Source organism: Ammospiza caudacuta, chromosome Z (genome assembly GCF_027887145.1).
Source record: "Ammospiza caudacuta isolate bAmmCau1 chromosome Z, bAmmCau1.pri, whole genome shotgun sequence".
Classification (NCBI taxonomy): Eukaryota; Metazoa; Chordata; class Aves; order Passeriformes; family Passerellidae; genus Ammospiza; species Ammospiza caudacuta.
The window spans coordinates 76,989,994-77,062,082 of record NC_080632.1 but is presented as its reverse complement, the minus strand read 5'-3'; the positions used below and the strand labels follow the sequence as shown (position 1 = coordinate 77,062,082).

At 41.4% G+C, this 72,089-nt stretch overlaps 1 protein-coding gene across 1 annotated transcript; it reads right to left on the bottom strand.

Moving 5' to 3' along the window:
* Nucleotides 1-25,737: 25,737 nt before the first annotated feature.
* NPR3 (natriuretic peptide receptor 3) lies at nucleotides 25,738-70,214 on the bottom strand. Its single transcript, XM_058824127.1, has 8 exons — nucleotides 69,515-70,214; nucleotides 64,810-64,932; nucleotides 60,774-60,940; nucleotides 44,100-44,235; nucleotides 40,007-40,101; nucleotides 37,023-37,158; nucleotides 35,450-35,537; nucleotides 25,738-32,618 (listed from the first exon to the last, which is right to left on the bottom strand). Exons 1-8 carry the CDS (start codon nucleotides 70,212-70,214, stop codon nucleotides 32,507-32,509), a joined length of 1,557 nt encoding a protein of 518 aa, XP_058680110.1. The 3' UTR covers nucleotides 25,738-32,506.
* Nucleotides 70,215-72,089: the final 1,875 nt, after the last annotated feature.

The window sequence follows — 72,089 nt, the reverse complement described above, 5'->3', positions numbered from 1 at the left end:
AACTAAACCCTGGATTCCAGCCAACAGTCTTGAATGAACAACATTCTATTCCCTTGTCTCTGTTAATGTTCTTGTCTTTGATGTACCACAAGAAACTCAGAAAATGGTGGGGTTTTACCATGTGGAAATTAATAGGCTTACAGTTTTGCATCTTCTGAGCTCCAAGACTGAAGGGTAGAGGTTAAAAAGCTTTCCTAGATCACATAGCAGACCAGTGAAACTGTGGCATCCCAATTACTAATGTCCTGCACTACCTATGAGCCCTTAGGACATCGTGCCTGGCTGCTACATCATGTCATGTCCAGAGCTGCTGCTGGGTCAGGATAGTGAACAGCACAGGCAACTCAGATGGTTATACAGTGCAATTCATAATCATAAAGGAATACACAATATTAAAATAAGGCAAATACTACAAATTAGTCTAAAAAATCTGAGTGAAAACCAGCAAATTTTATGTATGCAAAAATAAACAGAGAAAACTTTCAATTTCTTGCAGTAAATGCTTTCAGAAAAACTGAATCCTGTCAAAAGGATCTGCTTTGCACATGAAACTGCGCACCATTTTGAATGTCAGTATTCCTTTAAATTTTGAGACTTTCTAGTAACCCTCACAACTTCTTTCTGCCTGTTCTGTATTATCCTTCCCATCCCAGAGTAAATGACCATGCATTGAGCTAAACCTTGTAAAGATAATGACTGCAGTGCACAGGCCTCCTTCAGCAAATCTGTAAGGATGAACTATGCTTTTCTCTTGGATGAACTCTGTAACAGTAAAAGACACCAACAGAACACACAAGCACAGCAAACACAGACAGTAACTCAATGGAATTGACTACAAACCAACTTGAAAAATTCCCAAAGAGCACAACACCAAACATTACAAGAAGCTATAGAATCAAGTTTGGGGACTTAGAGGTGGCTGGCATGGAGCTCAGTAAAGAAAATATCATCTCATCTCTCATTCAGGAAAACAGTCTTTGCAAATGAGAACACTTGAATCTGTTGTCCATTTTTCCTTGTAGCTGGAAGAGCTTATGGACCTCTGCTAAAGGTTTGGGGCAGAAGGCAGAAAACAAAGGAGAAAGATAAAATTCCTTTACTGCAGATGGGCTGAGGAAGGAGGAGAGTAAGCCCATGGTTTTAATGTTAACTGGGATGAAAAACTGCAGAGCAGGCACTTTTTCACTCATGACCTGACCAGCAGCTTCTCTTCCATGGCTGCTAAGCCTGGTGTTGCACAGACTCACCCACAGACAGGGCCTACCCTAGGTAAAATAATAAGGCCTTCACATAAATACTCTAGAAATTCTTCTAGGCATTCCTCTAGAAAAGCCAAAATAAAAATGGGAATAAGTGCATTTAGATTTCTTGTGAGCTGCCTTTTTAAAAACCAGTTTGCACAGCACAGCTAGCTTTAGCAGAATCCTCAGTGGTTTAGTGTACATTAGGCACATTAACAATTTCAAATACAATTACATATGCTTGTATTAATTCTTATATGTGGCATAGGCTTTGGTAAGTCTATCAGAATGAGGTTATGTTTCAAAAGGTATACAATATTAAGGCAGGCTCAAGAGACATGGAGTCCAGAAGGAAAATACAAATTCACAGCAAAGTTATAATGACTAAGTCCAATTTTGATTTTTTTCACTCTGCTAAATCTGAACCTTCTGATTACTCACAAGTCTAACATGTCTCAAGCCAGGCTCAGCTTTATATTTGGAAATTCCCAGTGTTTGGTGTTTGGGGTTTTTTTGTTTGTTTGTTTTGTTTTTTTTTTTTTTTTTTAATTGAAGAGTATTTATCACACAGAATTAAATATTACAAGCTCTCTAATATGTAAACACTGTTCCAGGTTTTTGGGAAGAGCTTAAGTCTCCAAACAATTTCTGATTTCTTGGTAACAGGGTCCATGGTTACTCTATCTATTTCTGTCATGGAAAAATGAAGGGGAAGAGAGAAAAAACAAAAATCAGGCTAATTTTTTTAAGATGAAACAACCACTTACTTTTGTTTTTGTTATTTTCCTGTGCCTTTCTCAGAAAGGAAAAGTGCCAGATCATGGAATGAATGTCACCGATTTAAGCAAAGTTAATCCTGCATGTACCATGACTGATGCCATAAATCACATGTTCACTGAAGAAAGGGAATGCATTAACAAAAACAGTGGTTTCCATCCCTGGTAAGTGAGGCAGGCAGAGCCTGAGTGTTACTGTCATTTCCCTGAAAAATGACCAGACCTTCTGAACAAGAATAGATTCCTGTGTAGAAGACCCAACATAGCTTATCATGTGTGTGGTACAGAATGCATGCACACAGGCAAACCTCCTGAGGGGGCTGCAAAAAATCAGATTATTACACCTGGGGCATGGAGTTTAGGCCAGAAGATTCTCTCTAATGGGCTGAATTCAGAATGGGGAGTATTGGCTCAGCATCCATTCACAGATTATACACTGCATTAGGGAATAATTACCTTTGGGGACAGGATGATTTATGAAGTTCCTGAACTAAAAATATGTGGTATACTTGTAAAATGTTTGCCATACTGATACTCTTCTCTGTTCACTGTTATGATGACAGGAGGTTTGGGTAGACCTTGAGCATACTGTCTGTTAGGCACTTTTGGGCAGCTGAAAATTAAAGACTACTCTGAGTTAAGCTACAGTACATCAGCTCTAAACAAATATTAACCTGTATAGGTATCTTTGAACAATTTTGATAGCCTTATAAAATTTGGGTTATTCTGTAAACTTAAATATAAGTACCTAAATTTGAGAAAAATACAGTGTTTGGGTGCACACAAAGCTCTGATCTCAACCAATTACTCTTGAGGCAAACCCAGCATCTTACAACAAGAAGTCCTAGCCATTTCTTTGTGAGCTCTTCCTTGACAAAGGCTGGGCTGAAAACTCAGTTCCATTGAAAAAACTAGGAGTTCCACCATTAATTTTCTTAAGCCAGGGTGGATCTGGCTTCCACCCTGGTTCCTAATTTGTAATCTTTAAGAGCTGGTGCTTAAAAAAATCTCACAATGAAGTGTGGGATGTAGCTGAAAAGATATGTTTAAAAAGAAAAAGTGTGCTAAATGCTCATCTTTCAAAATATATGTTCATTCTTGAGTAGATGTCATGAGGAAACATGAACACCTACACTTTTCAGAATAAACTAGTAAAAGTGCTTAGGTAACCAGCCTGAGCTTAAGCTTGAGTAGCACCCCCTCACAAATACAGCACCAATTGGCTGATGTTTCACAGCATTTTTGTATCATACAGCAATATTTTCATTGGGAATGTGATCACCATTTTTGAAAGAGGCTAGATTTCTCTTTTACATGCCTGTCCAAAATTATGTGCAGCCACTGAAAGAAGACTCAGGGATGTTATAGTAGTAGTTTAAAGCACTTGGATATTGAATACAAAGTTCTTTAGTAGATGAAGCTCTAAAAGCCCAGTTTGGTTCTTTTTAAAGGATTAACTCTGTTCAGCATTTCTGAAACCCTATGCATACTACACAGAAAGCTTAACTGAGATACAGGTAAAAGATAAAAACTCCTGAAACAATTAGTTGTTTATGTCCTGCCGTGGGCAGAATGGCAGAGACAGCACTGAGGATTCCCAAGCCAACTGATAACACAACCTTCCCATGGCAGTTCTAAGGCTGAAGATACGTCAGCGTGGAATTGCTGAGGTCACTTCTCTTCTTTGTTATTCCCCTTTTTGGCTCTCTCCTAAATTCAAAATTGTTTTAAAGCTAACAGGATTTAGAATCATGTAGATAAAGGACATTATATTAGCTTGCATATCAGATACGCTTGTTTATTCTGTCCAAGGAAGAGCTAGCAATAGCATTTTCATGACATCAGAGGCGAAGCAAAGGAAGCCATTACAACTAATTAATCTCAGTATTGTTTATAAAGACATATAGGCAACCGATCTGTGTAATTGTTCTAAGGAGTCACAGTTTGCACACTATGTTTAAACAATGTATGACTATTACAGGCCACTTTGAGGATGGATTTTTAATTCATCAGTACAAGGTATTTTTCAGAGTTTATCAGAAGTGTGAGGTCCACAATTGTGGACATATAGAAAATTTTCAGTCTTGTCTGTAATTAAAGCTCAGGTGAGTTTGTGGAAGGAATAACAAACCTTGTCTAACACCAGTAATTTGTGAACTACATAGCAGACAGTAAACAGCAGGTTCCAGGATTAAAATTATTAAGAAACTAGTTCCATTAATATTACAAACTTTTGTGTAGAGACAGTAAAACCTAAATAACAATTCTGAAATATGGTTCTCATTTTCTTCTACCTGATTTTCACCTGAATATTTGCAACTTCCTAAGGGATTGCTTGAAACTGCAATACACTGTATGTATACAAACACTGAAAGCATCACTGTGGTTAAAATGTGAATTACATATGGGAATTAAATGAGGCAACACTGTTTTATGAACACCAAGTGTTCAAAATTCACCCTTTTTCTCTGTAAGATTGAGTTTTATAATGATTTGGGAGCAGATTACTTAAGTTCAAATTAATTTTACCAGCCTTCTAAGAAATTGCAAGCCAAAGTTTTGGTTTGTTTATTTGACAAATATGTTTAATCCTTCAAATCTCACTTTAAATTTCATTGAGAATTTCAGAGGAAACTGAGCTATAAATGGAGCAAATTGATACCAGCTAATACCATTACCATTGCAAAGTTTTTCCCTCCTGTATTTAGTCAAATAATCACTGCATCTTTTCTCTAGCTTGCTTTCTGTCAACATATGTAGATCAGTGATTTTTACATGTGCACTGGGTAGTTAGTAATATCTAGGTCAGTTTAAGTTTAACTGTAGTGCTCACGATGCTGCTGAACACAGAAATGAAGTCTAAATAAGTTGGGGAACTATGGTGAGGGAAGGATAACTGGTTGTTCTGTACTGTCTTGCATACTTTTTTGCAAGCAGAAATCCTTTCCATCTAATAATTTGAAAAAATACGTGTTTTTCACCCTCTGTACAGAATAAACTTCTCCCTCCATAACCCATTGCATATCCCCTCAGCCTAAGCTACCTGGGAGTGGTCTCCTTTTTCTCCTCAGTGCCCGCAGGCCAGGAGCTGAGCTCACCTCTCCTTAATGTCCCTTCAGTTTCGTGGGAACACTACTCCCACTTGCAGCTTCCCATGGCTCCCTCCAGTTGCTCTCAAACCACGTTCGACCTCCCCTCACCTGACTTCCCTGCAGCAGCTCCCTGCATCCTCAACCTTCCAAATTCCTTCACCAAAGCAGATGTCACTGCCCTGTGAGAAGAGAGGGTACATGTCTGAGACAGGTGATTTCTTCCACCAGAAAGTAAGAAAGAACATACCTCTTTTCAATTCCAAAGGTGCAACTGAATTTTTTAAATAATGTTTGAAATACACCAAAAGTAATTCAGAAGAATCACACTTTGCTAGTCAGCAGCTGCCAGCATTTAAAATGGCGCCGCTCATTGACTTCAGCCAGGCCCCCAACAAACAGAAGCACACATTAAAAATCACTGTTGATACACTAAATTAATCTACTCTTATGGCTGTTCAGTTGAAATTGAGGGGGATGGTACTTCCAAAGTGCCCACTGGCTTCTAAGGTTAAAATTTAGCCTTGAACAGCCACCCAAAGAAGTGGCGGCCTTCCCTCACACACTGCCAGACCAGCCTCAGTGCCCCGCTCCCTTCCATAACACCTTCCAGCTCTCACCCTGCTGTCTCCTCACTTGTTCTCCTGTGCTGCACTCCACTTGCTCTTCTCACACACTGTGGGGGGACAGGGCAGTCATTGTGTTGTCTCCCAAGCCCCTGACAGTAATGGGAGCTGGCAGACATTTTGTGTGTAACATAACCCTGGCGTTGAAAGCTTTCCTCTAGGTCCCCATGAAAATCTAAAAAAGTCACTAGATCCACAGAGGAATAGTAAATTCTGCTAAGACTGGCTGTGTTCTGACTTTTCAGAGAATTTCTTTCAGCTGCCAGCTGAGCTAGGTCAGAAACCTGCTCTCAGTGACCTATGGCCAGCACAGGGCCACTGGACCTGTCACCCAGCCAGTCTGTCCTTGCAAAACCTGCTGAGGATAAGGAGCGGGGATGACAGTGGAATTCCTGTGTTTACATAGGATCTATTTAATCGAAATAAAGTTTTGTTGTCATACCTTCCTGTTTTCAGAAGTTATCCAGCTGTGAGCTTCCTAATCAAAAAAGATGTGGCAGCATGCCATGGAACAGCCTCCCTTCCACCCCAAAGTATTTTCAAACCCCAGACTATGCCTAGAAACACATGCCTTGCATGAAAATTTGACTTTTATGCTATGTGCATCAGAACATACATTCATTTAAAAGAAAACAGAGAAAGCGCAGGCACCAAGATCCACAGGCCACTTTGGAGAAAACCCCAATGTGGAGTGAAGCCAAAAAAAAAATCCAAGGGTTCATTTGTTTTTCAACAGATAGGTATCTGTCCATGAGGGATATATCTCACTAAATTGTACAGCTGAATCTTTATGTATTTAAATTAATGTCTGAATTTTCTTTCAGCACACTATAAATTCAAAGGCCTCATACATATAGCATTATAAATCTTTATGCAGTGAAAATGAGGGAACAGGTCCTCTGGGTCCTTTGGTTGGTGGCATGAGTGATCCTTGTCGTTTCATGCTTCACATGAAAGGACATGAGGGCAACATGAAGCAAAATTCCAAGAACACTGGAAATCTGACTGCCTGGAATTACTTGCAAAAGGAATTTTTGTTCCTATAGTATGGAAGCATAAACTGTGGGGTTATGGTCATTTTTTCACACCAGCAATCCACTGCCTTGATTAACTCCAGATGATGCTAGGGCTGTCCCTGGCCCATACTCAGCAAACTATACTTGAAAATCAAGCTCTCTTAATCAATGAGCATATTTTTCATGAAAATTTTGCAATAAAAAGCAATGGACTTTTTAATGTAGTTGCTAAAATTATATTAGCTCACTGAACTCAGTGGTACATTTGTTTTAGTGCTTCTATAAATCAGATGATCACAACCCCACTATCCTATGTTACTCAGGTGTAAGGGTTGAGGCTCAAAGGAATCCTTTCCTTGACATCTGTGAATCTACAATTGAGCTCATAATTTATTATATTTAAATGCCATGCAAGTGTGGATTTGACATAATCCCAGGTAAAATCTCTAGGCACAATAGAGTTTTGATGTTGAAGCGAGCTCCATGCCCAGACATACTCTAGAAACTGCAGCTGAGCTCAGTCATGGGCACAGTGCTGGGACTGGAAAGCACTTAATCCTGCCTTGCATTCAGCATGAGCCTTGGATTCCCATGATGCACCACCCAAAAGTCTGCTCAACATGATTCTTAAGGAAATTTCAGGCTGCAAAATTCCCACCCATGTCAACTACCTACAAGCCTCAATTCAAAACCCTTCTGTGAAACTCTTCTGCTTTATTTTGTATAGAGGCAAACTGAAAATGGAAGAAATGGTCACGTGAAATCTTTTACAAAATCACAAAGATTTATCTACTCTGAATTCAAGCATGATCCTTTTCTCAAAAGCCAGCATGACCTTAATATTGAAATCATATCTGGAAATTGTTGCCACTTTATTCATGAAAATGTTTTCCTTATAGCTAAAGATGAACAGTGCACGCTTTTCCACTTTCTTTCCTGATGCACATCTGGACATTTACATTTGCCAGCCTGGGCAGTGCTGTTTCAATAAAAATGTAAGTGTGATTTTTTGAGGCCTTGTCACACTTTCATTGTGTTGTAACAAATCTCCATAATAGAGGTTGTGGGTTATTATTGCAAGAGACATCAGTGATGTGGAATCTGTGTATGAGCTCATTTATCATTTATCTCTGTAGTTGTTTTTGCCCAGGAAGAAAATGATGTGGACATATTAACCAAAACATGAATGAACTTTTTCTTGAAAAATTTTCCTTAAAAATGGACCACATCTGGACATACCATGCTGAGACTACCTACATTTGCCGTCTTTCACATCTCTCCACAGATAACTCACATTGAACATCAACAACGCAACAGTTTTCAAAAATTAAAAGCACATTTGTAAATCTAAAAATAGAGAGAAACAGAATCTTAGATGACTAGCTAAATCTTACCTCCTACTCTAACTGTATCAAGATATAGTCTGGCTTATTTATAGGAGTCTTTGAAGTACAAAGACTAAGAAATATTTCTTCTTTCCACGTTAATGAGGAGTCTGTACTTCCTCTGGGCGCTCAAGTGAAATTAAAGTGAAAGCCTGGCCTAGCCAACTGAAAAATCAATTACTTACACAGGGCTATATGCAAATATCTGGAATTTAATTTTTCACACCTGATTGGTGAGAATAATTGCATGCATTTTCAAAAGCCTATGAACCTGAGCTCTACTTTGTGCAGTGTTTACACACATAAATTGGACAAGTAACTTCTTATTAAATGCTAAGATAAATTTTTGCCTGGTTCATGGTTTGGTAGTGAGAAATTTCCATCAGTATCCGTGGGCATGCCTGCATCAGACCATTTGCCACGTTTACTCTTTCTGCCATTTTTCTTTGAGAATTTACTTGCCACTTGATGTGACTTTTTCTGACAGCACTGAGAAACGTTCCAGTTCCTTGTGTTTTGCTGACTATTATTTGCTGACTAATCTTTGCATGTGTGTACCTATCTTCCAGAGCTTTTCCATTCCCTGCTGTCTTCCTGGCTGGTACTCTGTGCATCCCAATGATTATTCTACTCTTCTATGCATGGCTGTTCCCTCATCCAGGATTGTGGAGGACAGTGATGAAGTGACTAATGAGGTATGGCCTAGTTGTTAATGATAAGCAGCTCCTCTTGAAAGCCAGGACTTCTTGTTGTCACAGTGACTCCCCCAAATTTTTAGGACATCTGTGTAGAAACCTGAGGAGGATGAGTGTATCTTAAGCCTTCTGAAGAACCAGAGCGACTGTCTCTCAGTGCACATGGCAGAACTGTACAGCAAGAACACATAAACAGGCATTTCCCTTCCAGCATAATTTTGGAGGAGTTTACTTGGTTCATCATTCTTCATTTCTTCAATCTTCCTTGTATTACGAAGAGTCTCTTGTACTAACATTAAATCCGAATATAAATACCCAAAACTTTAAGGGCTGCCTGCAGACATGCAGATGTAATTACAGACCTGTCCTCACCCAATCCACCCTCCCCTTGCCTCACACTCAAGTCTGCTTCATGGTTTGAAAGCTAAATGTGTCGCAGTTCACACTGCAAAGCCAGATGCTGTTGCCCTTTTCTCCAGACCATTACTTCACACAGACAGTAACAGTATGTGGTTCATGGTAGGAAGATTAATATTTTGGCCTAGAGAAAATTCAGCCTAAACAAGGAAATGTTGACACCCAGAGACAGAGTCTTTCCTTCTTTTAACCGTTTTCTACAACCAATACAAACAAAATACCAAGACACCCAAAGGTGAGCTCAGTTATTATCTGCTAACTACTGACCTAGTGACATGGAAAAAAGAAGATAGGCCGGAAATCTATCAAAATCACAGCAGAAAGTGAAAACAGAAGAGATCATATTCAGGAAGAAAGAAAGAAAGAAGGAAAGAAAGTTAAGAATCTTTGTGATGGCTTTGGGCAGCAGAACTCTTATATGAGAGAGCATTTACCTGCACTACAATAGTTGCCCACAGGCAACCAGAGGAAGCTCTTGAAGCTGATGAAAAGCCACATGATTTTGCACAAGTGCACTTATTACAGCTGGTTTCTGAGAGACCACAGCAATCTCAGGCAATGAAACAATCCAGCCAGAAACATTAGGTGTTGAGAATGCTGCCTGCTCAGATGGGAGATTTTCTATGCAGCACCTCCCCCTGTGTATCACCAGCTCCCTTTGTGGCAGACAGAGCTTCTTGGGATGGTGCATGACCTGCTGGAAAGTTAAGCTTACAGTATGCTGCTGAACTCGTCAAGAAACTGGTAGAAAGTTGGACCCCTCCCAGATATTTACTCTTTTTCAGAGGCAATGTTTGATTGATAAGAACATCGTTAATGTGATGCAATGTTTGATTGATAAGAACATTGTTAATATCTGATTTGATTCTTGTAAGGCAAAGCATGTGAGGCTGAATGCACAGTGAGTGGCTGATAAAATCATTGATCCTCACACACATCAGCAAAGTATTGTGAATTACAGTGGTCTCCACTGCCAAAGCAGTATATTTAACCTATGCTGTTCTGTGAAAAGTCATTCTATTTTCCACAAAAGCGAATACCCATGCATATGATGCGTCTGATGGATAAAGTCACTTTATTTTGATGTTCCATGTAGGAACCCAAATGCTCTCTGAGTTTGTTGTCATTGCCAGTTGCCATCTGGGAACTCCTCTTGTTCTCCATGACATATAGTCTCCTTTTTTCTCATCAATCTGGAGCAATCAAGCAGGCACTTACAAGGGAGGTAGTGTTGACAATCAGTCACTTAGGCACTCTTTTACTGCTCCAAGTCTTAAATACACTGTCTCCACTGTCAATCTGTAGTTTCCCAGGAAAAACTAATACATCTTCTGTGCAAACTCTTGCTTCAGGCAAGGGGAGGTAATATTTTTTTCCAAAACAGTAGCAACAATTTAAATACCGTGAGTATTCCCTTTGAATTTTGGAGCAATGTCTCTTTTCTCTTTATGGGTTTGTGACTGTGGTGCTGGAGAAGCCACCGTACTGAGCAAGCAGGTCATCAAAACCTATAGAGAAATTTCTGTTTAACCACATTTCTTTGGAGTGTTTCTTCCTGGTGCAGCAGGCAAAGTACAGGCACACAGGTGCTATGAAGACATTAAAATCACATGGAAAAAGCAGTAATACCACCAGGAATCTCCCATGCCTTTTATGCTTTATGGTTCATGCTGCTGTGGTACTGCCATTTCTTAAGATTGACATGGCAAAGATCCAAAGAACAGAAACCATCACAGTTCTTGTATTATTTTCCCCATTCAGCATTACAGATCTGCAGTACAGTGCAGTTCCCCAGCACGTTCAATCTTTTACCTGTGTTCAGAAAATGAATTTATTACAGAAACTGTTTATTTCTGCTTAGTATTCCCATCTTCCTCCCGATGTCATCACCATATCTGAGCTGCTAAATGACCTGTCAGAATCCTGTGTGTTTTCCACACACAAATCCATTCAGCTCTTTTGTTTGAGAGGCTCCTAGGGCCATGGCAGAAGGAAGAGTTCCCTGATGGCAGTTTGAAAATGCTTTCATTCACCAAAAGAAGATGGATCAGTGCAAATGTGTAGCTTGACCACAAGTCCTGCAGCTCTGGCTGATTCCAGCTGGCTCTGCAGTGCAGTCACAACACGTTGCAAGAGAGGATCCAGAACACAAACAGCTAGCTCACCATCTGGAAAAAACAGCACAGGATTCCTGCCCAGAATAGGCCCCTGCTGTCTTTATGCCATTGTTATAGAAATTAAGTAGGAAACAGCTGGCCATGTGGACACAGTTATTGCAGAATATCACTTCTGCAATAGGGTAGCAAGAAAGGTCACTGAAAATGTCCATGTGAAATGAGATTTTCATATGCACATGACTTAGTCTTCTTGCAACATCTATTTTTGGGGGGGGCTTGCCTCCTTTTGCTGCTGTCCTTTGTCTTCCTACTAGGTTAAACCTCAGCAGTAATGCCAAGAAAGAATTTTGCACTCATTACATGGATAAGAATGGAAGATAATGATAATATATTGAAGTTTTTGACGATTGTGCATCCAAATAGCATTGCAGAGAACTGCTGCTCAGGACAAAGTACTTCTTCATTGCTGAGAGCCTCAAGACAGATAAATTAAAGAAAGTTAGCTATCTTGTCATGGTAAAGTAAGTTTTTTTAAAAACTTTTACACTAGTGGACACTTTTGAAAAGTTTAGGGAAGAGCTTGTTTGAACTCTCTGCTTAGAAGGAAAAGTCAAAGTACAGTAGGAAGAAGAAAATGCTGAAGTTACCCTTAGAAGAGTAACTTAACCCAAAAGAATGCTTAAGCATGAGGAAACTGAAACAGGCAAATGAATACAGACAGCTTATTGTGTGTCTGGGTTTGTAGATCGCTTGTGCTACCAGAAATGAAGATTAATAGATTGGGATCTTTTTCAAGGCCTGTGTCTGTCTGCTTCCAGCATTGTGCATCCGTGAATGCATTAAGTCTAAGTCAGATTGCCCATGAAATGGTACCCAGTGGAAGGATGTGCTCAGGCACAGGGGAGCCTGTGGCTGGTGTACTAACCACAGCGTCTAAACTCAGGGCCCAGTCTAAACTCCAGCTCTCAGAAATGGGTTATTAAGCACCAAAATCAGAGGGAAGAACAGAATAAGCATTTTACTATTCTCAGCAACCTCAGGAATGTGCAGAAGTGGTGGCTTGATGATTTTCTTGAGCACAGACACTTGGCAGAAGTCCCCTTTTCACATAGCATAAACCCCTTCAATTTTTATATTCAGATCTTTTAATGAAAAAGGATGTTTGTAAATATGCAGATATGTTGTCGGGTTTGCATTACCTGAGACACAGAGTTTTTAGTTCACAATAGAGTAATAGCTTTTGATCAGTACTCTGTAAATCCCTGCATGAGTAGGAGGTAGGATTTATTTGTTTTCAATATTTTGGTTTAGCGTTGATTTAGATCAGTATGCCTACAGAGAGACAGGTCTGCTTAATTGCTATAGATTGCATTTTAAGTTTCATGGATGTATATACAGAAAGTCTGATGAACAGCTATACATTGATGTCTGTGAACCATAACTGGTGCCTGGATGATTTGTGTATAGTTCCACTAAGTATGTACTTCGTGCATATGATATATACTTGGGTATTTATATGTGGAGTTAAACTAGCATTAAACTCTGCATAAGTAGAAATTAGGGAAGACAAGAAAGAGAGGAAATACTGAGGAATATAAATGAGGTGAGATTAGAATGAATGACAAGATGCTTCCAGGTAAATATGACAGAGCAAAAAGTGATTTTGTGAAAGGGTCAGGGAGTCAGGGTTATTAAAAGGGTAGCATAGCATAATTCACAGTGCAACCATCATGTGTTAGTTTTTCCATTTATGAACCTTTTTTTAAAAGCTGAAAGCCACACAGACATGTTTGGATTAACTTCTGTATTTTCTGCTATCTGATAGCAAATGTTCTGTGTTGCATTTATACAAAGCTAGCCTTCTAGACAACATAAGGTTTTTCAATTACAGCAATACACCAGCTCTCTATTAGTGCTGTGGGAATACATCCAGCAGACAGGAAATAATTTCTATGAGAAATGATTTGCACTTCAGCTTGATTAAGGGCAGCACCATCAGGGTCAGGTTTCTGTTGCATGACTTGCTGTCCTGACTATCATTTTCCTTCTACTTGCATGAAAGTGAGAAATATTTAAAAACTGTAAAATTATGTGAGAAACCATCACCTCCAAAATTCCTCCTGGAATGGCTAGACAGTTTTTTTTTACAACACAAGGCACTGGGAAAAATCAACATGCATTTCCTCATGTCCATGTACTCTTGTGAAAGCTCCAAATCTTGCTAAAGGCCTGCCCTGGGACAGAGTTACTGTTGTGGCTTCTTGCTGTGGTTGTTGCAGTGCTCAAGTGCCTCTCTCAGGAAAGCTGTAAAAGGTTTGCACAGCCTGCAACTTTCCTTTAGTTACTCTTCATGTTAGGTGTGCACTGTACCATGCAACTTTCACCCAGACCCACTGCGGTGTTTTAGCACAGAAAAAATGTCCAGAGAGCCCATTTTTTAATTGTGTCACATCCCATTTTCACATATTCAATACAAAATGGGGTTTAATTTGCTTTTTAAAAATACCCAAGGCGCAGGAGTATCTGACAGAAATATTGTGGAAACCCATCACAGAAAATGCTGTCTTTTCACAGGCAGATAACTGCATGGATTCAAATAGGAATTGTAGCTTATGTTTATGTATTAATCCTTTGCTTCAGGACAGAAAAAAAATCACTAATTTATACAGACTGGAAGAAATTCCTCCTCTGGGAAGGCTTTACATGATGAGATTTTTCTCAACTTTCTTCATACCATCTAACCACTGCAGAGCATAGGGTAAATGCAATGAAATTAAAGATCCCTTGGAAAATCTGAGTTCTTTCTCATTATTATTATTATTATTCTCCTGAGTAATGCATATATTTCTCATTATCAACAAAGTCATAATGTTCCCCATCAGGAAGAATCAGCCTCCCTGGTTTCTTTTTCCAGCTACAGCAATAGAACTTCTTTTATATTAATCCAATATCCACATCCAGACATAAAAATGAAATTTTGTTTCAAGTTCAATTGAGACCTTAATTACTCTACAGTATTTTAAAAGGGAATAAGTGAAACCGAAAACAAATTCATGTTCCTTAGTTTTGTGTTTAGTGCTGACTATGAGTGGTCAGATGTTTGGCTGGCATGTTTTCTTTGCCTTTAAAATGCTAAATATCATCCTCTTTAAAAGTTTTCCTCCTGCCTCCATCTTAAGATTTCTTAAAACTAGAATTCACTGCTAGAGTGAATTCTCTTGCCATTGCAAAGAAGAAAATAACTAAAGAAGGGTCTTTCTGTCGAATGGTCAGTAATTATTCAACAGAGAAATCCCATAAGAGAGCAGATTCAGCAACTGTCCAGGACAGCTGCAGAAAACGGAGGCAGCAACTGAATTTTGCAGGCCAGGTTATGTTCTCCACATCAGCAACATAAATCCTAAAAATTGTTTCAACTGGTAATACTTAGAGGTTTCAAAATCTGTGTCCCTTCTAGAAGTACTGAGCTCTTTGAGCTCCTTAGGACAGGAAAGCCCATGGGGTACTTGCTTCTCCTGTGACTGCAGTAGTACCGTTTCTAACACTAAAGATTTGTGTTCAAAATCTCTCAAATCTGCAAGTTCCTATATGTGCCTTGATAAGTAAATCAAAGTAAAGTTTTGATTCCTCTCACATGCCATGTTACTCCACTCAGTTCCATCAGTTTCATGGGGAGAATGTGAATAAAAATAACATTCAGCACTGTGCAAAAATCAGTTCACAATATGTGTAAGGGTTTCCCCCCTAATTAAAGAAGTTAATTTAATTAACAAAATCCCAAATATTTTGCACCATTAAATTACTTATTTCAATTCAATTTCAAAAATCTCTATTAGAAACATCAGCTAGTATTTCTCAAGAGAGGGCTCTGACATAACACACAGTTTAGCTTAGCTAGGTGTTACTGACTTCCCTTGTGCTTATGTACTCCAGAGTAGTCCTATGAAAAAATTCCCTATTGGGTATTCCCTATTCCCTAAAAGTATCTATTGGGTACTTTTCAAATCTTCCCTTGCATCACTGTATCTATCCAGCTACAATGCAAATGAAGGATTTTATTTGTGAGTTCCACAGAGGTGCTTCTCTGCTTCTCCTTTACTTTAACATAGGTTTTGAAACTTTTCAGACCAGAAAAGATCAGAAAATACCTCTTGTAAACAAGAAGCGGTGAAGTATTTTGCTTGGAGACAGAGTTCCTACGTCTTTGGGAACAATGTTCCTTGAAACATTTGTTATCATTTCCTCTTTTAAACAGTTAAATAAAGAGACCTTAAACCAAGGGTTCACAGCGATACTAGCAAACAGTTAAGATAATATTTGTAGATTATTTTTTCATCAATGATTTCAAAGGGGAAAAGCAGTATAATCTAATTTTAATTGCTGCTCCCATTTCCACAGAATGGTGCATATTGATAAAACAGATGTAATCACACTGCCTCTGGACACTCTTACTCACCGTGGATGGGGACAGGGTAAATTAACCACAACTGAATAGGAGGAAGTATGGGTTACATGAAAACACTTTAAACTAGTATGTAAATACTTTATCAGAAATGTGCTTTGTACAATGCTCTTTGAATCCTTTGGCAGCCAGTCCTCCAGGGGCTGATTCCACAGTTGCTCGTGGTCCCAGAGAGACAGAGCCCCAGGTGTGCTGGAGCTCGGCAGGGCAGCAGAGGGATCAGCTGCATCAGTAAATCACCATCTCCTCTCACCTTGGGCAAGGGACAGAGCTGCACTGCAGGGTTTGCCTTCTCGTTGCAACAGCCCAAGGGAATGCTAAAGCACAGCAAACCTGTACACTAACCATGTCCCTAAACTTTCCCAAAGTGTCCTCTTTCTGCCATGAATTACATCTTACACTGAATGCAAGCCCCATCTCTGTGCTGAAGGAACGTGCTGGAATGGTGGGGCAAATAATTTGCAATTTACTCCTGGTATTCAGGAATCAATCAAAACTTGACGAGTCTTTCAGAAAAACAATTTGTATCTGTGGCTTTAGTAGTCCAAAGAAAAGGTCTCAGCGGGTGAAGAGAGAAAACACAAAAGAGTAAGAGAGGAAGATTGGAAGCCACTGATGTGAAGAACAGATAAAAGATCCAGCCAAGCAGCGCAAGTATATAAAGAAATTATAATCCTGGGGAAAAGTGTAAAGGAATTTAGTGAGCTAAGTTTTCATACTACTGGGGATCCATGCACAATCTCTAGTCAAAAAAAAAAAAAGCAGATTCTTTTTCCTCTGAAGAATTTGGAATATTTTAACCTTTAATGAAAGAGTAGAATTAAATCATCTTGTAATATACAGTCCAGTAAATGTATTTTCTTCATTAATGATTAATTAAGTGACCTGAAAATATCTGAAGACAGAGAAATAGATTCAGATCAAAATTAAATGAAACCAAGTTGTTTTCCCAGTCTAGAGCAAATAAAACCATGTAAATATTTCAGGTTACCTGAAGTCTACTGCTAAACATAAAATAAAGGGTTTTTTTCTGATGATTACTTGGTTCCGTTCTTTTGCCCTTTTGTCCAGCTGCACAGCTGATACAGACATTTGACCTAAAGGGCAAGAAGTGCACTTAGAAATAAATCTAAGTAAAAAGCCAAGAACAAACGCTGCAATGTTTTTTGTCCTGTCTGTTTTTCTGCATCTCAGATAACAACCCCAATCTTTAAGGAATTCCACCTTGATACCTAGATCTGGTTCAGAAATCTAATCTGACATCTTTTTCCATGTTTTAAACTGCAAGAATGACAAAGAAAAACAATTATTTGAAAATCCCTATTAAAAAAATCTTATAATGAAACTGTTCTCATAAGTGAATGAATTAGGCTTAGAACTGGCCTGAAAAATTCCTTATGGGTTTACAAGTTGCAGCAAGTCTCCAGGGAGCTAGATTCTGAGCTATAAACCTGCCAAAGTACACAGATCTATGCAGTGTAGACAATGTTTGGGAGCTGACAACTTTCCACGTCTCCTGTGTTAAATCACACTTTGCACAGACTTAAATGTAAGGTAAAAATGATAAAGCTAGGAAGAAGGAAAATTCCAGATAGTAGCAGAAAAACAAATATAAGAGTAGTTGTTTCCAATCTAACAAGCTTAGGAGGGTTTCTTCCTTGTTTCCTTTGATTTGCAAACTCCTGTAGAAATGATTTAATGTTCCTTAGCGTTTTAAATGTGCTTTGCAAAAATGTTTATCCTTCCCCTTCCTTGTCTTTTTCCTCTGTTTATTTCAATGCCAAATGAAAAACAATTACTCCAACTTACACTACCATTCAAAACTGTTATTGTGAAATGAGTCTGGGATAGCTTCTTGACCACCAGCCCAGTGCTTGGATTTGGCCTGGCTAGCAGCAGGACAACCGAGATAATAAATGCCGAACCCAGCTTTGATTCCTTCCATTAAGAGACCTTTAGCTGCTTCTCACTGCCTCTCACTCTTATCACCTCCCTGCACTTAGCATGTGCATGAAACCTCTGGACCCCAAGTATCTTTAAGACTCATCCACCCCTCTATCAAACACAGTTGAAACTAAAGAATGGTTTCAAAACTTTTGCTTACGCTCTCAGGGGAGAGCATAATGATGCCCTTAAGCTACAGAAAAGCTTTGCCACAAAACTCTTGCTTCAACCTGATTCTTTTTCAGCAAATAATGTTGAAGGTAACATTTACTTTACCTTTTAGTAACTCCTATGTGTTCCATGCTTGAAAACAGCTGTTTAAAGGAAAAAGTAAAAGGACTCCTTCTCTTGCAGAAAATACTGGGGTTTTTTTCACTGGGCTGAAATGATTTTTTTTTTTCATTTGAGAAAACAGCCTTTCCAAGATTTTGAAGGAAAGAGTATTAAGAGCAGGGTACCATAGTGTTTCCTTTTTTCACTGAGTATATTCACATTTTTCAGGCAAGCTCACATATAAAGCTTCTTAGATGTGATCACCAAATCATTAGTAAAAATGGCAATAAATAGAAAATAAAGCAAGAAGTTTTATAAGATGAAATAGGCATTGAAAAACTTTTTATCCTTGAATGTATTTCACTTTGATAGAATTACAGACAAGTATTTGTGAGAAATCTTGCATGCATGTCTTAAGGGTGGGACAGTGGGAAAAATTCTATCAGAATTTATGTATTTTGGTAGATCATACCTCAAACAATTTCTAAAGCGTGTAATTTATTTTTAAAAGCTGTGTTTTCCTTTTCTGAGCACTTTGAACTCTGAAGAGAGTTGTGCAAAGAAGGATGTTCCAGGAAGAGAAAAGAGTCCTCATTTCCATTCAAAACTGTTGTTTCTCAACTATTAGTTTTCTCCCCAACTATTGGAGATAAATCTATGTATGTATGGAGGAGGAATGATTCTTATGGTACATGAAGCATTTAGGCTTGATATTTTTAAAAAACCACATAGCTACACAACCTGGCTCTGTTTCCACTATGTACTTAATGCGTGCTTGTAGTGTTTCCAATATTTATGTGGCACAGTCAGAGAGAAGACAATGTGTTGTGCACCAGAATGCATCAATATAATTTGCCTACATTTAATAAGTTTCAGTTAAAAACAGTAGTTTTTAACTAATGGTGTAGTACCACATGACCACGTTGATTTTGAAACTGGAATTACAATAGGAAACAATTTTTTTGCAACACTACCCAGCTTCGTGCCTCCCACCTAGGATACTAACCTTCCTGAAAACACAAAGTAATCCACTTACCCTTGCAGCCACAAGGGAGCCTAAGCAACACACGAAACACAGAGCACTGGAGCAGTGTAAATGTAATGTAAATATGTGGGCATTTAAAGCAACCAGGGCTGCAGACCTGAACGGGATGGTTTTGACTGAAAGCCCTGCTTCAGATTGCATTTTTAATGCAGGTGTTAGTCAAGCAACAACTCAGGGTTTGTTACATCCACAGGGCTGGTTGTTCCTCTTTATTTTCCAATGTTTTGAATTTTCTTTTATACTTTTCTTGCTATTTCAGTGTTTTCTCCCATTTGTACATTTGTGAAACTACTACTGAGAAGAAACATGTCACCAAAATGGCCATAATAATTTTTTTATGAGGTAACTAAGGATTTGGGGTTTAAGAAGATTGAGAACTGACTTTTTTTAAAAATACTTCTGTTTTCCAAGTAATTAGGTGATTTTTGGATCCATTGCTTATTCATGGGCCTGCTTGAGTCATCTAAAGTAGATGTGATTTTATCAGGCTTTGACAAAGTCAAGTTACATCAAATTATCTCAAAGTAAGCATCCTCTGCATGGAGAGATTTAGAACCACCAGTCAGTTCTTTTTCAAAACCTTGGCTGCTACATTTGGAAGCACTTTAACCCAACCACCCTATTCTGATGCAAGTAAATTATGGCATTTTCCCCATAGACAGTTTCAATATTTGGCCAAATCAACAACAGAAATGCAAGGGCTGCATCAGATGCCTGATCTGTCATGGGGCAGATCAGCTTATGCAGAGTTTCGGCTGAAGAATTTATTCCACAAGGAAAACCACGCTGGCATTCAGCCAGAAGATTAAAACATTCCTTGGGAGGCAGCCCTGCTGATTGTCAAGGCCATGTGGTGTGTGCTGGCTGATGTTTCCATAGAATTTTCCTAACCTTGTGAAGCCCTGTGTAAGGAATGTTACTACCAGGGTTTGAAACTCTTCTCCTGCAGTGCAGCTCTCTCCTTGCTGCCCAAACACAGAGCTGTAGCTCTACAGATAAACTCAGCTTCAAATTTTATAGGCCTCAGGGGATAGGAGGGATTGTGCTGGCACGATGGGCAGTGCAGGGGTGTGTGTTTGCCTCCTCCCTCTGTGATGGCACTATCCTGTTAACATTAGTCTGCCAAGTTAGGTACATCATGTTCTAGCAGGACACAGCCTCCTAATGATGTTTGTGTGACAAACAACAAACTTTATTTCCAACAGGCGGTCTGCATGGGATTAAAGGCTGCTATATCACAATTGGATTTTGGTCATTCTTACAGTCTGAGAAATCAAAGCAAAGCCACTTATTTCTAGTAAAAATAAATTAAAAATCAAAATATTCTAGAGAAAGTTGTGTTGTTTCTTACAGGAGAAAGAAAAAAATCATGGCACTGTCTGATATCCATTAATGGATCTTAAAGGAATGGAGTTTTTGTAGTTAGCTTTATTTCTGCTGTGGGCCAGAAATAAAATCAGAGTCCCATCGAAGCAGTGTCCCTCAGTATCAGCCCCTGCTGCAGTTCAGGGGGTAGAGCACCACTCAAAGCAGGCCAGGGAGAAAGGAGCAGGATGCAGCAGCCCTCAGCACAGCCTGGGGACACAGTGCAAAGAACCCTGCAACTGAGATTTGTTGTGTCAGGCTTCCAGCTTGGCTGGTGCTTTTCTTCCAGGAGTATACAATCCGGGGGGCTCTTAAAAGTAAGTCAACAAACATTTTTAAAATGGTATTAAAGGAAGAGAAAGAAAGCACTTAGGAAAACTGGCAGGCAGAAGGAAGGGCATAGGTTAGGTGCAGAGTAGAGGGATTGGAGAGAATGATGAAGGAAACAAAGGGAAAAAATAACAATGTGAAAACAAGTAATGAAAGGAGTGACTGTAGAAACAACTGACAATGTAAAGGAGTGAAGTAAAATATAATCTCTTATGCAGACATTCATGATTAGGAAAGGTTATTTCTCTTTCATTTTTATTTCTTTGGCAGAGAAGGGGGAGCTGTAGGGAGGAGGAAATTAAGTTTTTGGTACTGGTGCCGATGGAAAATTTTGTTTCAGCTTCAGCTCAGGCAGAGAAAGAATTTTTCCTGGTGAGACCCAGGTGAGGGGTTACAGAGCAGTGGTATCTCTGTCCAAGGCAGAAACCCTTAGTATCTGTATTAATTTGTCAGGCCTTGACTAAGGAAAGCAATATTAATGAGACTTTAACATACTTGCCACTGGCATGTGACATGCGTCTATAAATATTTAAGGAATGATGGGATCACTTAACCACTCTTTCTTCATTTCAGCCTCAGTTCCCATCCCAAAATGAACTGGAAAATTTTTTATGCACTTTGGCTTCTCTCAGTTAAATTAACACCCCCACCCCTCTTTCTATACCTCCTTTCCTGTCTAGTTCTTCTGAATCACTCTCTCGAGCTGTGTCCAGGCTGCTTTCAGCTCCGGTGTTGAACTGCAGCTTGTCACTAAAGGCACCTTGGCATGTACATAAAAGAGATTTGAAGGTGGAAATGACCACCCATAAAATCACCTCATCCCTCCAGTCAGTGTGGGATTGTTCCTGCAGCACACTCCCCAGGGCCTGGGCTTTTAATGCTTTGAGCAACAGAAATTCTACCTCCACCCCCTTTGGGAGGAGTGCATGAGGGCTCTTAGATCACAATCTTATGCAATTTTTCCTGATACATAGCCTGCATTTTCCTTTGTTTGATGTCTTCACTCCATTATTCATATTTATAACTGGTGCTGGGTGAATCCCAGGTGGTTCTAAGGTTTATTTCTGTTTAAGAAGGCACGCAAAAAGCCAGAGACTACTCCACATTCTTTAAACCTTTTGGTGCCTTCCTGTCAGGCTCTGTTATTTCTTCCCTGAAACTGCCCAGGACCCAGCAGAAAGCCCCATTTCTGTCTATCCCAGAAGGGTAGAAGATTGGATACTGGCCAGTCCCGTGCTCTGGTAAATCTATCCTTAGAACAGAGACTAAAGCCCTCATCTCCTCAATATACAATATGCCTTTTCCTCATCATTACCCAGTAGCCTAAGTCCTCCAGTTTAATTTCCTGCACTCATCAGGCTGTTGCTGTGCTTTTTGTACTCCCTTACCTAATGGAGGGGTTTATCAATCTGTTCTTATTGCACTTCTTCCTTTGATGTCTGAGCACAAGAGACATTCTTTAAGTATTTTTTCTTAAGAAAGAAAGAAAGGTATTTCTTAAGCTGTTATTTCAGTTGATACCCCATGAAATGCTGCACTAATCAAATGGGAGCAAGTGGGATCCTCTCATTTGTTCTGAGGAAATCTTGCTCAGCAGGATTTAGTCAGGGGCTGTGAATTGTTCCTCTGGACCCTCCATCCTGCACATGCAGCCAAATACTGCACAAGAGTCTCAGGATACTCCATGCTTTAAGCATGCCCAAGCAAAAAGTCCAGCTTAATGGTTCCTGGCAATCCAGTTTGGCAGGGACACATTATACATGTGTGCAAGGCAATGACGGGACTTTCTGACCATCTGAAATTCTTCATTATGGGAGCAGGCTCCTCCCTTCAGATCCTCCTCCATCCCTTCAGCCAGAGGGACTGCTCCTAACACTCTCATTTTAACAAATACCAGTCACCAGGGCTGCAGCAAGTGCCAGATCATACCTCTCTTCTGTAAGGGTTGGAGAGGGATTTAAATCCATGTTGCTGTCAAAATGGCTTCTGTGCTACAGTGGAGTGTCTCTGCTCACTCTTCCCCTTCGAAGATTAAATAATGATAAAAATTGTTCTGCTGCATCAAGAGAAACAAAAAGTGAGAAATGTCTGTTGTAGTCTGGTAGTCTAGGCATTCCGATTATGGAGAAATTATTTTTAAATGCCTTTACCTGAGGCATTCTCATTTTTTATGCAACAGTAAATTGAGTACACACTGTTCCACAAATAGCATGGTTTTTTTTCTCTTAGGACACAGGAAGACTGCAGTTATAGACCTCATCCAAACGCAGGATGCTGGATTTCCTCCAGTCACGCCACTCCTGCTCTAACACTAGGCAGGACAGGAGGAAGAGGCACAAGCACCACTTCTCCCATGTGCTTGATTTGTTTTAAGTGTGCTTTTAGCCTGCTAGACCCCAAAAGGGGGAGCTTGCTGGCTTACAGGCAGCACTGTGGGGGTTGTTGGCCTTTGGAGGTGCTCATGTAGTGAGCAGCTGGGGACCTGGTCTGTTTTCACACCACAGAAACAGAGGTGGGAGAAAACCAGAGCTTACATAGATGTGAGCTTCCTCTGTCCCTGTCCTGGACAATTATAAGTACATGGTTACTTTTTTTGCCATCAGCTCATTTTTGAACTATATACACAGGTATCAGAAACCTGAAAGCAGGGATTTATTGTCTAAATTAAAAGGCAGTGTCAAGAAGTAACTGACACTGATAATAAACTGCCACACTGCCAGAACAATTAACTGGGAAGAGTACTTACTTATAGAAAGGGGAATATGATTATTTTTTTCTGAGGCAGAGGACTAAAGGCCAACAAACCAACCCTAAAATGACACAGGAAGACTTACCAAGAGTAGCATATGTACACAGGGAGACCCTTTTTGGCTCATACAGGCTTTACAGACTGTAAATTATGGTTATTCCTAGGAGGAAAGAAAAGAGGTTCTGTCAGTTGTACAATTACTTTTTATTGGCAGTGCTCTTTCAACTCAAGAAAACATTGGCTGAGGTTCAAGACCAAGATTTGGCTCAAATGCCACCACAATTTTTCAGAAATGTGATGAATGTTCCTCAAGAAATAGTTTCCTAAGGAAGCCACAAAAATGCGTCCAGCTAGGTTTCAGGATATCTAAAATGATATCCAGAAGTTGCTACCACTGAAGATCAATTGCCTTAAGTAATTTCACCAAATTACATTTTTACCTGTCAGACTGGCTGAGGCTCTTTGACAAAGGGATCTCTGACACATCTGGATGAACAGTTTCATCAACTGTGATGTATGTATACCTCTACACAATTCATCACACCCATCTCAAGCATTTATTTTGAAGGATAAGTTATTAAAAAAAAATGAAATTACCTATCTAGTAGCAGTGGAAGACAGTCCTGTCACTGTGACATGTTGGCCTGAGGGTCACATACTGAACATAAATTCAGTCAGCGATATCTCATTCCTGACTGAAAAAATTCCCAAGCCTGAGTGAAAACGTCATTTTAGAAAAGCTGATGAGCAATTTTTTCAGTTGCTGTCAATGAAGGCAAGATGTCAAAAGTCTGTCTACCTGCTGTCTGCCCTGAAGATGTATACCTATGATACAGCAGGGTTAAAACATTAATAATTCTCAGTTCTAGAAAATTTAGAAAATTAGCAAATACTAGTAAACTAATCTTTAGCTTTCCCTGACCTGAGCTTTAAATTGCTAGAAGAGACAGGAGATGTTTCATTTATAATTTCCACTTTTGTTCCCAAAACACCTTTTATGGTTACTGCAGTTGTCTAGAACAAAAAAGGCTATTTGTGCAATTTTTCTATGATGCTTTATACAGAAATACTGGAAAATTTCTCGGTACTTCCAAAGGATTCCTGTCTGTAATGGGATGAAGATATAAAAACGTAACCATCAAGCAAAAGCAGGAGAAATAATAATTTTTATTTGTAAAACATGCATATAAGTGTATCTATAAGGAGCAGATTTAAAATAAGCTACATTCTAATAAATATTGGGAACATCTTCTACAGTTTCAGAAGATCAGTATCTTTGGACTTTTAATCAGCTATACAAACTGACATTTTTTTTTACAGTATTGAGTTAATTAAATGTAGTGACATATTTAGAGAATTACCAGAGAAAAGCACTGCTGCTAGGATATTAGTTCAACCCTCCCGTAACTGAATGGGCCTCTCCAAATCGGTATTTTTACTCTGTGTTTTTTCTTTTCTGCACTGTAGAAAGGTCCATGGTTAACCCACAGCATTTTTATCTCTCCATCAACTCTCCAGTGAATTCTTGATACTTTGATACAAGTGTGACCAGATACTTCTTCCTCACACTCATTTCCAGTTATTTCAGAGTATAAAGGCCTGGCATACTATCAAACACAGATCTTAAATTTGGCAACATTGCTCCAACAGACACATGCATACAGAAAGCAGAAGGCTAGACAAAACAGGATAATGTGAAGACTGTATTTAATAACACAGGAAATCAAAATTCCCCAAATTTGGTAAAATTGCTGCTAAGAAATGAACTTGTAGCTTAGTAAAATATATAAATTTTGCCCCTCTGCAGGCTGTAAAAATTAATGCTTGCTAGTGAAGGTTTCAATGCATTTCAACAGTTTGATTCATAATTACTTGCATTTCTAGACAATTGAGAATAAATACAAAAATATTCAAAGTTCATTTGGAGTTCAATGACTAAAACCTTTCCCAGATCTTAAAATGCAAAGGGGGAGATTTTTTCCCAAGGAAAGGTTAGATTGATTTTATCAGTTGCTAAGCCTTATTAAAATCAGTGGTTCTTACAGTTTCTTAGACCAAGAATAACCCTCCTGTTATTAACTCTGTACCATCTGACAATACCTTCTTATGTGGAACAGACCAAGGATGTAGTAAATAGGTGACAAAAGACACCATAGAAACAGGTGATAAGATATTCTTATGTCTTTAATGGAAACATTTTGTTACAATTTAGGTTATGTGATATTCTTGCATTTTTAAAATGTGTGAAAGAAAATGCACAGAATAAAAAGTCAAAGGACACCAGTGAATATAGGTATTTTAAATGACCAAGTCATAGAAGAAATAAAATACATTACACAAACAAACAAAGGTTATATCCACAGTCATGAATACGCACTCTCCTCTACACAAAAACAACAATAAATAAAATCACATTATATGCAGATAGTTCTACTTACATCAGTACAATATACTGTGCAGCTTTCCAGTTGTTTTCTGCTCAACAGGTACTAGGTTTCTCTTTTGTCCAGTATTTTTCCATTAATAGGGAACCACAAAAAAGGGGTAAAGTTCCTTATATTGTCTCTCCTGAGTCCTGTTAGTTTTTGATTGTTACACCCTATGCACAAGAAACACAGCAAATTCTACCCATTGCCTTCATGCTGCCTCTCCAGGTTTTCTCAGCACTTTCAGACCTGTCCAGAAAAGATTCTTTTCTAAGAGAAAGAGAAGTCCAGACCATCCCCAAGAAGAAAGCAATGCAGCTATGCTCCCTGTGCCTGCTGGCAATGCACAACACCAGTGAAACCTCTGTTTGTAGCTGGGCCATGGGGGGCAGAATTGCACGCTCCCTGTGCATATCAGTTGACATTACAAAAGAAACCCCTAAAAGAAAATTTCTTTTTTTTTTTTAATTCCAATTTTGGTACATTTTTGTTGCTGGCTTAAGTGTTCTCTAGAAACATTCATGTCGCAGAAACACCAAGGAACGGTTCACACAGAGCGAATTTTAACCTTTCAAAGACTTGTTATCTAATGAATCCACCTAACATTTCTGAATATAGCTTAACCTACAAACTGCAACAGTGTCAGATTATTCAGGGTAATTTGTCTTTGATGCAGAATATTATTTTAGTGGCTAGTGAGAGATTTTGAGGGAACTGTAAGCATCTCCTTTTTGCTAGTTTTTTATGCTGTAAATTTGCTGTATGTCAGTTAGGACCTTCTAAAAGGTAAATTCTGGGAGAAGTAATAGCATAATAAAAGTCTCTACAGTGATACACTGGACACAATGAAACATTAACCCGAGAAAGCCTCAAAACCGTGGCAGCCTTATCTTCTTGATCAAAACCAGCAGTAACTCCATAAAAAGTTCCACATTAACCTTTTTCCTTTCTCTCTCTATGTGTGACACAAAGGGGGAGCTGCATTTATGACAGACTCAAGGCTTCACTGGGGCAAAGCACAGTGCTCAGGCTTTCTGTTGTTATTCTTTAGAAGAGAACAGACACCATCAATGTCTGCTGCACAGCTTGCTGACCCTGCAGACAGCCAGGTCTGATGTCTCTCACAAACAGCTATTTGTTTTAATTTCAACAATCATTTTTCATCAGTCTCAGAGCTCAGATGTTAAAAGGTATCTGAGAATGGAAAACAATTCAGCCCTCAAGCCATCTGAATTAATTTCTGCCTCTAAGCAGGGATATGCACAGTGCAAACTCTTCAATTTCTTCCACTTGAAAGTCTTCACACACACGCAAATCTTTTTGTGCTTTCAACAGTGAGAAGGAAAGGGGGGGAGGAGAGGTGACACACACACAACATATCTGAAAGCAGAACTTTTCCCAGCATGTCCTTAAAAATACATTCCAAGAGCAACGCCTGTGTTCCTTTGTTTCTAAAAAGGGCTAAAACTGGCTACTACAAAACATGCACTTTGAAATTTATCACTTTACAGCTCACTGTTGTGAGGTGAGCTACTAGGGCATGTTGCTAACCAACAGAAAAGGTAATGTACCCCAAGAAACTGGTATTTCTGTTCCCACGTGCCCTGCTGTGGGGAAGGTGGTTGCTAGACTTGACATCATTTTCTAGCAATAACAACAAGGATGAAAAACCCCACCAGGTAATTCTAGGTCTATAACTCTGATAGTGGCTGGGATGGCCAAGCTGTGATGACACCACGAGGTGTGCTGACAGCTGAGCAGTGCTCAGCAATGAACCACATCTGAAATGGCTCAACACATAAAAGCCAAGACTCCCAGAAAGGAAGGAGCATTTCTGACTAAATGATAGAAAATGGTTGACTTCTTTTCAAAGTACTTCTGAACCTAGACAAAAGACTGTGGAAAAAAAGGGTAATTAAAGACTGTTTACTCGACTCTTGGAGAAAATGAGGAAAAATAACCTTAACTGCTTTGCTGAAAGAACCAGAATGCCCACATGGCTACACGCTGAAGCACAGAGGAGGGCAGTGAAGGATGTGGAACTGTCTTGAGCTCCGGAAAAGGTGGACTGAATTGCCAAAGAAATTTATGACCAGGACTATTAGCTTCCTGTCTTTGATGTCTATTCTTGGCTTTCCAGGAGCATTATGACATTCATGAGGTGAAAACATCATTGGAGCCAAGGTCAGCTAAGGCTGATGCAGCCTTTTCTACTGCAAAGCTGAGAAACTCACTCTGAACTGCTTCAAGCCTGCAGACACTCACTGAGGGCCCGAATTTACTCCCACTGAATCAGTAAGAGAGTTTTTTTGTCAGTTTAATGTGTGATTGTATTTCTAAGCCAAAAAATGAATCAGAGATCAACTTCCCAGTAGAACATGTTGTCAGGGAGAACACTCTTTATTTTGTCCAGCACAAATGTTTTCAAAGCATTAGCTACACCTTAATAACTCTCCACTGAAAAATCCCAACAAAATACTTCCAATAATGCAATGATACATTGCTAAAAACAAATTGAAAATAGATCAACATGGTTTATTTTCAGAAATTAATTAATACAACTCTTTAATAAACTGAATTCTGGTCACAGTCTTCCGAAGTGCTCTCAATCACACTCAATCACAAGTTTTAGCAAAGACTGAACATTTTCAGAGCTCAGCTAGGTGTGGTCTTCAGTGAAGCACACTAGAGCAGGAACTGGTGTGGGTAGTAATCACAGACAACTCAGAACACACAACCTGTCCATAAATAAACATTTCAGAACTACCAGTGGCCCAGGACAAAGCACCTAGACATCTGACTCTGAAGCTGTGGGTTTCAGGAAACTAAATAACAGATACTCTTGAAAGTTCTTCTTCATCTTTGTCACTTGCAGTAGAAGCCTGGGTGTTGAAGTTATGAGGGTAAAAAGGCAGGAAAACTGTCCATAGAACCCTCAGGAAGAGGATTCTGAAGTGAACCAGATATTAAGCTGACCACTGTTCAGTAATTTTAATAAATACAAAATTAGCAGAATTTATCAAATTTTAACAACAGAGTATGAAGCCACTAGTTAAATTTCAATTTAACAGGCACAACTGTAAGAATTAACAATAAATATCACCTACACAGCCAGCCTTTCTTAAATTCAAGCACATGGCAAATCTCCCTTTGGTTCAGCCACAGCCAGGATCATAGCCTTTGGTCCCAAGTGAGCAAAGCACTTAGAAGCTGAAGTTGAGCATATTTTAAGTGTGTTCTGAGTGCTGAGCTGAGTCAAGGGTCTCCTTGTGCTTCTCTGTAACACAGATGTATGTCTGTAATACGGGCAATTTGTTGAAGCCAAAAATGTAGGTTTTGAAACCTCTTTTGAGGATCAATTATTATTATTTTGATTAGACATTCCCTTACAGAGTTCGGAGCCTAAACATTGTGGCATTGAGCTAATGCAGATGAACCAGAAAGGAAAAGTGCATCAGCCAGTAAAGAATCTCTTTGCTGAATAATCTAAACTCAAGGCAGCTTCTGATCTCTGCTCCATGGAAGACTTGGGACTATTAGCAAGAGGCCTGTGAAAGGCAGCAAAGAAGAGCAAGTTTATTTATGCTATGAAGGAATCTACTTATGTGAAATGTCTTAAATGATCTCCACACTTCCATGGGAAAAAAACATACATTTGTGTGCATCAATTTGCAAACATTAAAGCCCGTTGATCTAAAATGCTCCAAGGTGCAAAAGAAGGTTCACCTCTCTTGGGAGGTGCTGGGATGCACAGTTTGGGCTAAGCCAGCTCAGCACCCCACCAACAGACATCTCACAGGAACACCTCCTGAGGTCATGATTTAAAACCCTACAGAAAGGTTTTAAAGCATTAGAATTAATATTATTTTAAAAAAGTGACCTTTTACTATACTTTTTTTATAGGTATCATAAAATGACATAATAAATAAACTGTCATGAGAATTTATTGTCCCAGCCAGATCTCCCATCTTCTGGTGTGACTCAACTGTGCATGGCACAGGAAAAATGCACATCTACACAGCTGTCTTGATTCCAACCCTACCTGTTTGAGTACTAGTTCATACTGCAAGACAAGTCACAAGAAAAATAATTTCCAAAAGAGCTTATGTTTCAAATTACACCCTCTTCTCTACACATTTAAAATTTTTCCTTGCCTTTTTTTCTGAGGCAGAGTAGTCAAATGGGTAAAAGAAAGGCCTATTTGCAAAACCAGAAGTAGATAAAAAATATCTTTAAAAAATCCCAAACTTTAAGCATGCCCAGGGGCTAGACAAACTCAACTGCTTGGGGAGAAAAAAAAAAAATCCAGAAACTAATCAGGAAGTCTTTTTTCCTCCCCAAGTCCATTTCAGTATGAATGCTGTTCTAGCCTACTTCTGGTGCCCATGAAATAAGGAGAATACTTCAGAAAAGTGTCCAGATTGGTGCTGCTTTGGCTAAAGCACGTTTGTAGAGGTCACACAGGCCCAGACTGGGAAATGGGATGCTGGAAATCAATTTCCTGTAGTGGAGCTGCCCTGACAGTCAGGAAGTTTTGCTCTCTGGCTGCCTGGGACATAGGACAGTATATCACAAGGGCAGGTGATGAGCCCTCCATATGCTAAGAGTAAATTGAAATGTAAGGGAAAAAACCCATGTCCAACAACAAATAAAAGGCAGCAGAAAGCAGACACAACGAGTTTCTGCTCTTCACTCCCAGGTATCCCAAAGTGGTTTCTCAGAGTTGGAAGTCTGGCCAACTGACTTTCAGGGCCTGGAAGTTTTGTAGAAATCAGGCTTCAGAGCCAGTTTTGAGATTAGCTTTCAAGTCTGGCTAGAACTGCTGAGATGAGAAAGCTCTGTTTATGAAATCAGAATAGAATAAACCAAAATATTTATTGGACTCTTAGAATCATAGTCATAGCTCTGTTTCCCCACTGACAATACTTTTATGGATCTTCTTCACTACATTTGCAGCAAGCATGGTTCATTTCCATTTGTGGACTACAAAGTGCAAAGATCTCCTTTGTCTAGTATAAAATAACTTGTCAGTAACTAATTCAATACAGATTCAATTTTGCTCCTGGTAAAATAAATGGCAAAATTTCCAGGGGATACTGATGGCAGCAGGATTAAAGTCAGCCTCAAATAGGGTTTTAACACATGATTCCTGAAGGTATTCCTGGGTGCTTAATTGTACACACATGGATAGTTAAATCTCAGTGACTTCTACAGGACTCTTTAACATGTGAAAAATGCATTATTTACAGCACCAGGGTGATCATCACATAGACAATTCAATAACTGCATTTTTGTTTTTTAAGTAACTATTTGCATGTTGCACATGACTGGAGAAAAAAGTTGAGCAAAAAAATCCATTACCATCCACAAAGTCATTTCTTCTCCCCTAAGTACTGGTTCAAAAATGTATTTACAGCTGTTGACTTTCCCTGCATATTACTGCTATCATACAAAATATGTCTTCAAAACATCCTCTTCCTTAATTTTTAAACCTACCAAAGCAAAAATAGATACTTTAATAGAAAAATACAAGATTAAAAATATCCTAAAAAATAAAATGGTTGCATGGAATGTCATTTTTATACACACACACAAAAAAATCCCCTTTTGAATTGCATCAGCTATACAAACACTTTCGTATTTACAGTTATGGATGCAGTCCTGTGCTCACTGAAGTTAATGGGATTTTGCCATTGACTTCACTAGGAACAGGAGCAGGCTTGACATGGACTACATCTGCTCTTCTGTAAAGTCATGGCAGTGGACAGAAAAGAGTGTGGCAAAGCACACACAAAACTGAGGAATTCATCAGTCCTCTCCAGAGATCTGATTGTCTTCTCTGTCACTATTTCACGTGTGTGAAACTCCTCATCCTTCACTGGAGTTTTTCCTAAATCCCACCAGCTAGGAGGGAAAACAGTGCTTTGGACTGTGGCACCACACAAACAGGGAAAGAATGGTTTGTGTGTTTCCACCTGCCTGACTTTCTCAGAGGAATTAATTAGAACCAAGTGCCAGTTCTCTCCCAGAACTAAGGCCCGTACACCAACTTTCATATCCCCTGTTATCAATGTCAGTGATTCAGTGATGCAGGAACATACCCCAAAACCAATCCCTTTTTTCCTTTTGACAGCAACCAGCACCTGTGCTCCTGAAACCATATTTGATACTCATGGGTGAGATGCAAATATGGAAGGAGGTGGTAGAAGCTAAAAAAAAAAATAAGGGAACAAAACGAGGCATTCCCCATCAACTAAACCAAGATCTTCTAGCCTTAATATATGCCTTAGGAAATACTGTCTTTACATATTAAGTACATCCCATAACATCAAACTGCATAATTTTCTTTTCCCATGAGATGAAAGGCCGTGCGGCATAATGTGATTAGTAAATCATTCCTGAGCTTCTGAAAGAAATTAAGACAAAATTACTGCTTAAAGAGTGAGTTCTTCAAGAGCCACTTCTTTTTACACTGATGTCTTTGGTTGTGTCCTTTTCTCTAATTCTTTCTTTTCCCTCGGAAGAATGGGATTCTTTTTCATCTTCTCCTTTATGCAGCAGAAAAATGAGATCTAATGGAGTCTTCACGTAACTGCCGATGTTTCCCCATGTTACAGTCCTCCTGTTGAGTTCGTCTCTCAATAGTTATTCTGTATTTCTTTCTGCATGAAGGGAGAGGAACAGAATGAGAAATCTTTCTCCAGCTACAGGCTAACAGACATCCCTTATGAAGAATGCCTGTAGGGGACAGCTGGGTGCCATTTGAAAAATGAAACGTGGCAGAATGTGAAACCCTGGTCAAAGATTAAAGTAGTTTGCCTCAGAACATTTTACCCAGACTCAAGAATGCCTGTTAATTTCTACATGGCAGTCTCAAAGCACTAAGGCACGGACATTTGCTTCTTTGAAAATTTCTGATCTAAGTGATTAGGAGTTTTTGTGAAGTGTCATGTGAACTGTGTTACTTCACTGCTTTATATTGATCAAAGCTAATTTTCTTTTCAGTGTGCTGGGTGGGGGGGAACTTTCTGCAGAGTTCAAACAACAGCTCTGACTATTCAGCTGCCTTTCTCACTGAAACTATGTATTAACTAACTAATCTTCCCATTTCCCTCTGAGAAAGCTATGATGTTTGTAATGTCAGAGGAGGTAACATGATGAATTAAGAAGAGGGATGTAGAAGACAGATAAGAAATAAACACAAATGCTCATGTATCAGACACAGCTCTTCCTGTGTGTCTTCCTCTAGGGCCTTTTGAAGAATTCTGCTATGCTTTGTACGTCAAACAAACCCTCTGACAGCCTTTTAGCTTTCCCTTTATTACCCAAATCTCCCCCCAAAAATCAGATGATTGACATTTACATTTGATACTTTTAAGCTTCCGCTCTGTTTCAGGACAAATTTTTCAGAAGGGCATTAGTCCAACCCCACGTGCTTGTACTGCTGGAGGAGATGCATGGCAAAAACCTGGTATGCCAAGGAAAGCCCTGTTCCACCAGCACAGAGAGCAGGAGTCACAGCTAGGTATGCAGCAGTGGAAGAAAGATTTTCACAACACCAAGGTTTTGATTCAAGCAACATGGCTGAATAGAAAGTGACAATCTAAAAGTTCTGAAAATACTCCCTCAATATTTGTGTCTGCATCAGTAAGCTTCAAAATAAATTGAAAAGCCTGTGTTGTTCAATTTCTTTATGTATTTTCAAGTCAGACCCTTACATGGGTCAGAGCATGCACAGTAGTAGCTCTTGCACGAGGACAGGTCCAGATTTTAGATATACAGGTGTTTAAGTTAAAATCTGGTCAAAGTTGCATGTCAGCACTACTCCCCAAACCTTTTAACTTTTTGCATGCACACTCAAAACTGTATTTGTATACTCATTTGTGACAATTACAGATCCAAATGAAAGGTAATCAGAAAGTTATATTTACAGTTTAAAAGCTACAGAAGCTGCAAGCACAAATTACTTCAGGCACACAAATGCTAAACCTACATTCTCTGAAAATATTTATTCTAATGGTGGAAGAAGGAGGTTGTCCCTGCTCCTGCTTTGAGCAATTGCAATCAGATCTCCAGACTGAAATTCACCCACAGGTCTTCAGACATCTCCAACATATAGATCCATCTGACAGCACCTGTAGCTTTCTTCAGTAAACAGAGAAACAAGCACTAAGAGACCTGGTTTAGTTTTAGATGAAGATGACATGAACTGCAGAGAGGAAAAGTGCTCATTTCTCCCCTCTGAGCATACATGAAAAGCCTGGGTGTTGAGCTCAGGTGTATTACATCTACTTCTACAGACACCCACCTTTGCTCACATGGATTTCCAATCCAAATCTTTGTGTCAGATGACAAGGGGTTCTGTTCTTACAGTGATACTTCACATAGCTTTATACCAGACCAGGATATTTGTTGTTTTATTTCTTGTCCTTACAAACCAGTTCCTTCCCAAAATCAGCAATGCTACAAGCCACACCTAACAACTGACATCTCTCTTTGAGAATCTACTCAAGATGCAAGAACCTCTGATGACATAAAATATGAAGACAGATTTTTGTTCTCTTTTTCTTTTAAAGATAGTCTTTATTCAGTCCAAGCCAACTTAATTGTATCTCAAATGCAAAAAACATACTATATAAGCACTGAATATACGCAAGAATAAAATCACCCTGCAGAATTTCAGTTTTAAGTACCTGATGAATAAGCTTGGTTCTTTGAAACCCTGAAAGTGTCCTGGTGAATTGAAGCAGGCTTTGCCTGTTTTATTTTGTTAGCATTTTTTGTAAACAGTTGTTTTTTAATGGACAGAATTATTTGATTCTTGTATGCAGAGGTTAATTCTATTCTCCTATCTGGCTTTTCCATAGCAGGAGGACAAATTACTGTATACATAAGGTGCTGAACATGTATAACTAATGTATTCCATCAGTATAGGATCAATTATCAAGACTTTACATTTGCTGACTAGCAGTGTAAGAATTATTTTACTCAAACACGAATAAAACACTGATCGCCCTGCACTGACCTCAGCTTAAGTTAAATGCACAGCTTTGGAATCCAAATGCTCTCTTACACCAAAACAGAAATCTCTTTCTGTTCTGCAGTACAATTCCACTCAATACCAGGCAAATGATATAAATCTCTTGCAGATCACAGCCTGCACAACTGTGCTGGCAGGAACAGCAAACAAAGGCAGCTTTCAAGGCCAGGGTATTTTATTAAAGCAACTGTGAATGTCTGGAACTCACTGGAATTACTTCCATGAGTAACATTACTTAGGGATGTGAGTAGTTGCAGGATGAAGACCCAATTCAATAAAATTATTTGGATAAACACAAAAGGACAATCAAAGTGCGTTCACTGTCTCTGGTGAAAATGTTACCCCACACTATTATGGTGCCTCCCTGTCTCCCACCAAGGGTGTTCTGCTCGGAGCTGGGTAGTTTGGATGACAAATAAAAAGTTTACAGAACTTTCAATGAATTGGACTAACCTGAAGAAGTAAAAAGCCATTAGCAATCCTGCTCCAAGCAAGGCACCCACAACTATTCCTGTAACTGCTGATTCTCCTAGACCACCTGCTTGAAAAGGGAAAAAATAAACAATCAGGGTTCATATTGAGAACTATCTGCATTCATGTATTGGAAAATACACACAATTAGGAAATTAGTGACAAACATTTGACAATAACTAAAGCCTTTCAGAGCTCAGGACTCTATGGGAACCTGTTCCAGTCTGCATGTTTACTTTTTGTCCTTGCTTTCCTTGGGGCTGAAAAAGCCCCCAGATCAGCATCAGATGAAGGCACAATTCTGGAGATGTGACACAAGGAAATATTGTTAGGTAACTGGCCTGGACAGCTTGGTCTGAATCACAACACTGACCATGGTTACAGTGATGCACATCATGGGAATCAGCACTGAATATGCCTTGAGTCACTGTAACAGAAACAATCTCATTTTACCTGGATTAGAATCATAACCCTCTGTCACCCTGAGTTATTAAAATGACTGTGATTATCCAACAGTTCCTCAATTTTTTTCTAATTTCCTGAAGATATGTTGTTTCAAGCTAAAGCCATATGACTTTTGACTTGCTTCAAATCTCAACAGAGGCAGAACAGGGACACAGTGGCTGAAGGGGAGCCCAGACAGGGACTGTCCTGGGAAGAGCAGGGATCCTGAAGAACAATAGCATTTTGTGTGCATGTAGTCTACTCCCACTTCCATTCCCACCTGGGTTTGTGGAAAGGAACAGAGGAGGAAATAGAACTGCTCCTTCCTTTTCCTTCATCCCTGACCCTTTGAGGGGATTCTGTCTGTACAAAAGGAAGAAGGCACATGGCTACACCACACTGAAGCAGGTGGTCTGAAGTGTTCACACCAGTCTTTCAAGGGTTCAAGAATTATCAGGCTGGAATTACCTTTTCACTGCAGGACTAGCAATTTGTCTCCTGTGAAAAGTTAAGGGCACTTTTTGTCACTGAGGTACCAGTATCCTCCTACCCCAATCTCCCTGCAGTGTCCTACGCACTACAACACGGTCTGTGATTCGAGTGTGCTGGAAAGAATGGACACCTGCCCTTTGGAGGGTAGTCTCAGCCCTCAGAATTCACAGATGTCACCCCATTCAATTATCTTCACTCCTCCTCAGCCTACTGAATCCTCACAGTGCCTTCTCACAACGCTGAAAATCATTCTGCACTGGGAGAATGCTGGTCCCACCAGCACAGCTGCTAATTATCAGCATGATTATTCCATGCTGGGGTTTCAGTTACATCCCTCTTTCTGACTAAAAGGCTTCTGCAAAGACCTAAAGCCTCCAGGGCTCTGGCCTGTGCATGATTAGTGCTACATTTAAATTCAGGGAAGTGATTCAGACCATGTACTACCCACGGCTGTCAGACCTTCACCTCCCAAGCACTGGGGAGAGAGAGAGAGAGAGCCAGTCACCATGTCTCAGCTGGGAAACTGTGCTGAACAATTTAATATGCCCCAATATGTTGCAGCAACTCATGGATTCTCTTTTTTGGAGCTGGTGCAGAGGCATTAAGTCACTGAACTTACATGATTTGCACGGTGTGTTGTTCGTGTGCTCTGAAATGCGGCTTTCGTCGAGGCGCAGCCTGCCGTGGCTCCACGGGTATTTCACATTCGGGCGAATTTCAAACCGCCCCTCCTTCCCAAAGTAGTCCCCGATCACCTGTGCAAAACAAGAAAGGGATGACAACATTTTCCTATCAACTTAGAGAAGCGAAACAAACAGGAGAGAAGCAGCACTCACTCACTGCTGTGGCATGATGCTGAATGTCAGAGAGGAGGGCTGAGGGGGGCTCTGGGAGGTTAGGCAGTGCACGGCCTGCCCTAGGGCAGAATCAGCTGAACAGAAGCATTCCTGACAGATGTTTATCTAATCTGTCAATGAAAGCCTTCAAAGATGGAGACTTGACAATTTCTGCACCAATTATTCTGGAATTTAGCTAGCCCTACTGTCAGTTGTTTTCCCTAGCATGTAACATAAAATTCTTTTTTTGTAGTTATCCATCACTTGTTACCAAACTGTCAGTGGTCATAGGAACCCTTCCTTTTTGAAACGCTGCTTTACATATTCACAGGCTCTTATCTGATTCTGCCCTCAGGCTTCTCTTCTATATAAATCCAGTTTGTACAAGCTTTTTAACCTTCTGAATATTTGTCCTGCTCTCCCTGGGCTTTTATTCATTTTCTCCACAGTGAGTTGAGGCTCCAGATAGTCACCCAGCTTAAGCTAGACTTGAGTCCTGACTGGGCATGAACAGACCCAGAGCAGCCCTGCCCAGGAGGACTTGGGGGTGCTGGTGGGTGAGAAGTTGGATTTTTTCATACCAATTCATGAAAGCACCTCAGAATTTAAATCATGTCTTCAGCAGTTTCAAGATAACCAATGTGGAGTCTACTGCAGCAAAATGTCTAAAAACACCTATGTACAGCAGCAGGATCATATACTGTGTCACTGAAGTGGTCAGAAGCAATAGCAGAAGCACATCAATAGATCTATTTGTCTTCCCACAGATAAAACACAGATATTAATACACTAGGTTTAGAATTCATAGATAGCCTCTTCAAATCTTTCATCTGAATTTCATTTTTAAGGCAATGACTTTAAAGAATGTTTGCTCTGCCTAAATACACAAAGGTATATTTTCCACTAAATAAAGATATTTATGTCTCTCACAGTTGAAACTGGGATATAAATTCTTTGTAGAATGAATGTGTTCAACATGTGTCCAAAAATTAAGGCAAATGCAGTAAACTGGAAAAAAATAGAGACCATTCACAGGCATTATATTATTTATTAGGAGATTGTTTAATTCAAGCAGGAGTGGGTGAGTCCTCTACTAGCACAACTTACTAAATAAGAAAATAAGCAGAATGGTTTGAGAACAAAAAGCTATAAGCAGGAGCCACATGGATTCAGTTCAGAAGTAGGATATAGATTTTTGAAGAGCAGGAGTGGTTGATGTGTGGAACAGATATTGAGGGCACCAGCAAGGCAGTCCCTGTCCATTTAGTATCTCCAAACAAAAAATAAATGCCTGTTCCAGCATGAGCTTTAGTCACGTGTAAACTAGAGGCCTCCGTAAAGGTTAAGAACCTGCCTGTGTCTAATATAGCAGAGGTCAAACTAGGAAATTCAGGTTTTCTTCTAGCTTTAAACTCTGTGAATAGACCTGGGAAAACAGCTCTGCCCAAACACCCATCCGTCTGTCACAGTTCAGCTGAGAAACATTCTTGTACACAGAAAAAAAATCATCCAGATGAATAGAACAAGTTATCAAAGAAACAATGTTTTTATAGAGACACGTGAAGGTAGAAATTATATGGCAGACAAAAGTAGTAAGTAATTATGTGTAAAATGTTAATTGCATGTATATTTATGTACCTTTTAAAGCAGAGGGAAATTCCACAATAAGTTAAAAGAATAAAGGGAGCATTAAAAAGAAAAAGTAGTTTAAACTGCAAGTGAAAGAGCAGTGGAGGGAATGGTAAGAGAGGGAAATTAAATTTATAAATGAGATAAAAAGCTACTGGGCTGAACAAACAGAAGAAACACAGATTGCTCACACCAAAGTTATCCCAACTATTTTGTACTCCTACTGCCCCTGGGAGTGTCTGCAGTTGACTGGTGTTGTTTTTCTATCACTTTTACACATTACAACACACAAGATATCCTCACACTTCCAAAGGGACTCCTTGAATTTTTCTCTGCTGCAGTACCAACAACAATGTAACTTCACTGGACTCAAAACCACACATTGAAATGTCCAGCTCAGATATTGCTACTTTTTGTTTGAGCTTGTTGAAATCAGGGAGATCAGCAAAGCTGAGGCTGATGCTGATTTTGCAACTAACAAATGCATCCACTGCAGGTGGACTTAGGGCAGTGCACGTATTAATGAACTCAGCCCAGACATGCTACTCTGGGTGCAGCTGCTGCTGTTCCTCACAGACTTTTTCACACTCCATCTCTTCCAATCCTTCTGCATCCAATGGAATAACCTATCTGGAATATATGGAGCCATCTGATTAAAATGTTTCTTAAACACTAAAAAGAAGGCACTCAGGAATGTCTGCCTGACCAACAAGGCCAGGAAAGGTCTGCACTCCTGCTTGTGGCTGACCACAGCATAGGATTTAAATACCTGTACTTGCTGTGTTAATACAACTTGTGCATCACTGTTGCTGTAAGATTAATCTTTCTTCCCAAAGAAATCAAAAGTTTTGGTCATTTTTAAACAATAATTTATCATATACAAAATCAGCAGTGCTTGGCCAGCTTGTCAGAATTCACTCTTTAGTTAAAGACTAGCATCATGTGAAGTTCTATTGTTAAAAAAGAGAAGGAAGTTTAAAAAACTTGTTATAACTACTTCAAGATTGCTATTTTACATAAAGGATCTGGTCTTCAGGTTGATAAGATTAAGCCACCAAGTAAAGAGATGATATCACGTTACTTTACACTGAATTACTAATTCATCAGTGGCCAACTGCAGTCGTGTTTGTTTCCTTACCTCCTGTGTGCCTGCCTCCGGGTCTGTCATTCCAATCACAGAGAAATCCCCATATCTGTCTCCATTGGCATCAATGGACACCTGCCCGGCAATGCCTAAAGAATGGCATGTGAGGAATCAGAAGATTAATTAGTTAAAATACTGAGCCTTTCCAAGCAAAACATGAAAACACTGGACAGGTTTTTACAGACCGATATGACAGGAAATCTCATCAGTCTCCCTGCATTTTTGTTGGCATTCCAGAAGAAATTGTAATTTCATCTCGGTGTCTGCATTCCTGAATTCTTAACATTTCTCCTTTTTAAATATTAAACATGTGAAACTGGAGAACACGTGAGAAAAACCTAATCTAAAAACGAGCATGTAAGACTAAAACACAAATACATTTAATGTGAATTATTTACAGAGAGCCTAATCCTGAAATATCTGACGATGCCTCATTGAAGAGAGTCCAGCTCACATGCTGCGGAGGACACAGAGGCAGAGAGGAAGATCCCACAGGCTGAAGGGGCTGCTGCACCCATATAACCAGTCCAATGCTGATTCCACAAAATGGGATACTGGCAATGGCAAGGACAAGGGGACCATGTGCACCACATATGCATCAAGCTCTGCATTCATCTACTTAAGATTAACTACATAATACAAGCAATTTGGTTTATATTCTTAGAGCCCTGTTCCACTTCTCTGTTTTACAATTTCTAGAAAACTTTGGGGAAACTGGGACTCATTGATTCATAGGATATGTCAAGTTTGAAGGGGCTTTGGAGATCTTAAGCCCAACCTCCAGATCAGAGTAGAGTCACCCAGGAGACTCCTCAAGGTTTTATTGGCTTGCCAAAATCTCCAAGGATTTTGGAGAGCAAAAACTCCACAGCCTTACTGGGGCAACTTGTTTGATCTGTCATGGGAAATGAACACATCCTTGGATTCAATCTAAACCTCTTCTAAAACCTCCTTGTGTACAAAAAGCTTGGCTTCAAATTCTCAAGGTGTAAATCAAAACAGAATCTTAAAATCCATCAGGCTCTCAGTGACAGTCAGTCAGAAAAGAGAGGTCAGATATTCAGAGTATCAGTTTCCCGCAATGTGCCTGGTGACGGTGAGTGTGCAACAGCCTTAACACACCTCCGTTTATTCTGTATCTGTTCAGATTTAGTGATGTCAGGAACATTTCGGCTTGCTGTGGTTTTCAAAATATGTAGTAATAATCAAAATTATTGTCAAGCACCTATTTCATTACAACCACACAGTAACCAAGCTGTTGTCAATTCAATTACTGCCGGGAAATGAAATGGGTGTAACAAGCACTTGGCTGTGAGACACTGAAAGAAGAGGCCACTCTGAAGAACTGTTGATGTCCCTGTTTACACATCAATTTGGATTCTGGATTTGACTGGAGGTACTAAATGGAGCAGATACTTTTGTGCTCTAAGAAAACCATAACTCTGTTTTTGCAAAGAGGTAATAAAATTGAAACATGGAGTTCCTGTGGGATTTTTTTTTTTTCAGTCAGAAGAGATTTATTTTTCAATTTTTCATCTGAATCAGAAATAGGAATTTTAAAAGTTGCCATTTCCTGCGATTTCCTTAAGAAACAGAGGTAGGAAATTTCAAAGCTACCTTAATGAAGAATTGCATTTGCATGAAGGTGGAATGATTTTATCTCAACTTTCTTTCTGTTTTTTTTATGTTAGCCAGACAAAAAATTTTGCTACTTTTTCAGAGAAAATGCCAATGAATAGCAAATACTGTCCACCAGATGTGCCCTTATGCCCAGATGCTGTCTTTAACAGCCCAATCTCTGAGAAATCCTTTGATCACCTCAGCCTTATCCTTTTCTAAGCCCATAATGTCTGTGCAGCTGTGGCAGGCAGATGGAATTCTGCAGGAAGCAGCATCTACATTCTGTTGGAAGTCCTGATAAATCAGAGCAGTCAGTAAAATGAGGTGCCAAGACAATCAGATATCTACATGTCAGAAGTTAAATTAATGTCATTAGTGAAACTGGATATCTCATTATCAAGGCCTGCCAAAGTCAAAGGGAATTACAAAGCTTCAGTCCTGCAGCAGAACCTGATGGGTGTGCATGAACCACACTCTGTGATGCTGCATCCACTGCAATGAGGGGCTCACAAGCAAAATAAAGGGATGTGATCTTCCTTAAGGGATTGGATTGCAAGATACTGAGTTAAAGGCTTCTTTCAACATCAGTTTTATGTCCAGCAAAGTCTTGCTACAGGGAGGAAAAGGCACGTGGCTTACAAGAATTTGGACCAACTGCACCCTCAGCTGTAGCCCAACTCAGTTACGTTTTCAGAATAGGTGGAACAGGTCAGCCACCAACAACAATCTGGTTTTCACAAATGGGGGAAGAGAACATTGCTTCCTCCTGCCAGGTTTTACAAGCAAGGTGTGAGAACCAACCATGCAGCCCAGGGGAAGCACGTGGCACTGAAAAGGAGGCATGGGCACACCATTTGGTGCTTTCCTGGAGCACAGGGACAGGAGCAAACACAGGCTGTGCTGGGGCATCTGCTCATGCACAGCACAGACAGAGAGGCCAATCCTTAGACACCAGATTCCCTCTCTTTCAAAGCAGAGTGTTTTGGGGAGCCACAGATATAAAGAGATATAGTGGACACCAAGCACAGCCTACAGATGGTGCAGGGCTGCTTATGGGGTTATTGCAACCAGCATAATTTAAAGCAACCCCTTGTCGCAGACATCTTTTGTGAAAAATCTTTTCTTGAGATTTTCCTCCCTTCTGAGAAGCTGGGGCCTCAGAAACAAGATGTAAACAATGGTTATCTGCTGCTGTGGAATGCATCAGGTTTTGTCTGTGATTGGGCCATCTTGTATGTTCACAATTAATGGCCAACCACAGACCAGATAGCTTGGACTCTCTGTCCGAGACACAGATCTTTGTTATTCATTCATTCTTTTCTATTCTTAGCTTAGCTAGCTTCTGAGGAAACCTTTTCCTTCTATTTCTTTTTAGTATAGTTATAATGCACTATATATCATAAAATAATAAATCAAGCCTTCTGAACATGGAGTCAACATTCTCGTCTCTTCCTTCACCTGAAAACCCCTGTGACCACGGTCACAAACCCTCTCTTTAAAGTGCTTAAGTGTTCCCTTAACCTGTCCTGAGTATTCTTTTTCCTCATGTTCACACCACAGTTTGAGAACAGAAAATTGGTTTGGAGCTGCTGCCCTTCTTGCCTTCTTACACAATGTCCAATGTGTTCTTAGAGCTGAGAACCTGGCCACTGGGGTTTTTCTTACACATTCAGATGAATCATTCACTTTTTATCTAGGGAAAATGTTTCCTTCTCTCCAGCATTTCCACAGGAAATCTTGCCAGTCCTACATCAAATGATTGGACTATCACATGAGATGGATGGAAATATTTTAAAGAGATGATGGATGAAAACAATAACCTTCAGTTTCTTTTTTACAATTCTTACCTGGCAAAAGCATCTGCATTGCTTTGCATCAGCAAGGTGACACACAAGTGCCGGCTGCAGTGCAGACCTGCAGCCTTGAGGATTAGGCACTGGAAGGCTCAGTGGTGTTCAGCTGCTGTCTCTGAGACAACACACACAGCTCCTGAAAGGAGGCTGGGGAAATCCTTCTAGGGCCCAAAGGAATCCCATTGAGAAACACAAAATAACCCCAACCCTGGCACCTGCTTGCTTCTATCCATTCCCAGGCTTTCAAGATAAAAAAGTGAAATGGAAAAAATGAGGCAATCTGAGAGCTAATAGATGAACATGAGCAAAGCGAGCAGCTGTAATCTTTTCAAAAACAAAAAAGGAGCCTGAGAAAATTATTGGTATTTCTCTACAACATCAGTGAGGGTCATTAAATTGTTAAGAGTTTTTTAAACTGAGTCAAGACCTCAACAGTTGATGCAAAAAAAAGACAGACTGGTGAGATATGTGAGCCAGCCTTAAAGATGCACGTGGTTTCCTACGTTTGCTTTCCTCTCCCCTAGGAGTGGAATAGGCATGGGTCCTTACTTTGCACAGAACAAAGACCTGAAGGTTTTTTACTCTGAAAGCTGGAATTCCATATTAACTCTTACCTTCATATGTTCTGTTCCGTGTTTGTTGAACAATTTTTTCCCCATCTTTCTTACTGAAACCGATTTTCAGGACTTCCTGCAAAGCTAGAGCATAAAGAAGAATAGCATCATGGAATCCTTCCACAAACATGTTCGCCTAAAAAAAAAGAAGAAAAAAAAAAAAACCAATGGCAACTGACACATAACAAAATTTTTCTTTCCTAGGTAATTGACTGACTAGAGAGAATCCACTAATTAGCCAAAGTGACTAATTTGGACAGTTACTTTCTCAGCTGCTGGAACAGAAAGGAATGTATCTCAAAAAAAACCTCAGGGGAACAAGGGGAACTTCTGACCCATTTTTAAAAAGAGTTAACCACTATCTGCTATTCTGGACATTCATAATGTTGTGTCTGAATAGCTCTGCAGATAGGGGTGAAATTTGCAGATCCCAGTTCCCATGCCCAGAGGCACAAATTCTGCACTTGACCATGTGGGATTCTGTTAAGTGCTGAGCACCCTCATCCCACAGCAGCAAGCACAACTCCCAGCCTTTGCACAGGGAACCTAGCACCTCTCAGGACTGGGAAGTATGCTCTCTCATGATTTTTTTTGGAGAGCACAACTGGTGGATTTGCTTGTTTAATGATTACCGCTTCCACTTCTGGCCCTTGTTCAGCCAAGCATCTCTCCACCAGCAAATGAGCAATGGAGAAAGCTACTTACCATCTCCAGTAATGTGTTCTCTTGAGCTGCCAGGAGAATCTTTTCCTGTCCTTTATAGTTTTCTCAGTAAGTTACATGAAACAAATTAAATAACCCTAATAACCCCAACCCTGCTTTATAACCCTAACAAAAAAGAAGATTGCTGCCAATGAACCTTCATAGGCAGCCTACAGTTTTTGGTCTGTGTGTTGCATAAACAGTTAACACCCGAGTGCTGCATAAACATCACAAATTTGCTCTCAGGAGCCTGACATGCTTCAGTGGTGAAGCAGTAATTATTTCATCAGTGGAGTTCAGATGGAGACCCATCAGCAGAAGCTGATGCAGAATCACCAGAGCAGCACAGGTATACCTCTTCTGTAGGCAGCAATGAATTTCAGCAGTGCAATGTACTTACTAAATGCACAGTAATTCAGAATGAATTACCTTTTCAGCTGCAAGAAAGATGTTCCCATCCACTATCCACTCAGAGTTTCACTTCAATAAAAAAATCTCCTGACATCCTAGAAAAGGTGTAACCACATGATGGGGTCTCTTACTACCACTTCCAGTGAACCACTCACCTCTACAAATGCTCCCCCGGACAGAAGTAACATTTAGCTTATCTTCCACTTCAGTGTATCTAAACAACTTAAAATGCCAGTAAACGAAGTGCTACTCTAACTCTCACAGGTTTAGCTGGAGGTTAAAAAAGTTACAAGACAAAACATGTGGCCAGTTAACTAAATAACTGTTCCACAGATAAGAAGTATTACATAGTTGATTGGCTAAGCTGAACTAATCAAACCCTGATAGTGTAATTACATCCAAGACATTCCTTCACTCTTAAAGCAGCTGCCAACGGTAAGGAGAATTTCGGAATTATTTACTGATAATATAAAAGTTTGCATTGCTCTGACATTTAAAAGTGGAGTTTCAGTAACTCCAACCTGTGCTGCAGCTGAATGCATCACATTCATCACAGCCCATGGTGCTACAGGAGGGGCAGAACAGCTCAGCTCACTCCGACAGCCACTGACTAAAGGGCAGCTGCAGTTATTCTGAACTAAAGAGAAAGCCTGAAAGAAGAGGTGGAAGTCAGGCTTTTGGTGGAATAAAAAGAGCTGATGGACAGAGCGCATACTAGGACAGGCTTTGCCAGCAGGGGCTTTGACTTTTCAGAATTTAAAAAACCCAACAAAACCAAGAAACCACAAAGCTCGACAACTGCTTCGTGTGCCAATGTTAGAGTCCAAGTGGCCTGTGGAAGATCAAACTTCAGCTTTCTTAACGTGACATTCTTTCTCTCAGGAGAGAAATTAGACTCTCCAGTAGCTATACCTCCCTGCTGGCTGATTTACAGTTTGTGGCTGGCATTTGTTTCAAGGAAAGCTATTTATCATCTCTTTTGTCCATGGCAGAGACCTCTTAGTGTAACACAGCAACCTTCAGAATCCATTCTGTCAGCTAATTTGCTCAACCTGAAATCCACTCATGCCACCAGCCTGAAAACCCTTCTGTAGACACTGCAGATTTGCCAGATAAGCCCTGTCAAAACTCACTTGGCAGTTTGGAAAGTCACTGCCACAGCGTCTTGCCAAAGCTCCACTTGGCCAAAACCCCTTACATTACGTGAAAAATCACATTAAAAATTGTCAGAAAGTCATTTATGCCACTGCTCAGTTGCTCACACACAAACCCCAGTGTTTTACCTCATGTTGTCAAGAAAGTTGAAACTATGGGTAATTTATGCCATTCAAAATCTTCTGAAAGAATTATAATTACTGTTTGCAGATGGGATTGCACTTACACTTCCCAGCCAAACCATATGCTGGCCACACCTGAGACTTTTCACATTAACCAAGGAACACATTTAAGCAGCAGTTCTTGAAAGGTGATACAGGAATCCATGAAGGGAATAGGGTTTTCCTGCATATCATCTTGTTCAATCATTTGTGAGTTGCCACAATTCCACACAGACCACAGGTAGCATGACGTGCAGGAATATTAAAATGTGAAATAACAGCTGCAGAAATGGGTTTGTTTGAAGGGTTTGTTCTTTGCTTCAGGAAAAGCATTAAAAAGGGCTAGACTAAAAAGTTTATATTCCAGGAATACTTTCAATAGGAGTGACAGTAACTGTGAATATGTCTTCACAGGGTGCTTGATGGTGTCCATGGTAATTAATAATGCGTTGGTTCAACCTTAGACACCTGCCGGCTAAAAACTGAACACAGTATAAAATCTATTAAAGGCCCACTAATCTTATAAGTAATTAAAAATTCTTTTAGTTCAGCTCTAATACAAAGCAGAGTCTTTTTATTGTAGTCTTTTCCATTTTCATTTAAGCTGCCTTTTAATTACAGGTGAGAGCAGAGCTCCAAATGCTGTGACCACAATTTCCATGTCAGAGCTACTGCCCCTCAACGTGGCAGCAATGCCACTGGCAGCAGAGGAGCTGCAAGGTTTGCTGAACACCTTTGGAGGCTGCAGTACAAATATGAGCTATCTTCTGTATTACTTTCACATCCTGTTTTAATGCCATACGTCTAAAAACCAAGTATGCCAGCTGTATGCATAGGTGAATAAGACATATACCCCTTTCACCTTCCTGCCTTTCTACTCTAGTTAATCATCTTCTATCAGAAAAAGGAAAGCAACCAAAACTCAACAACCCCTCTCAGAGGAAGTCACATGCATAAATTTTACACAGTTTGAAGTTATACTTCCCCAAGCAGCTATATTGTGACCACACTGTTCATATATACCAAGGTGTTAACAGCATACACAGCAATGCAAAATACTACCGATGTGGAAGACAGCCAAGATACAGCTATGCAGGGCCCATAATTTTCCATATCCTGCCTACTGATTCTAAAATAAGATTATTCTCCTCCATCTGGAGCTGCCCAGCTCTGAATCACTGCAATTACAGCAATTCGTACCACTTCCATGCTTGGTGGGGACCATCAGCATCATCACTTTTTTACTTTTTTTCTATTGAAAAGGCAAACAACATCTCCCACACTTGGTGTCTGCATCTACTTTCCAGTACATCCATAGTGACATTCAAGTTGTCAAACTCTGGTTTCAGCCCCAGTCAGCAAGGACCCTAGGGAACTGCAGAGGGCTGCACCCAAATATTTTGCAAAAATCTTACCAAGTTAAGTAGCTGATGTAATGCTCCTTCTTCTCACAGTGTTACAACGTACCTCAAGAGAAGTATTTTTCTAAGCAGTTGCAATTTAACTGCCAGTTCTCCCCTTCTAATCCTCTTTCACCAAGCCAATTATAATTGTGGTCCCTTCTTTACCAGCTTTTCTAAGAAGCCCTGGCATAACTAACTTCTCTCACATGCATTCTTAAAACATATCTTCGGTTGTCTTCTGCTGACTCACTACCCAGCACTATTCACTTAACTCTACAGCAGGGATTTCTTTCTTCAATACCATTTGTTGATGCTGCATATTCCCATTCAGGACTCTCCCACAGCCCATGCTGTTTTAAGTACTTATTTACAGTCCTGAGATGGTCAGGGGCCTTCAGCAGATCTTTGATGAGTTGCCACAACCTTGCTCTGAGCAGCACAAATCCAGAACAAGGTGCTCATGGTTCCCATACAACAGATGATCAAAATATAGAAATTATTCACGTTTCATTTTTTTTAAAAGATAAAATATCATTATTACACGTTGATTTTGTGTTAGACTTCTAGTTCAGGTAATCCCAGTGAGAAACTCTGGGTGGAACTGACATGTAGACTGAGAACGTGAAGCTGTGGGAAGAATATTCTTACACCTGATCATTTCCTGAGGAAAGGTGAAGTGCATTCCAAACCATGTGTGGTTCCAGCTCATGTCTAGCTCCAGCTTTGCATTAATGTGTTAGTCCTACTGCCATAACACTACCACAAATCATTCTGCATGCTACCACCCCAACAGATTACCCAAGTTTTCACTAACCCGCCACCCATCTCAGATCCTCACAGGATGTCTTCATTTGATTATGCAACAGAAACTCACGGAGCTCCTGAATAACACCTATGGATAACAGCTGGGCAATGCTAACATGCACTGGCACTGGGATCTCCAGGACTCCCAAGCACACCAAATGCAAAGCCACAGGATACACCAATAGTCAGCTGTCATAGACAGCATATCCTGGGGGCCTGCAGACAGGGATGGACCCCTGGGGAAACAAAGCAGGAACTGGAAAGGAGAATAAAGCTAAAAGACAGTTAATCAAATCTGTAGGTTTAGATGCCTAAGACTAAAAATACAGACTGTTTGCTTGGGCAACCATACTGCACCCCTACTGGACCATAATGCTTCAAACAAACAGTAAGAAAAAGGAAAAAATAATAGAAACACATGCTTTCTTCTGTGAAAGCCATTTCCACAATATTTAATTTAAAACCAAAAAAGAATATATGGCATTATACCAAATTCTGGGCAACACAGCTGTAGCCAAAGAGACCCTCACACTCTATTCACTGATATCCAGTCTCTATAAAAACATAAATGGGCATCTCCTCGGGAAAATGAGGCCAGGGCTCAGGACTTGGTTTTCTAAAGGTATATCCAAACTCACTTTATTATTTGGGGCTGGAACTCACATCTCTCCCTAGGAAAAGAGGAAGAGCATAAGAGTAAAACCTTGCGCTTATCTAAGAGAGATTTATTCAAGTACTGTTGCATCCATTTCATGTTTCACAGGGAGACAGGGTTTATGTGGAAATCCCAAAGACATTTTTCTTGGAGGGGAGCACGTGACTTTATTAGTGGGATTCTGCAGGCTGAGGATTATACTCCACTCTAAATTTACAGCTTAAAAATTCAGCACTGCAGTCAAACAAGACCTCACTTCCCTTAAAGGAGGCTTCTTCCAACAAGGCTGCCTGCTTGTGTTCTTCTCCTTGACAAATACTATTCACCTTCATAATTTAGCATTCCCTGGAGCAGCAGCGATGCTGAGAGCAGAGGAGATGGGGTGTGTGCCCCACCCAAGCACTCTGCACACCAAGCAATGTGTCCCTGGCATGAGGAATTTGCAACTGAAGCCCAGTTTAGAGAGCCCTGGGCACAAGCATTGCCTTGCAACTCATCACCCATCTCCACCATGGAAGAGCCTGCATGCACCATTTGAGAGATGAGATGGGCAGCGAGACCCCTGCTTTTTTCTGCACCTCCTGTTTGATTTGGACACAAAGATGCTGTGCTGCAATTAAGCTCATTTCTTTGAGGGTGAGACCATGCCTCTGCCTGCCTGCACTGTTCAGCTGGTACACGAGCTGATGTGCACTCCAGGCATGCCAAACCACTGCTGCCTTTGTTCAGTCCTGTTGGAATTAGAGGATGCTTATTCCAACAGGACTGAAGTACCACTAGGGACAAACTCCAATCCACTTTAAAGCTAATTGTGGACCAGAAGCCAGCCCTTTGTTCCAAGAAAAGGTCTGCTGAAATAAAATAAATTAACAAGAAGAAAATAAAAGTAAATTAACAAATTACAGCAGTATCTGTGATTTACTTAAAAAAGGCATCCAAATCCAGGGAGTTAAGGGTATTTGTCAGTGAAAGTAATTTTCTTGCTATGGAAAGAACACTAACCACAAAGCCAGCTTCTTTGCTATTGTATCTCATCTCATTCTTCAAGCCTTCTTCTTGTTTTTTTTTAATGTCCCATTCCTGAATAACTAATAGCTTTACCCACAATCATCTGGCTGGGGCAGCCACAAGTTGCTCTATTATCTCAGTGGTGAACTGGAGCAAAAATCTATTCAGTCCCAGACTACAGGGCAGCTGCACTGTGAAATATCAGCTAAAACACATCAGGCTACAGTGGCAACTGAGATACAAAGGTGTGGAGAAAACCTTCCACCCCACTGCCTGCAAAAGCTGCCCATTCTCTGTTTACTGCTTGTAACACCCTCCTATGGTTATCTAAAAAATGGCTGTAAACCCCCAGTGCTTGCTGCTAAGAGGCTGGGCAGAAATTGCCAGCTACAGCCAAATGAGCTCCTTCCACTGAACACAGAAAGAGGAACTCTCAGCTCAGAAGAGTGAGAGCCTTACCCACAGTCAGGTCACACCAAGGGGCTGCAGCTGCTGTACTCACCCCACAGCACTGGGGGCTCAGACCCTCCCCAGACCTGGCCAAACAGGGGCAGGCTGAGCTGAGAACTGCCCTGCTCCAGGATCAGGATGCTCGTCTAGACCAGATCTTCCCCCTGGAAACCCATGTGGGATTTATTTCTGGCTCCATCCATTGTGTGCGCTGATTCCTTTTGCAAACTGCTCCCAGCCACTTTACCCCTCTGTGGTTTTGGCTCCTGCATCACCTTCTAATCTTGCCCTTAAAGGGTGCAGCTGATGTATCTAAGGAGCAGAACTGTTTTGTACCAGAACTCAACTACCTACAGAACAATAATTTTGGAGGAATTTCTCCTCTATGTATGATTTACACAAATACTATTACCTTAATAATTTAGCTCCAAGGGGCCCCAGGTCACCCATCAAGGAAAAGGATAGAATCCCAGAACACATTTCTGTGCTTCTGCAGCTAAGGTGAAATATCCCATGTTTATACTGCATCTCTAACATCAGATAAGCAGCTAATGCAAAGGCTCTCTAGCACATAGCACTGTACTGTGACTGCCTGAATACTGAACAGATTTAACCATAGACGGTGCAGCTGCCATTTATAAAATTACCCTTCCTACTTTTTTAGGATTTCCTGCCTTCTAACAAACTATGTGGCCATTCACATGATGAGTTCCAAAACTATCTCCAGAAATTACACATCTAGTCATAGTGGTGAAACACAAGAGATACTAAAGAAATTATTCCTCTCAGCTGAAAACACACAGACATACGGAAACTAAAATATGCTTGTTTTAAATAGATTCTTCTAAGAATCCCCATCGGTAGTCTGATAATCTGTTACACAGTTGTAATGAATGCTAACATTTTAAGTTGCCATTTAAATCGGAACATTTTAATTGCAGATAAACACTTTGCAGCAAAAAAACCACCACCCCCATCCTTTCATTAGATATTAAGTTTTTGATGTCAGCAGGCAAGAATGTTTTACAAGCAGGAACATCTCAGTTTTCAGGGTGACGGTCACTCATCTGAAAAAATCAGTTCTACTTGCTAAAGTAAGTTAAATTGGTTTAAATTAATGCAGAGATAGAACAAACAGGAAGGACATTTTTTTGTTAAATGTTTATCCTTGTGCAACATGCAATTGTTTTGGGTTCTGGATTACTAAAATTATCACCAAACCACAAAAATCACAGACATATTTTATTTTTTGTGTTAAAAGCTCTCAAGGTCACATCAGTCCTCATGCAAAACTCAGAGGAATCACTGAATCACTTTGGAGACAACTCATATATTCAAACTGAATTTACGCACGCCATAGTAGCTGGTGCGCTGGGGTAAAAAACACATCTGATGAGAAGGACCTTTGCAGCAGATTAGCAAAGATTACCCAGCAGAGCATTTGCTTTACAGTCTTAAGGGCTGGATGAACACAAGTGATTTAGACACAGCCAAAAGTGGTGCTTAGCTCAAAAGTATGCTTGGAGCTGGGTAATTAGTAAGCTAAGATCTTAATTCAGTACCAGGCAAAAATTAGGCACACAAAACCAGGATCCATAAGAACAGCATCCTCACCCTTGCCAGCAGAGGAGGTGGAGAATGAGGGATGATGTGACCCCCTTATTCTCACCCAAGCAGATAACTTTCCACTGCATGAACTTGCAGTAAGGCCTTCACAAATTCTCACAGGGCACCAGTCCTTTTAAATTCCCTGCTCCTTTCATCTAAAAGCCCTGGGCCTCCTGTTACTGAGTTAGCAAGAGAGAACTTCAGGTCCAATGTCTGCTTTCAGAGAATTTGAATTCCACCTTTCCCCTGCCCTGTCTGCAGGGCATCCTGAGGCAGAGGCACTCCTGGAACTGAAATCCAGGTGCTGGGGAAAGGTAGGACCTGCCAAAACCTGGGGGACCTCTGGGCTGGGAGTAAATTATTTGCTAAGAGAGCCCACCTGAGGCTGTGGTTGCCATGACAAATGATCCTCTTATTAAATACCAGGCTAAATGGGCATATGAACTTGTAAACTTTAATGGCATGGAACTAATGCAAACCCTCAGGCTGCTATTAGTCATGCTTCCATTCCAAATAATTTAAAATTTAACTATTTGGTTTTGTTATTTTCTTTCAGATAGTGAATATCTGATGAAAGGTGTTCAGCTGGCTGATTAACCACCCCTTTGCTGGCATCCCTGTGAGGATCCCATTAGCACAGGAGGGGCACAGCAGCTATCTCAGCAGATATTTGTGTGTACCTGTCAGCAGGCACTATGTGTTTCAGGTATGCAGCTGGAACCTTTCTCCCACTCTTCAGCAGCAGCATGGTAGTTAACACCTCTAAATCTGAGGATTTGCAGCCACTCCAAGAAACTAAAAACTCACTCTTGTAGCTCCTTGCATCCATATTGACTGTCTGATTCCTGAGATCCTCCTTGGTTTTGCTCTCTGAGTCTGTAGTCTGCAGGCTGATGGGCCAACTGCATGCATTGCACACATGCATTTCCCATCAAATGTCAGTGTCCTGCTCAGTGAATGTCACCTTGTTCCCAACCACAGAGCAAAAGGTGTCCTCACCTACCCTCCTCCTATTGCCCATGCCCCTTCTCATGCCCCTCTTATCCACTTGCTCTGGTACAGAGGCACTCCTTATCTTCTCAATACGCTTTGATATATTAATTCTTTGTAGAATTAGCTTGACCTTCTCATTTTTGTCCCTGACTTCTCTTCCTAATGAAAAACATATCTGCTAAAGAGGAAAGTTTTGAGCATCCTCCTGCAGGCTCCTATGCCTCCTTGTATGCATGAGAACACCACTGCCTCTATTCACACAGCCCATTCTCACAGGATGACTACATTACCCTCTCTGCATCCGCAAAATTCCTAAATATCCCCTGGAAAAAAATAATAAAAAAATCAGAGCTGGCACACTGTACAATGACCTTTTCTTACAGCCCAACAGTGTGGAGCACACCCAAGCCCTGCTGCCTGTCTTGGTTCTGCCAACATTCACACACCAGGGTGACCTGACTCACCCTGTTAAAAGATTTTTTTCCCTCTGGAGAATGAGCCTTTCCTAGAGGTAGGTTCACCTTAACCTCAAGCACTCAGCCATAAGAAATGAACGTGCTGACATGGCAGCAGATCTCAGACTTGAAGTGTTAATGATTGCCACTTACACTGGTTTCTTAGAAGACTTGTCACTTGTAAATATCACAAAGTTAGACCCTGCCCTGATGTCATTCAGGATCACCTACACCATACCAATGCCCCAGATGAGTGCAAGAAAACTTTCCTGGCCCACCTCAGTCTGGAGACAGCAACACCTCTGCCCTGGTGTTCTCAAACAAGGAATTCACTTTTCTTGCCTTGAATAATTGTTCTTCCTTTACATCTCTAAAGGAAACAAAGCACGGCTCCTTCCCCACCACTCCTGCCACCCTCATCATCAAACCTTCTGGTTAAACTGCTAGGCCCAGACAGAAATCAAACACTGGACTCTAAACCCCATCTGTGTAACCAGAGTGTGAAGGTACCAGCACGGGTGAGGTGAACCCTCCACAGCATCTCAGCTGCTGAGGCTGGAGCATCACACCAGCCATCCAGCAAGACAAAACAGCTCCCAGCTGCCTGCCCAGGACCCTGCTGCTGGCTGCAACACCACCCAAACCTCCTCTTCATGCCTTGTTGAGCTGAATATTCTTTCAGTAGAGAAGGAAACTTCAAATTCAGTTATATTTTCATGAGATACCCAGGGAATAAGACTCACAGAAAAAAAAAAAAGTCTGTTAGGCAAATATATTTCATTTTTCAAGTGACATTTTATACAAAATGAAATACTCTACCTTTTCCTTCATTCAAACATCTCAGAGCCCAGCCTGAAGATCATTCTACACCAATGTCAAAAACCTTTCAAAATTACATTAAAACAATACCTTAATGGGACAAATTAGCTTTTGGCTTGCTTGCAATGCAAACAGCATAGAGAAGCACTAAAACCAGAAGCAGCCTTTGAATTTTGCAGGAGGACATATTTTTCACACTTTATTAGTGAAAATAAGGTATATTTCTAGCAGGTACTTGTTCAAAGAGCACCTTACCCATAAATTTCTGAGTGCCTGTTTAGTAAAGTGGAATGTGAATATCAGTGAAATCCGAGTTTAAAACATGTGGCTATGGAAAATATACAACATAACCATGAAGATCAACTCTAAACTTTTACATTACCAAAAAGTTCAGATGTTGCTATTTCTAGATATACACACAGTTTTACACTGTCTCCTCTATGGTTTAAGACAGCTTCAAAAATATGCTTAGATAGGCTAGAAAAACTAAACAAATCCACTGGAAGAGAGAAGAATAATTTCTTTCTTTTACTGTCTTTTATGACATCTGTTACTGGCAAATAACTTTCTATTACACTGTAGTTTTGCCTAAGACCCTGACGTGGATGACACTGCTCTTTCATACACTGAGAAAGCATTAACTTCAGGGGAAAAAAAAGTGTAAAAGTGTCTGCTGTATTCACCAAATTTAGCAGTCCACAGGTCAGCACTCCTCTTTTCCTACAGAAAATAAAGACACTCTCATTAATGCCAAGGGGTGAAGGGTTGGTCATGAAAATCCTAAATATGTTTTACTAATAGAATTCATCTTGTTAATAAGCTGGCATGTGAAACCGTTTTTTCCGGCTGCTGAAAGCAGCTTGTGGTTTGCTTTTATTCTTTCGAACACAATTAGCAAAGCACTCCAGTGGCTGAATAGAACCATTCATTTGAACAAATTATTCCCTGGCAGGGTTTGGGGGTTCTTTTCCCTCCCCCTCCCCCTTAAATCTCCTCGAAACTCTCTCCCATCCTTATGCAGTCAGAAGACACAAAAGACTGCCTGGCATTAATCTCGCCTGCCTGTGCCTGGAAAAGACAAGTGAGAAGGACATTGCTGAATAAGTTACATTTTCAGCATCATAGCTACAAGACTGAATTGCCCAGTTCTCCCAGCCTTATCTTAGCTGGTGTGCAATCCTAATTAAAAGGCTGACGTAAGGAATACACACAGGGAAGAGTCTGGCATGGATGTTATGGATGAGATGATAAACTTTACGAGCACAGCTACCTCCCATGAAGCTTTTGTAGTTAACTGTTGGACCTAAAAATGTTGCTCTAGAGTGCACCTCTTCTCCTTTCAGAGGGCTGAAAATGTTAAATAAAACAGAGCTCCCCTTTCTATTAGGGAGTAGCATCTTGCTGATCTAATTAATCTACACAGCTCATTCTTTCATTGAGATAACTTTACTGGCAAATCAGGCTCCAGTTCCCTTCTCCCAGTCCTCATTTTCAGGGTGAAAAAGGCTGTGGGTAGGAAATAAACCCATGCATCCACCTTGTGAACAATGCTGTCATGTAGTTAACACAGCAGAAATATTTGTTTAATTAGTTACATTTTCAGCTTTTAAATGAGAAGAAAAAACAAGCCATGGGTGGTCTGTAACCTCAGAAGAGCAAATATTCCCGGCTGTAAACTCATCTGAGCTCAGAATACTGGGTTGGACATAAAAAAAGCATTTATTGAATCCTAGGCCTGAGTCAGGAACAGAAGGTGCATTAAGAACTTCCAAACTGCACCCTACCACCAATTCATTAAGTGTTCAGCATTATTTAATAAAAATGGCTTATGCATATACTTCAACTGAAACACTGTTTATTCATAAACATTTTTAACTACAGTATGTGTTGGGAATTATTCACACACCCCTTTAGAGACAGTTTTAAATTCTTCCTTCAAGTAATTGCATGCAATTCCCACTGCTGTCTGCCTCATCTAGGCTATAGGTCTGCAAGCAGAGCCTCCCCTGTATTTTGCAATTAAACCAAGGATGTTAGTTGGTTTATAGAGAACAGGACTCCCTGCTGTCAATGTCTTGTTAAGGCATTAACATTACAAAAGTAAGAAAACTGCCACCATTTGTTATAAAAGCATTAAAGCAATTCTACTGCATGCTTGAAACCCCAATTTGATTGGATTTTTGGAAATTTTCTTCCTTTTTTTCTTATCAGAGAAGTTGATCTTCAGGTAGGCACAGAATAAAATGGTCAGACTTTCTGCAAAACTACAGGATGTTTCTTGAAAAAACATGAGACACTTGAATGCTGAATGATGGCTGAGCAGATTTATTGCTTCAGCCCACAGTTCTTTGGGTTATATTACCATAACAGTTACTGCTTTCACACTCAGACTGGTGAACAAGCAAACTAACAATATTAGCTAATGGATTCAGGGGCTGCTGCAGTGGGACACTGCAGACAGGGAACATCACCATTGCCCCATGCTGTGCAACCCAAATATTTCCAAGATGCTTTCTCAGAACCTCTCTGCCACTCTTGCTCTCAATGCTGCCTAATTAAAAGGTGCCTAAGGAAGCTTCTTTCTTCACAAGAGAGATTCCTGGAGTGTTGTTTTTTCCACACTTTCCTGCTCTCTCATAAGCCATGGGTTCTCCCACCCTCCCCATTTCCAGAGCATAACACTCAGGCAGAAACACCAGAAACTTCTGAGCTGGGAAAGACGTACCCAAAACACGTTTTTCTCTTTTCTGTGTCATCTCACAGCTGGAGATGGACAGCCAACACTCTTTGACCTTACTCCTCCAAGGGCCATATGTGTTCTGCATCTGGCAGTGGGACAGCTGCTGCTTTAGGACTTTGCCCTTTCTGTCTCCCTTATCTTTCCTTCTGTCATCTGCTTATTTTTCATTTTTACTATATTCTTTTTTGGTAGATAATAATGCCTTTAGGATTAGTGCTGGCAAGAGGCCAGGACAAAATGGCAGCACTAATGATTTTTGTTTGAGTTAGGGTCACTGTGAGATAATTTAGACCATAGGCCTGAGGCCCCATTTTCCCATGACATTGGAAAAATCCACACAGAAAAGCAGACACAGTGAATGCTTCAAATCCAAACCTCCCCAGGCATCTCCTCTTGGGAGACAGCTTGCAGAAAAGAATGAGGACTATATTTCAACACCCCTGGATATGACTTGAGATGGGCTGTACTATTGATTATCTTTCTACATAGTTTTTGTTTTCAGGAGCAGAATCCAGCAGAGCAACATTCATCTCTGTCGCTTCCCACCCACTCAGCTCAAGGACTTTTCCTTCCCAACCTTCCCTTGGAGGACACAGCTTTGCCTAACACATACCCAGGACACTTTTTTCCCATGTTGACAAAGAAAGCACACTTAATGGGTGCCCACTACCCAGAAATTTTTCAGAGGGGAAGAAATGGCCTTCAGTCTAGCTTTTTGTTTTTCCCCACTAGTTTTCAGAATGCTTTTTCTTTCTTGATCCTGAAAGCTGCCCCAAAATGTTACTCCTCTGAGTAGGGCAGCAGGACAATCAGTTAAGGGAATATGATGCATGTCTTTTCCACTGTCTAAAGTGGGGAAATGTATAATTCATCATAAATGATGCAGAGCAAACCAGAAAGTTAAAGTTCACACACTGTTAATGAAGGAACACAACTATGGGGTTTTTTTGCTATATTCACCCAGAAACTAACTCTCTTAGAGACATTTTATTTTACCATTGTTAGAAGGCTGTGAAAATGCAGGTAGAGGAGGCTCTGCTGAAGTCTATTTTATTTAAGCATCCATCTAATAGCAGGATACTCTGCATTTGGAACCAAACCTCCTTCCCCCATAGCCATGACCTGTATCTCCTCAGAGAGCTGCAGATGCCAGAGGCCTCCACCATGGAGGCTGCCTGTGAGCCAAGGGCTGATGTTTCAGATGGCAGGATCCTGTGGTAGGTGTACACAGACCACAAGATGCTCTCTGTGTCCCATCAAGAACAGACAGGGAAGCAAGAAGAAAGCCAAATGAGAGAGGAAGAACAGGAAGAGGAGCAGGGGAAGCAGCAGCAGCAGGAGGAGGCCTATGCAGCTTGCCTGGCCCTAGCAAAGGCTCCAGGCTTTTTGTGAAGGAATGCTTGGAACAAGGCGAAGGACCCTGGATCACAGCTGGAAATGGGACACAGGGAGAGGCAGAAGGTGGTCAGGGATGAGGTGGTGGGGAGCCAGCCCCCATTGCTGGCCCAGCACAGCCAGGAGGAGTGACAGCACACACAGGAGCCATGCGGTGAGGAATGACAACAGGGGACTTTGGCAGTGGGTGTGCAGCTGAGGGAGCGTCCCCAGCAAACACATAAGCCTGCAAAATCTCCCCCATGCTACCACAGCGGAATTTGATCTACCCTAGATCCAGTTCTGGCTGACACAATAAATGCCCAGAACAAGGCTTGTAACTATGCAGCCCCAATCAACACTGCCCAGGGCTTGCAGTGGGTGCCCATGCCAAAGAAGAGAAAAGCGTCCTTTTGCCTGCCTCCAAACTGCCCACAAACAGCAGCCTGAGCTCTCAGCAGTACAGGGCTTTTCTTATTTGGGGAGATATCACACTGCCCAGACTAAAACAAAACCACAACACTGCAGATGAATGGATGTAAAGTATTTAAAATCCCATTTCTCACCAACCACAACCAAAGGCACATAGCCGGTTTTCAAAGGACATAGCTTGCTACATGAAATCTGCAAAAGGACATGTGAAGATAAAAGAGAGCAACAGCTCAAATTAATGTCTCATAGCCTTCTTCAGAACTCATTTAGCAGGTTCTTCAGAGCAGCACCTTGAAACTGTGAGGTGAGGGTTTTTTTCTCTACTAACTCAAGACAAAACATGCCAACAAAAAAGTCTAGATTTTGAAAGTATCACAGGAATAATATAAACCACTGTTCTGATTAAAATTTAACATTTTTGGTAAAATATTGAAATGAAATACATTAAAGTTCTAAGAAGCACAAATTTGCTAAAGGTAGCCAAAGTTATACAATAAACTGCAGGAAAGTTTATCATTCCTTAACATAACATTCAAGCACAAGGTGATGAAATAAAGATGGACAGAATGCTTAAAGCAAAGGGATGAGATGGAAGCCTAAGTGAAAGGCAGAAAATGAAGGGTTTGTGTTGCTTTCTTGAGTTTCAGGTTCTCATTTCCTGCAGCTAAGGACAGACCACTTTTCTTTATAAGAATATTTGGAAAGCTGACACTGCCCCATGGAGAAGGATGACTGTCTGGGAAGTACTTGTATCAGCATGCAGAAATCCCTGCAGGTACGTCCTACACATTTTTGCTTCCACAGATGACTTTTCTATGAAAATGCCTAATGAACTAATGAGCTAGTTTAGCATTAGCTCAGCACTAGCTCAAAAGCAATTTTCAAAGGTGCTTTCCTCCTACATCTTGAGAGGTTAAAAAAAGGCATAGTTTCCCAGGTCCACCTCTGGAAGACACTGGCATTCTCCAAGGCTTAAAGCAACTTGCTTTAAAGACTGTTGATATTCTAGACAGTTCAAAATAAAACCAGCAACTACTTAAATATTCTTTTTTGAGAAATAATACCACTTTTGTCACTCACATCAGGAATGACTTCATTGTATGCAATACAGATAGTGTAACTTTCTGAGACTGGAATCCAAAAAAAACCAAAAAGAATTATTGGGAGAAAACAAAAAAGAAGGCTGTATTTCTTTGCCTGTTAAGAAGACTTATTAGGGGTAGAATGAGAGATACCTGCCTTTGCCCAACCTTTCTGCTGATGAACTAAGAGATGAGCACAGGACAATTGGTCGTGGATGCTGGTGCAGATATAATGCACCTAGACCAAGCCTATCCTTGTAATTTGCATTATCCACCAAAAAAAAAATTGTATGTGCAACAGCACACTTTAGCAACTGAGCCCAGGTGATTCTGTTCTGGTAAGGTCTCTCTGCCCCTTCTGCTTTAATTAGGACCATGTTTTCCAAGATGCTATGACCTGAAGACTGTCATCAAGTACTTACATAGTCATCTTCGTGAAGACCTTGCTTCTGAACAGAACTTTTCACCTCCAGGGAAAACTTCTCAAACTCAGGCTTCACAGTCCTCAGCAGAGTGACAGTTTGGAGGTATGAGTATGCTTTCTTGGCTTCAAGGTCATGCTTGTCTCCTCTTCTCCAAGAGCCATTTCCTAAAGAGGGAAACAAGCATATTTCCAAACTAGGTACCATTATGGGATTCCTTTTTCCATCCTTTTCTGATCATTGGAGAGATGGTAAAGTACAAAGGAGAACAGACCCTTCCTCCAGGTGTGCAAGGAATAACTAAGAAGTGAATGTGCACACCAAAGGACAACTTTACTCCCACACTGTTTTTGCGTATTTTAAAAGGGTGGAATAAATCCTAAGTGTGAGATGGCATCTTGGAGCCAAACACAAATGCCAGATCCCAAATGCAGAGAGATTTAAGTGAGAAGAAGTGAGGGAGGATTCACGCACAAAGTTTTTGTTACATGTCACTCCTCTTGGACAGTCAGAAAGGCACCAGCAAAGCCAAGGGCATGATCATCACCCCGAATGGGAGGCAGATGGTGCAGCTCTCCCACTGTGGTCAAGAACAAAACCATGTGTGCCATGGCTGCCAGAGCAGCACTGCTTTTAACAGGAAAGCAATACATAGAAATAAAATGGAATCCTGCGCCTAGGCTGTATTTACACGTGTTTTGTGTCACAGCAAGGGAACAATTTAACTCAGACCACCAGTAAAGAAACCACATTTTTAAAAAGCAGGATAGCTGATTGGTTGTTTATTAGGAAAGAAGTCCTTCTTACAAACATACCCTAGCCTTAGCAGGCCCTGAGATCCTGATCCAAAGCCTCTGGAGGTCAGTGGAAAGATTCATGTTGTTCTGGAGCAGGTTTTGTGCTATTTGATGTAAATGATAACTAAAAAAGGCTAGAGGGAACAATGGTAGCCCTAAGCAGTGAGCCTTTAAATGTTTACAAGTAATTAAAAGCTAGACAGCCTTTATTTTTTGAATAACAGCAACAAACCCCATTACGGCTAAATGAGCCAAGACAAAACTAATGCTAAATTCCCAAGGTGACCTGGAGGCGCACAGGAATCTGAAATCAGAGAGGATGTGGTTATTTTGCTTGTGTTGAGGACCATATTGTCATTGGACAAGGAGAATAAAGTTGTAGGGATGATAAAGGAGCTGGAGTCCAGGTAAAAAACCCACGGTGCTTCCCAGCTGCATCACACAGCTGCAGGAACAAACTCTTGGACATGAAGAAGGTAAACACAGCTTGCTTTTTGTCCTCCCAGCACTGCCGCTGGGACTTAACTGGAGATTTGCTCTGCTTCCTCAGGGAGCACAAGGGAAGGAGTAGAGGCCCTGCACTTCTTTGGGGATAAACTCTTTCTCCTGCAGTTTTTGGTCCAGGACTGCTCCTGTCAGTGCTAGCACAAGGCAGGAGACACAGGAGCATCTTTCCCACATCTCTTGTCTACCCTAGTTAAGCCTTATTTACCACAGCCCAGCACCGCCTAGGACTGTAATCTTTAGACACAGCAGGAACTTTGGGTTTTTTTTAAAGTGATTTAATATTTTTTTAGGAAGGAGCTCTAGATACATATGTCTTGCTTGAGGGATTTATTTCCCAATACAAGGTCAAAATCACTCACACAGAACCATATTCATCACACCCAGTGGAGAGACTGGACAGCAACTCACATCCCACTGCCTGGTTTGGCCACTCTCCCCTGCAGTGCCTGCACCTGACCTCTTCACTGCTTCCAAAGAGAAGGAAATGCACATCTGGCAGCTGTAAGCAAGCACATCTTGCTAACTTCCCAAAAGAGCATACAAGCCTTGCAGGTGCCTCAAAGCTGAACAGCTTCTGCCCCAGCTGGGCACCTGCATTTTGGAGGTGCTGCATTCAAGGAGTGCATCAGAGACTACAGCACAGAGGGCTTAGCCACAGCTTTGCATTTGCAAATGGACATAGCTAAAAAGCATAAGATTATAGACATTAAAAATTTTTTTTTTAAAATGTGGTAGTGCTAGTAGAATGTAACTTTCTGTCCTGACACTATAGGTGTTCCTTCTTTAAATCCCAACACTGGGACTGGGAAGGTTCACTTGCATAACAGCGTTCCTAGAATAATTTACATATTTAAATTCCTTCACAGAGTATTTTGTGGGAGGTCATCTTGTTACAACACTTGTGTACAACTATTGCAGTCTTGGCATTTAATAAGCCTGGTCTTTTGAAAAATTAGAAATATTCAGAACAGAGGGTAACAACAAACTGCAATAAAGTCATCTGAACACAGAGACAGTGCCAATTGCCCAATCACACCCACTCTTAGGTTTTATGAAATACAAAACCTAGTATCTCCAAGCACTGGGAACAAGGATTTTTGGGAGAACTTCTCTACATTTCTCTTGTGTTTGTTTTTCACATGCAATGACCATCTGTGCAAAAGTCAACTTCTGATGCACAATCATTTCCCACTACATGGGAAACACATCCACAAGCAGAAAATTGTTTTAAAACAAATGTCAGGAAATGTCACATTCTAACTATACTACATCAGAAGCCAGACATTTTTCATCCCTCAGAAAAGCTTCAAGAAGACTGGAACAGCTGTGATGCAAAGGAGGGTGGTAATGAGACTCCCACATTGGCTTTGATCTTGATCTACAACTTCATGTTTTAGATATCTGAGTGATTTACCTCTTACGTGGTAAAATTTGGCATTCTTTAGCTAATCTTGATGTATGTAGCAGAATCTACATACTTCCGTACATATCTAGATCCCTGAATTTGTACAGTTACATACCTTCACTATACAGTGTGTCACACAGCGCTCTTTACTGTGAAATAATCTCAGGGGTAGTAGATGAGCAACAGAAACCTTATGCAGAAGAACTCCCAGTTAACAGATTCATTTAAAAAAAACATCCTTTTTTAAATTGAGTTGTTTCTGTTGGTCAGTCTTTGCAGTTTTAAGAAAGAAAATCCCACACTTTGCCTTTTTTCTTAACTTCCACTTGATTTTTAACTTGAAATGAATTTGTTATTGTAGCGGATTAGTTAAAGCAGTCTGAACGGAGGAAATTATTTTCTCTACATCTGCAGAAGAACATGCTCCTTTCAAGAGCTACATTACACTTCAACAAAACCTGTCCTAGCTTCAGCCACCTGATGTTTGATCTCAGCAAACACATAGCTCCAATAATACTTTGAATTTAGGTGAGACAGCTGTACCAGCTGAGAGCAGGTATAGTCCCTGCCATGCACTGGTGTAACATGCAGTTACAATTATATTTTGACATACAGGTATATTAGGTATATTACAAAAAGAAAATACATTTAATTTACATTTTAAATAATGTTTTGTTTTGACAAAAATTATTCCTTTTATTTATGATTCTAAACAGCCACTTTTATTCACTCTGCTATAGAAAATTCGGACTGCCTGTGTCCCATCCAGTGCTTTCCCTTTAACACAGCACGGCTGAATATTTTTGCAGACAGAGTCTGTGATCAAAAGATAAATAAATTAGATGTGTAGATGTCCCAGCACAGAGGTGATTTCTGGAGGCCCAAACCTTGCAGCTCCCCAGAATGGTGGCTGTTGCTAATTACTCCTTCCAGCCCCCTGCTCAGCCCACAGGTCACCAGGCTGCCAGGAATGCCCCTGCCCTGAGAGCTGGCAGTCTCAAGGCTGGGCATGGTGAAAGTCACGCAGACCTGAGCTGCAGAATGGGGTACCCACACCATAACCAATGTCTCTGCCTGGTGCTACTTCCCCAAAAGTAATCCCTGTAGCATATTTGGCATCTTGTTACCCACCCAGTAGCAACTATAGCCACCAGGTCTGTTTTATTTCCTGCAGCACCATAGGCCAAGTGGAAGATAACTGCAACAACAGGGAGAGACAGTGGTGTTTTCTCGGACTCAGTGCTGCGTGTTTTGAGGCTAACAAATCTAAAAATACTACCACGCTTACAAAACACTTTGCAACACACTTGGGCAAGAAAAACATTACCATATGATGAGCTGTTGAAGAGTTCAATATTGAAGAAAGCATAGTCCCCATTGGTCATTCCTTGCCGATGAGCAGCCAACATGATGTTCCTGATAGTGTCACCGCTGGCACACATGATTACAACTGAGAAAAAAATGAGAAATATAGATAAGAAGCAGCTCAAGAACTTCAGAGAACAGCATGTGAAGCAAGAATGCTGCCAGAGACACTGATCCCAGCTGTCCTCACAGTTTTGCAACAAACATGAAAACACAGATTGCAAACAAAGCTGATTTCCTAAAGAGCTGACAAGACAGGTAGTGAACACAGAAAGGCTTCCTCTTCCCTTGTCTCCTCTGAAGATAATTAAATAGATCCTCTGTGTAATCTGGGCTTTTACCCCTGCAGAATGTTGTGAGTTCTGGCTCCAAATTCCTTTACCTACATGTATTTGTAGACTAGACCACAATCACAAGCTTCTGTTGTTATTTCTAAGCAGACATAAGATGAAGATGGAAATACCATGACTTTCTATTTCCATTCCATTGAAAAGTTTGATGTAGACTGAACTTGCCTACACCTCAGCTACCTAATATTTAGATACCTGACCTAGGTTTTGCTGCCTCTCTGCACTTCAGGGAGAGCAGCACCTGTGCAGCAGGGACAGTGGTACGAGTCTTTCCAGAACACGATTTCCTCTCCAGAGACCATGCAATAAACCTAGGCAACCACCTCTGATGAGATGGCTAAAGTAATAAATGGAAAAACCAAGCACCATTTTATAAGCATGAAGATTAAAGGTGGGTACAAACACCACAGAGCCCCATTTATCATGGGCGAATAGCTAAGCAGAGGCTGTGCTGCTACAATGAGATCCACAAGCCCACAGGTGTGCCCCTGTGAGGGAACCGTGACCCTCACTGTGATGATTGTGGTTGCCAGGTCTCTTCACACACTTGCTGGGCAGGGGGACTACTGCCCTTGCTATTCCTTCCTCCTGCAAAAGCAAAGGAGAATCCCAACAGGTGAGGTCTTCAACATCAGGGAGAAAACTCCCACACGGAACAAGTTACACTACAAGCTTTTCCAAGGTTTACAAGACTACAGGTATGAAGATCCTGGTATCAGAGGGAGGAGCAAAGTGTTTTGTCAGAGTGTGCTTCAGGAGTGTATCCTAAAGCAGAGACATAAGAGATCCTGTCAGAAGGGTGATTCAAAACCAACCGCACGCACGTTTCCAAGAATGCCGTCACATATGGCAGGACTCAAAAGCTGCAATAATGTACGCAAATACTTTCAACCCAACAATAAAAATGAATCAAAACCACATTGGGCTCTTCTGGGTGGAAGTGTTTTCTATTATAAGAAATGAAAATGCCAAACAGGCCAAATCTTTTCGCACACAATGAATCTTCTCCCATCGCCTTTCTGGTTGGACGCCACCACAGGCATAAACCTCCAGATGTGCTGCTGGGGTGAGTCATATTCAGTAAAACCCCACACTTCAGGAGAATTATACCATGCATAGCTCTGTCCTACTGATGATGGCAGAGTAATATAATAATTTCCAGAGCAACAGAGCAAGACATATTTCATGATCATTGTGAAGTATATTAGCATGAAGGAAAACGAACAAGAAAAAAAAATTCTTGCAATAAAATTTGGACCAAATATTTTCCAGATGCACATCAGGAATGAATTTGTCTCACTGTTCTTAATTTCAGTATAGGTGAGAGATTTCCTTTTGAAATGTTTCCTTGCTGCCCTCCCAATTCTTCCTTGACTCTGCCTTTGTAATTCACCTCTATCATAAAACTGTAATCTGTAGATGGAATCAAAGGGATTCCCACAACACCAATAAAAGATGTTGAGCAAAAGGAATAAAAGAAAGAGAGTGTGTGGTGAAGTACTTTAACATACATTAAATCGTATTTTGTAAGCCTCTAAAGGAATGTAAGGGAAGTAATATTAACTGTTTGGAAGGGGTTTCTAACCCAGCAGGAAAGCAAAGATTACATATTTCAAGATTCTGAAGCAAATAAGCTATGGGTATGTTTCTCACAATCTTCCAAAAATGTAAAATATGTGTTTAATCTGCACCTGTACCTTACCATTGTGTACGTACAAACATGTATGTGCAAACCCATACAAAATATTCTCCCTCCACGATAATACATACAGACCACAGTGATTCTAATACTAAAATGCTGAATTTATTGACTAGGATTATTGACTCATCCTGAAAATACTTTAGAGTTTCATTCCAGTTTAAAGGAATAAGTGTTCCCTTTGCTACACACATCCCTTGGACTACGTGCTTATAGATTAAGCACAAGCCTGCATTTGTGAACCTTTCAGTATAACTGAGCCTACAACATGAACTCTGCAGCAGCCTCTTGAGCCTGCAAGGAAGCCTGAACTACTAATCAAACAAATTGTAGACAAGCACTTAACTTATAATATTTTCATCATTATGTTTTGTGGCTCCAAGACTTCAGTCATTGCACATGGCTGTAGGGACTGAACACGCAGTCCCTGGTACGTGGGGTGAGTGGCTGAGTGTGTGTCTTCCTCCCAGGCATCTGAGAGGCCAGTGCAAACCCCCAGACAGCAACAGCCTCACCCCCAGGGCCAGCCTCTGTCCTGCTGCCCACAGGACAGCTGTGGGGCAGCTTCTGTCCCAGCTCTGGGAGAGTTTTGAGCCTGTATCTGCTCAAAAGCCCCCTTCCAGTCAGGGAGTTCAGTGAAGGCTGACCAATCAGGTGGGACCCCAAACAGCAGCAGCCTTTGAAAGCTAGAGAAGGTGAGGACTTAGAGCCAAGGACAGTGCCACAGCAGGTGTGAGTGACACAGGAGCCACTAAAAACTGGAAACCAACCAAGCAAAAATACTTCTAGAAAGTGCTCTGGACAGTGTGCTGCTGCCCACAAGTCCTGCTGTCCTGCTGGGGGGATCTCCAGTGAGTACCCAGAACAAATAAAGACTTTCACTGATCTTCAGACCTCATCTGGTGCACCCTCCACATGGCGTAGAACTCTTAAAATATTGTGGCAACCTGAAAGATGCCATGAGCAGCAGGGTTAAAGGAATCTGCCAGGTGAGTCCTGCAGCCAGTCTTCAGGATCAGAAAGGCACAAGTGGAAGCTGGAGGGCCCCACCTGAGTGGCAGGAGTCAGAGAACAAATAAAGAGGTGAGATGGAAGGAGGGACCCCACAGGGCACAATGGGCAGAAAGAAGAGGGCTGCTTCTGTTCAGTCATTTGCAAGTGGCAAGAATTGTGAAAGATCAAATGTCTCAGCTCAGCACAGCATTTCAGACCAGGCTGAAAGCAAGCTCTCTTCCCTGACTGTCAGCATGGTGTGAACAGTGGGGCTGGGGTGAACACTTGTCTTTTCCTGCTGTAAGCATGCTGTAATGCTCTCAGCATCAGGAAAGCCACACACACACACTTGACAAGCATCTTTCCCCACACTGTGGTTTCCTCCAGCACTGACACATTTATTTCTCTCCATTCATTATATTTTCCGAAATGATACTCAAAAGGAAAGCTCTATTTAAAGCACCTGCTTCAGTGAACAGGGAATTAAAAGCCCTATACTGGTGGAGCTCAGTTATCTCACACACTCCTGCACGTTAATGATTTGACAGCAGCACAACATCAGCAGTGCAAGGCTGCTCCATCCACAGCCTACAGCACCGTAATACCAGTTCTGCCTGCCACACACAGCATGATCTTCATCTGTCCAATTCGGATGCTATTTTAACACTCTACAGCAAGATATGTAAGAGTTGTACAAAGGGCTTTGTACATCCACGGCTTTCTTGGAAAATACCTAAAGACTTTAACTTCACCCTCCAGTTCACTCCTGGAATACATATTTTATTTTTGCATGACTTACTGGGGAAGCCTGTGGCTGGTAAAACCCTCTAACAGGAAAAGTGTTTCTGATAAGCCCATATATCCACCCATTGCTAGGCAATATCTCACTTTAAAGCACATCTAACCACAAAACTGCACGTTTCAAAGCACTTTGCTTTGCTGCTCCCATGATGCAAAGTCAGTTCATCCAGCCCAGACATGACTGTCCCAGATGTTTTACAAGACATTTATCTCCACGGTCTCTTGCTAACTGTTGGTGACAATATCACAGCACGCACTCAGGTGCTTCGCATGCACACATCCCCTGAAATTGCCATTTCCCCTAAATGCATCTATTATTTATGAAGTACTTGACGGGGCTCCCAATGGCAGAAGTCGTGAAAAGGTCTCCCTCTGCCAGGCACAGCGGGGTGAGAGGAAAACATCTTTGTTTAGCCCCTGAACTTACACAGTGTCACTGCAAGAAATCTCAGAGAGCAAGCAACAGATTTGCTGCCCTGCAGACGTGGATAGTGTTGGGTAAACCAGACCGCCAGCAGAAAGCTGATTTCTCACCGTGCCACAAAGCCCTCCTAAGGTGGTCCCCTAGGGCAAACCGCGCTTTACGCCGCCGGGAGGCAAAACTCTACCTCTGAGGGCAGAGTTTTCACTCCGGGCTGCTGTTTCCGTCCGTCGCAGGATGCCTGGCCCCGGGCTGCCGTCGCAGCACCGCAGCGGTTTCCCCACGGGCGGGTCGAGCCGTGACTCTTCCCCTCCCGCAGGTCCTTCCCTCCGCGGCATTCCCACCGCCCCAGCCGCCACCGAACGCCGGGAGGAGCCCTGCGGGGCGCTCCGCCGCCACTCACCCCTCTCGCCCGTCTGGAGGGCGCGCACCACGTCGTCGATGTCGAGGTGCCGGCTGGTCTCGTCGAAGCTGTGCACGGCCATGTGGAAAGCCTCCTCCTGGAAGACCACATGGACGCCCTCCATGGCGAAGTAGCAGCTGCGCTCGGGGTTGCTGTCGCTGTAGAGCAGCGTGGCCCGGTTCCACTGGTGGTGGCGGAAAAGGGCCAGCAGCATCTCTCCCATCTTGGCGTAGGCGGGCGCGACGCGGGTGAGGTGCGAGTACTCGCCGCCCTTGGCGCCGAAGCCGGCGGCCAGCGCGCCCGCCGACAGCATCGGCACGTCCCAGTGCGCGGCCAGCCGCGCCACCGGCGCCGCCGCGTACTCGCACACCGGCCCCAGCAGCAGGTCGGGGCGGCGGCGCTGCAGGGCCACCATGTCCACCAGGCTGAACAGGGCGCGGTTGCCGCACGCCGAGTCCTCGTAGGTGAGCTGGAAGGCGTAGCCGGGCGGCAGCCCCGCGCCGCTCTCCCGCAGGCTCCGCACCGCGTACTCGATGGCCGGCCGCACCCGCCCCAGCGAGAAGAGGTAGGCGTCGTCCCGCGGCAGCAGCACCAGCACCCGGATCAGCTTCTCCTCCTCCTTCTCGCCCCAGGAGCCGCCGCCCAGCGCCGCCCGCGCCGCCAGCACGCAGCAGAGGCTGCCGAGCAGCCAGGGCGGCATCGCGCCCGCCCCCCCGCAGACGCCCGAGCTCCGGCAAACTTTTCGCCCCCCCTTCCCCGCCCGCCTCGAAATTGTTCGGTCGTGCTTTATTTCTCAGGTGTTTGGCGGATTCACAACCTGCCCCTCCCCACCCCGCTAGCGGGTCACGGACGGAGCATCTCGGCTCTGCTTTTCTCGTTCTCTTATAGACGGACGACTATTACTATGACCACGATCCCCCCGCGGGGCTGCCGGGCTCCCCGCTTAAGTAGCGCGGGAGCAGCAGCAGCGTCTCTCTCCGCACGGCGGGCGCGGCGCGGCCGGCTTTGTGCGCAGGGAGGAGCCGGCCCGGGCGCTGCCTCCCTGCGCCCCTCCCTGCGGCCCCCCCGCCCCGCACACCTCCGCGGCCGCGCGGGGGGTGCCCTTATCGCACGCATCCAACACTCGTGTGTGTGTTCGCCTGCCTTCCTGCCCGGCCGCTGCCCTGCCTTGCCAAGCGAGTCCCCCCGCGGGGGAGTAAAGGAGCCCATTGCGCTTCCATTTTTTTCTTAAATATTTTTTGGGGGTTGTTACAGACCGCTTAAGGCGTCCTTGGCTGCTTGAGGAAGGCTTTTGAGGCACCCCGAGGGCTCAGGGGTTCGGTGCTCGGCAGGGCTGGGGGATCTGGGGAAGGAGGGGTTGCAGCATCAGCACCAGGGGATGCTCGGCAGGGCACAAGCGGGGCTGCCCTGCTCCCATCTCCTCGCCCGGAAAGGTGCCCGTGCCCAGCATAAGCCTACGGGGCAGTTGACAGTGGATCTGTGGCCCCTGCCTGTGCCCCTTTGGGATCTTTCTGAGCCCCCCGCGCCTAGAAGGTCTGGATGCCGAGTTTTGCCATTTCCCACTGTGTGGAGAGACACAGTTTCATGCCCCGAGCAACAGAGGTTAACATTAGTGAAGGAGACGTCTGAGATTATTTTCCTGGGAGAAAGAGAACTTTTGGAATTACAACACTGCCTACTCCTAGGAGCATCCCCGTTGAGTTCTACTTACTGGCTTAAAGCTGCTATGTTTCAGTTTTTGTTAGCCTTTTCTGAAATAAAGTGATGTGAAATGTGCAAGATGTTTTGTGAAAGAGGCTTTGGAGCACCTGATGCTTTTTGACTGCAACAGCCTAAAGGATGGTGTGCTCTGTGGAGCTCTGTGTGCCCTGTACCAGCATGCATCCTGAAAGCCAGAGCAGGGCCATATATTTTGGTGTTTTACGGTTGCTAGAGAGTGCCAGGTTTGTGTTTGAAAGGGGAGAGAACTGCTCCTGGCTTTACAGAAGGGGTTTGTTTAGTTCAGCGCAGAGGTCGTTGTCAGGGCAGTATGTGTAAACTTAACTTTTGTTGCTGCCTTCGCTGTGCAGGCTGTGAATGGGAAACCTGCACTCCTGTGGCGACCATCTGCTCACCTTTAAGATGCCACAATTAAATAAAGCCAGCTCAAAACGCTTGTGCAATTACAACGGAGAAGTGGAATGAAAACAGCAGATAACACGATGTAGAGAAATAATCATCAACATTTATCTAACAAGGCTCGGTAAAATAAAGAAGCTCAGAAATTCAAAGATGGGTAGTGTCTCTGAGAAATGTGCCTCTCGTAGTTTTATTTGATTACTGAATCAAACTTCAGAGTGTTCTTGAAGATTACATAAACATCCACCCTGGAGAAGCTGGTTTTGTGTGTTCCTGTGCTGTAAGTTATGTCAGGCATTTTTTGTTGTAAATGACTCCATATAACATAGAGGAGATTAAGCAAAATGTTACAATATACAACACACCAGCCATCTTTACCACAAAGCTTGCAAAAACATTTTCTTAAGACACATTTTGAAATGCTGACCTTTGTAGTCATTGCTTTATGGTGACCCAA

Excerpts from the sequence above, each read along its gene's own strand:
- NPR3 (XM_058824127.1), bottom strand. The coding sequence starts at position 70,214 with ATGCCGCCCTGGCTGCTCGGCAGCCTCTGCTGCGTGCTGGCGGCGCGG. Across the intron at positions 60,941-64,809 it reads CTTCAACAGCTCATCATATG|GAAATGGCTCTTGGAGAAGA; the intron begins GTAATGTTTTTC and ends TTCCCTCTTTAG. Across the intron at positions 40,102-44,099 it reads ACGGAACAGAACATATGAAG|GCATTGCCGGGCAGGTGTCC; the intron begins GTAAGAGTTAAT and ends GCCATTCTTTAG.